This window comes from Miscanthus floridulus, chromosome 4, assembly GCF_019320115.1.
Source record: "Miscanthus floridulus cultivar M001 chromosome 4, ASM1932011v1, whole genome shotgun sequence".
Lineage (NCBI taxonomy): Eukaryota > Viridiplantae > Streptophyta > Magnoliopsida > Poales > Poaceae > Miscanthus > Miscanthus floridulus.
Genome location: NC_089583.1, coordinates 84,810,640 through 84,882,728, shown reverse-complemented (window position 1 = coordinate 84,882,728; position 72,089 = coordinate 84,810,640). Strand labels below are relative to the sequence as shown.

Here is a 72,089-nt window from a genome sequence, read left to right as displayed (position 1 = left end):
ACATAGATGCAGCTTTAGAGTTAGCAGAAGAAGACGTCGGGGTTGGATTTTGGCTAACCATAAACGCCTTTCAAAGGGAGCAAGCGCTACAAGAATAGCTTGAAGAGCTTTAGGTTGAGCGACCATCAACTGCACAACCATCTATTTCTTATTCCTCGCCCCATACCAAGGTATCCAAATGTGGGTGGACCTCAAGTGATTGAGGCCAATGACGAAGAAGAGGATACGTGCAGATGGATGACAATGTAGCTGAGCCTGCAAGATGAAGAAGAAGAGGAAGAACCTCGAAGAAGTCCAAGGTGTCTCCGATGTGGACAGCGATCACTTCGATGAGTAGCTAGTTAGCAAGTCTCACTAGTTTAAGCTTTGTAGTCATTGATGTAATGGACTTAAGTACGATGACTGATGTTGGATGTACCTTTTTAATTCGAACTTGGCATGTAATGTACTTTAATTCGCTTCCTTCGGGATGCGTATCATGATGGTTAAGTTTAAAACTTGTCATGATTGGAATGCACTGCATATGACGCTAGTAATCTAATTGATGATGTGGTGATTGGAGAATGAATTATTGCCTCTGTTTATTGTATGAAGTTTTCATTCTCGTCAGTAATTCAGTTTGACACAATTACATTGTTCCTCTCCAATGTGATAACATCATCAATAATTACTGATTATGCGTACTTGTGCAGATGCCTCGTACTCGTTCCACCGGTGCGGGTGATGATGATGATCCTTCCACCGCCACCACCACCCACACCAATGGAATTGATGGCAATTCTTGTAGAAGGACAGCGCACTATGGCTGAGGCTCTCCATACGATTGCGAATCGTGATGGTCGTGGGTGCACGCCAAGGACCAGAACCAAATCAATACAGTGACTTCAAGGATTTCCTTGACACGAAACCCCGATCTTCAAGGAGGCTGAGGAGCCCCTACAAGCTGATGAGTGGTTGAATACTCTCGAGCAGAAGTTCCGTCTGCTCCGCTTGACTGAGGTGCTGAAGACTGAGTATGCATCTCACCAACTACATGGGCCAGCTAGCATTTGGTGGAGTCATCATCGGTCCACTATGCCCGCTAATGCCCAAATCACTTGGGATCAGTTCAAGTCTGCTTTCAGGGGAAATTATATTCCTCCTGGTCTCATGGCAATCAAGCATACTAGAGTTCATGAAGCTGACCTAGGGGAACAAGAGCTTGAATGAATACCTATAGGCTTTCAACAACCTTGCAAGGTATGCTACCGAGTTTGTGGACACCGATGCCAAAAAGATTGACTAGTTTCAAGTGGGGACTTAGCCCCAAATTGATGAAGACCATAGGAAATGTAAGTGTGCTCTTTTTAATGAGTTTGTGAGTGATGCTTTATCACAAGAGAACAACAATGCTTGTGTATGCTGCTTCGAAAACGTCATAAGAGGGCTATGAGGTGGGTGCCTCACAATCCAAGGCTCTCGTCGCACCGAGGGCTCCTAGTCGCCCTCCTAGCATCAGCTGCTAAATTCCCGCCCACCGCAGAAGAAGAATCCAGGCAGAACTGAATTTCGCAAGGCCTTTACTGTTGCTCTTCCCTAAGGGCACTACCAGTCAGGGCAGTTCCAAGGCCCCTCCAAGCAACATGCCAGTGCTAGAACTGCAACAAGACAGGCCACTAGGCAAGGGAGTGCCCTTACCCTAAGAAGAATAACTACCAAGGTGGCCATCAGGGGCAGGTGAACCACACTAATATTACTGAGATTCCTTCAGGAGAGGTAGTGACTGCTGGTAAGTTTCTGTTGATCAACACCCCGCTAGTTGTACTATTTGATTCGGGTGCTTCGCATTCCTTTATGTAGTCCAGCATTTGCATCCAAGTTTATGCAGAAAACATATACTGTTGAGGGTGAGGGTTATTGCATTAGGGCTGCCAGTGGTATATCCCAACCAAGCTGGTAGTTGGGGATGTACAATTTGAGATAGAGGGGCGAAGTTATCAGGTTGATCTAGGTAGTTTTGCCGGGGCTAGGGTATCGATGTGATATTGGGAATGAACTGGATGAGCAGTCATGGAGTGCTTATTGATACATCGACTAGAGTAGTCATGCTCAGAGATCTGGGTAATCAGGAGGGTTTTCTAGTACAGTTACCCAGGGACATCAATCTTTCTTGCACGACTAATGCGGTGCAAGCAAAGTCTTTGGCAGATATCCCTATCATGTGTGACTTTCCAGATGTTTTTCCCTAATGATTTGCCTGGATTGCCCCCGGATTGAGACAGTGGAGTTCAAGATAGAGTTGCTTCCTAGTATAGCGCCCATCTCTAGAAGGCCATATAGAATGCCTCCTAATGAACTAGCCGAACTTAAGACCCAGTTGAATGAACTTCTAAAGAAAGGCCTTATCCATCCTAGTTCATCTCCATGGGGGTGCCCAGCTATCTTTGTGAAGAAGAAGGATCAATCCCTACGCATGTGCGTAGATTATAGACCCTTGAATGTAGGTTACAATCAAGAATAAGTACCCTCTGCCATGTATAGATATCTTATTTGATCAGTTGTCTAAAGCGAAAGTCTTTTCCAAGATTGATTTGAGATCTGGTTATCATCAAATCAAGATTTGGCCTGAGATGTCCCAAAAATTGCATTCTCTACAAGATATGGTCTGTATGAGTACCTTGTTATGTCTTTTGGATTGACCAATGCCCCCGCACATTTTATGTATCTGATGAATTTCGGTGTTTATGCCTGAGTTGGACAAATTTGTAGGTGGTATTTATAGATGATATCCTAGTTTATTCGGAAAACGAAGAAGACCATGTTGAACATTTGCGAGTGGTTCTCACTAGGTTGCGAGAACACCAACTTTATGCAAAGTTCAGCAAATGTGAATTCTGGCTTCGTGAGGTACCTTTTCTTGGACACGTGTTGTCCGATGGTGGAATTATGGTTGATCCCACCAAGGTGCAAGAAGTGTTGAACTGGAAGGCTTCCAATCTCGGTGCACGAGGTTTGGAGTTTTCTGGGTTGGCTAGCTATTATCGTCGCTTCATTCCTAGATTTCTCTAAAATAGCCAAGCCTATGACTCGGTTGCTGCAAAAAGACATGAAGTTTGTCTAGGACTCCCGAGTGTGATGCGGCTTTCCATACCCTATGAACTCTTCTAACTTTGGCTCTGGTTTTGGCACAACCGGATATCGAGAAACCTTTTGATGTGTTCTGCGATGCATCAGGTATTGGGTTAGGAGGTGTTCTTATGCAAGAGGGTAGAGTCATTGCTTATACCTCTCGCCAACTTCGGAAGCATGAAGTGAATTATCCAACGCATGACTTGGAACTCGCTGCTGTTGTTCATGCTTTGAAGACCTAGAGACATTATTTGCTCGGCAATGTGTGCAACATCTACACTGATCATAAAAGTCTCAAGTACATCTTCACTCAACCAGAGTTGAATATGCGTCAGAGAAGATGGCTCGAGTTGATCAAGGATTATAACCTCCAAGTGCACTATCACCCTGGCAAGGCAAACGTCGTAGCGGATGCCTTAAATAGAAAATCTTATTGCCACTCATTGATTGAGAGTGATGTCCATTTGTCAAAACTCCTTCATCCTACAGTCCTATACAACATCACTGTTAGTTGTACTCTACAGAGTTGAATTATTGAGCTACAGAAGACAGATGCAGGTGTGTTCCACATCAAGTGCAAGATGAAAGAGCAAGAAACCAAACATTTTCAAGTAGATGAGGATGGCGTGTTATGGTTCAAGGATAGGTTGGTGGTTCCGAAGGATAGAGAGCTTAGAAATCAAATCATATTCAAAGCCCATTCCTCTAAATTATCTATTCATCCTGGTAGTAGCAAAATGTATCATGATTTGAAGCCTCGCTTTTGGTGGACCAAAATGAAGAAAGAGATAGCCACTTATGTGGCAAGGTGTGACACTTGTTGTCGAGTCAAAGCTGTGCACATGAAAGCTGGTTTACTTCAGCCACTCTCTATTCCAAGTTGGAAATAGGAGGAGATAAGTATGGATTTTATAGTTGGACTCCCTACTACTAAGAGGAATTTTAACTCCATTTGGGTGATTATAGACCGACTGACCAAGTCTGCACACTTTTTTCCTGTCCGCATAGATTTCCGTCCAACCGACTATGCGGAGTTGTACTTTAATCAAATAGCCCGACTTCATGGGATCCCTCGTACTATTATCTCGGATAGAGGACCACAGTTCACTGCTCGCTTTTAGGAGCACTTACACGGATTATTAGGAACTAAGTTAGTAAGAAGTTCTGCCTATCATCCTCAAACCAATGGACAAACTGAACGAGTGAATCAAATCTTAGAAGATATGTTGAGAGCATGTGTCATCTCAGCTAAGGGTTCATGGGAAAAATGGTTGCCCCTAGCTAAATTCTCGTATAATAATAGTTATCAAGATAGTATCAAGATGGTACCGTTTGAAGCTTTGTATGGCCGAAAGTGTAGAACCCCATTGAATTAGGTAGAAGCCAGTGAAAGGAGATACTATGGAATTGATTTTGTTCAAGAAAGCCGAAGAACAAGTCTTGTACAATCCAAACCCACATGGCCGCAGCTCAAGCTAGGCAGAAAAGTTATGCTGATCGACGTAGAAAACCTATTGAGTTTGAAGTTGGAGACTTCGTTTATCTAAAAGTCTCACCCATGAAGAGTGTCCAACGCTTTGGTGTGAAGCGAAAGCTTGCGCCGAGATATGTTGGTCCGTTTGAAAATCATTGGACAAAGTGGTAAGGTGGCGTACAAGATTCAATTACCTCCTAAGATGAGTGCTATCTTCAATGTCTTTATGTATCCCAATTGAAGAAATGTCTTCGCATCCCTGAAGAGAGAGTTCCATTGGGGGATATTGAGTTAAAATCAGATTTGACCTTTGAAGAAAAGCTGGTCCGAGTGATCGACACTCGTGAGCGAGTGACTCGGAGTCGGGTGGTCAAGTTTTACAAAGTCATGTGGAGTAATCAGAGTAGTGAACGTGATGCAATGTGGGAAAGAGAAGATTATTTGAGGGACGGTTATAAGGAATTCTATCAACAATGGTATGCTTTTCAAATCTTGGGATGAGATTTTTATAAGGGGGAGGGCTGTAACACCCTAGGTGTTTGGCTTCCACATTTGCACTTGCATTTCATAAACATGAGCATCATTCATCCATTCATAAGCTTATATCACATGAAACATGATTTCGAAACATTGCAACATGTTGCATATTTCATGTGTGTTGTTTCTTTTATGAAATGAATAGTGTGCAACACTTAAGTGCAACATGTGCAACTCACTTTAGTGAAACAAAGCTAGTTAGTACCATGCAACAAGATCATGAAACATGTGAAACATGACTATGAAATAAATGTAACATTTCATGTATTTTTCATTGTTTCTGTACATACAATGCTTGATTCTTGTGTGACCAATGTGTGGTGTGGCTAATAGTTCTCTTAAACAACTTAGTGACACCTAGAATGTCATTTGGAATATTGTTTATATTGATCATGTTGCCTAATTATGATTTCAAATAGTGGTTTGACTTGTTTTGACTCCCGAACCCTTTTGTTTGACTGTTTAAAAAGTGTAGCTTAGAGTATTTGTATGTCTGAGCAACCTAAAGCAAAGTTGTAGCAAATTTTATAAGGAACAAACTTTGTTTATAATCCAAGTCATGAAAATGTGCACAACATGCTCAAAAAGGGCCCACAAGTCAGTGTTGAGGGCTGATTCAACACTTAGAAAAATTTCTAAGTCCTAAATGCAATGTTAGTTTGATCGAGCTGACTTTGGCTTGATATAACTCATGATCCGTTGAGTTTTAGTTGATGATTTCTGAAGCATTGTTGTAGCCCTATCTTAGCTCTACAACTTTCATGTACACGGTTTTCGCTGTTGATCAACGGATTAGTCGTTTCAACACGATGAAGAAGCTCTGTCAGGCGTCGAAGGGTGACTGAATGGCGTGCTACAGTGCCTGACCGATTTTAGAAATCAACGGCCACGTGGAGGACACTCGTTGCCGCCCGCCTGACCATGTAGCCATGTGTCGTGGCCGTCCTAGCGTTGCAGGCCACGACTTGAACCCCCCACGCGCCTGCCCGACCAGCTCACCAGTCCAAATTTCATTTCCTTCGCCTCCACCGCGCGCAGCAGCAGCGCAGCGCCGGCTCCGCCATTCCCAAGCAAGCTCTGCCATCGCCTAGCTCGCTCGCCACTGCAAAAACATGAACCCTAGCTCGACCATAGCTCCGCCGTGTCCTCCTCTACCTCATCGACCGCCTAGCCGAGCCGTCCGTGCCCTAGGTGAGGGCCATTGGCCATTTTTCCACCGCCGTCTCCATGGCCGCGCCTCACCAGAGCGGAGCTCACCGCGGCCAACCACCACCGAGACCTTCTTGTCCTCCTATTTCTGCTTAAATAGCTCCATAGTGACCTCGTGGAGCTCATACCGAGCTCGGATGAGGCAGCAGGGGCTCGCTGTCATCGGCGACTCGCGTCAGAGCTCTACCGTGCCGCCTTCACCGGCGATGTGCCACCTCCATTGAACCTTGGGTCTTGCCGGTAGCACCAATCAACTCACCTCATCACGTAGAGCACGTAGGTGTCCTCAGTGTCGCCGGAGTCCTCGCCATTGGCGAGCTAGACCACCGCCGCGCCGTCGCGCCTATTCCGTCTCACTGACTAGCGGGCCCGGCTGACACGCGGGTGCCACGCGTCAGTGACTACTGAGTCATAATCTAGTTCAATTAAATTCAGTTTGGATGCTGTTTGTGAATTTTGTAACTCCAAATGTGTAGATCCAAATGGTGTGATTCAAATTTTGTTAGACTCACAGTGAAGTCTAGTATTTAAGAAAAATGACATGAGCACATGATGTAGAAATTTTGGATGAATTAAATAGGAACTTGAAATGTGTTTTTAAATGTATGCAAACTTGTTTAAATTATATCTTGAGTTTCTATGATCCAAAAATTATGACATTTTGTGGGTAAGCTATTCTTGCTTAGTAGACGCTCTGGTAAAAATTTAAGAGCCATTGCATGTATGGTTTTTGAGTTATAGATTTTCCTTTTATCATTGATTGATACTTGTGTAAATTTTTGTAAATTATCTAGGAATCCTATGACCATGAAACTTTGTGAGTAGTATCCTAGTACCTTAAGGATGCTAGGAAAAATATGAAATTTGTTGCTTGACACTTTTCACTAAGGTTTCCTAATTATGTCATTTTAAGCCATTATGTCTTATCATTTTTGTGTAGGCTGTGATACTTGCTCAAATGGTGTGAAATTTTTATGGGGGTCTACTTAGAGCATGTAGTATCTACTGTAATTTTTGTAGATTTAATGGTGTAGTTTTCATATATGTTTACCATTTCCTCTAATTAATTAAATAAATTATAAAAGTTGTTAAAAGAAATTGGTGAGGAACACCCTACTTTCTGGTGTTCTTGTGATATGTGTAATAAGTGAGTAGAGTTAGTTTTGTCTAATTATGTGTTTACATCATAAGTTAATAATTATTTTGTTGGCATTATGTCCCTCTAGACAGATCTTGGGACTTTATACAGTTTCCCATGATATTTTGGTTTGCTGTGAATGTGATGAATACAAAAGTTGTAGATAATTTATGTATCTAGCTTCTGTCAAAATTTGATAGCATTTGGCCTAGTAGTTTAGGAACTACAGCTGTTTAAGGTTAGGTTCCAGTTTTGCCTATTCTCTGTCTTGTGAAGACAGAGTTCTGTTAATTGAGGAATTCGACCTAGTAAAGGTTGGAATCATGCTTAGAGGTCTGAAAATGAATTGTAGACAATTTCATAAGCTTTCCAAATTGTCTTGTTGCATGTCATTTGGATTTATAAATCTCCTGTTATGGCCAGTTTACTGTACCGCTATATAGTCTCTATTTTGCTGAAATACAAATGCTTGAGTGTATGCTTCGTTGCCACGCCCTCGTTGATTGTTTAAGGGCTAGCCTAACTTGAGAACATGCTTAGGTGCAGGTGCTAGGTCATTAACTGAAGATGAGCAATTATACATTAGGTTATATAAACTTGGTAAGTAAAGTGATTTGAATAGAGCTTAAGTGGAATATGCAGACTACAGTGAACATGTGCATTCCCCGAGCATCCTTGACTTCGTTCATGTAAATCCATGATATTTATCTTGCGCATTCATGCAATAGGTGTGCCGGAGGGAGTGACGTTGCTGGAGTTCGAGGGAGCCAACCAGGAGGAGGAGCCCGAGGTGCAGGAAGCCGACGAAACAGCCGCCGTGGAGGAGTTGCCCGAGTGCCCTGACCACCAGCCTTCCTCTTTCCTAAAAGGCAAGCCCCGGAGCATCTTAAGCCTCCTATGTTTTCACAAATATATTGAGTATCTTTTATTCATTGATGATGCATTAAGTATAGGAATTGGTTAGAACCAATTATTGCATTATATATCCTTCCTTGTTCAGATATCGCACTGGAATCCTATTTAAGTTCAAGAACGGGTTAAATGCTTAGCCATGCTTAGTGCGGTAGAAGTCAGGTGATTTCCTATCACCTACGAGCTTTAGGATGAGGTGGATCATGGTTGGCTATATTTGCTATCGTGGAAAAGAACTATGTTAATAATGAAGTAAGACCAGGCAGAGTCTTGTGTAGGTTTGGACATAGTGACTCCATCTGAGTCGTTTAAGGACCGATACGCTGTACGTCCTTATGTCATGTTGAAAACAGCCTAACACTTAGCTAGCTAGATAAGTCGTTCTAACCACGAAGCCTAGTAGCTCAACTTAGGCTGGGGACATGAGCAGTGGCGTGCATTCTGGAGGTAGTAAGGATGTGCGGAGAGCCATTGGCATAAGTCCAAGGCGAGTTAGAGTCCCAAACAACCTTGGCAGAGTGGTTCTCTAAGAATGTCGGTCTGTTTGGACTCGCGACTCCTGAATCGTACCAAAGGTGACTTGTTTGTGTCCCTAATGAGGGAAGTAGGGTCTGTGTTAGGAATACCCCTCTAGCTGGATAGGAATCGATTCGAATCACCATCTCTCCCGGATAGTGAGAACTTGACTAAGCAGCGGCAACGTAGATTCAATTAATTTAACGATATGGTTAAATGGATGATGATGATAAGGTTGCCACAATGTATACCTGATATGGTTATTAATGTTTGCACCCTAATAAAATGATTGCTTAGTATAGGTGCTAATATAGATGATAGGCTAATGGCTAAAAGTCACTGCTAGTTCAGGTTAAGAGTTGATTATTATTACTTATGCTTTTCTATAAAAAGAAAGTGTCAGCCAGATCCACTAAATTAAGCTATGCATAATCCTTGGTGTCATTTGTTTTGGTTTTCGACGAGTAAGTCTAGCTGAGTACATTTTCGTACTCAGGGTTTATTCCCTTTTGTTGCAGATGACCTTCTATATCAGGGATTCTTTAAGTATTATCTCCACCCGGCGGATGATGAAGACTAGATCATGGGCATGATCTCTGTTTCTCTTATCTGAATGCTTTTGCGAGTTGTGATCAGCAAACTAGTATTTGTATTTGAACTCAGGTGTGTAAGTTAAACTTATTGCTTCCGCGTACTTTACAAGACTTGTTTTGTAATAACGATGACTTTGTGATTATGTAATCTATTTGCAAACATCTACGAAATGTTGTAACGTATGATATATTATATTGAATTACTGTGATCTTGGTTGTCTGCAAGTTGGTTTGAAATCCTTTGAGATTTCAGTTGACTACCGGGTTTATATGGGCTCAAGTTCAAGAATTTGATCGTTTCGGCGATTGTTTTTGTACTTGTGCTCTTATAAATTGGTCGGTTCTGTGACAAAGAACCCCTCACAATCAATACAGTCAGAGCCGGAGACAATCACCAACCTCTGCTCGACGATCCACGCTACTCCAAACTGTCTAGGTGGCGGCAACCACCAAGAGTAACAAGCGAATCCCACAGCGAAACATGAACACCAAGTGCCTCTAGATACAAACACTCAAGCAATGCATTTGGATTCACTCCCAATATCACAAAGATGTTGAATCTATGATGGAGATGAGTAGGAGGACTTTGACTAAGCTCACAAGGTTGCAATGTCAATGCAAAATGGCCAAGAGAGTGAGCTTGAGCTAGCCATGGGGCTTAAATAGAGAGCCTCGATGAATAGAGCCGTTGGTCTCCTCACTACACTGAACACAGGCCGACCGGACGCGCCGGTCAGATTGACCGAACACTGGACCTCAACGTCCGATCACGCAATGCACACCACGTGTCCCTTAATTCAAACGTTGATCACCTGATCTCAATGGTCATTAGTACATTTAAGTTGTAACCAGACGCACTGCTTTGAAGTAACCGGACGCTCCAACACCAGCGTCCGGTCGTTTCTAGCAAGCATCTAGAAGCGAAAAATCATGCTCGACCGGACTCACCCAGTGTCTGATCACTCGGTGTCTCCTCTGTGTGCTGCCACATCAGCAAGACCGGATGCACCCCATCAGTGTCCGGTCACTAAGTGACCCAGCATTTGGTCGAAGACTGACGCTAGTGTCTTCATGCTTCCACTGACCAGACGCGCCGGTCCTACTGAGACCAGCGTCCGGTCACTTACAGTGACCTCCGTCTTTTCTATATAGAGCGCCGGTGGCACCGTTGGACTGTCCGCACTTTATGGGCAGACACTCCACTGATGAAGTTACTAACCCTTGCTCAAATGTACCAACCACCAAGTGTATCACCTTGTGCACATGTGTTAGCATATTTTCACAAATATTTTCAAGGGTGTTAGCACTCCACTAGATCCTAAATGCATATGCAATGAGTTAGAGCATCTAGTGGCACTTTGATAACCGCATTTCGATACGAGTTTTACCCCTCTTAATAGTATGGCTATCAATCCTAAATGTGATCACACTCACTAAGTGTCTTGATCACCGAAACAAAATGGATCCTACCATTTATACCTTTGCCTTGAGCCTTTTGTTTTTCTCTTTCTTCTTTTCGAGTCCAAGCACTTGATCATCACCATGTCATTGCCATCATCATGTCATGATCTTCATTTGCTTCACCATTTGGAATGTGCTACCTATCTCTTGATCACTTAATAAACTAGGTTAGCACTTAGGGTTTCATCAATTCACCAAAACCAAACTAGAGCTTTCACCTTCACCTCACCCGGTCGAATTAGGTCATCGACATGAGCCTCCACTTCACGGACATCGCCCGCTATCACCAACGTCGATGTTGGCCGCTGTCTTCAAAGCTAACTCTAGCCTCCATCCACATCGCCGGTGCTGCACGCTGCTGCCAGCTCAACAGCACCAGAACTACTGCCCGGAGCTGCCCCAACGCCCGCTGTCCACCCCACACCGGCACCACATGGATCCGGCCCCCGGACTGCCAGATCCAGCTACCGGGGAAGGGGGCCACCCATCTTGACATCGCATGGGCCGTCGTCATGGCTAGGGCATGGCGCCGCCCCCCCCCCCTACAGTGTCATTGCCGCTCCCGGCGCCCAGGGACAACCTACCATTGCCGCCGCCACTGTGGGCGTCACCTAGGAGCGAACTACCCCAGCCCCCATAGATCTAGCACTAGGGCCCTCGGATCCAAGCCCCAGGCCACCGCTGCCTAGCGGCCGTGTTGTGCTCCCTCGGTCGTGCTCGAGCACGACACCGTCTTCCACTGCCTGCACCACGAAGGAGCCCCCCGCCGCCTTCCCGACAACCCACGTGTGGTAGAACCTCCTAAGCTAATGCCCTCCCAAGAGTACCTGTCTACCATTAGACACCAAGTACCTAGGGAAGCGCACTAATTTAGATTGTTCCATCAAGGACATCCAATAGGAGAACTTGAAAATCCACATCTTTCATCAGGATCATAAACGAGAGGATAAAGCTTACAACATTCTTAGCCATTTCTTACATCACTTTATTACAACATTAGAGTACTTAAATAAGTTGAATACAACAGCAGAAATTAAGCATATGATCAGAGTTAAAGCAAAAACAAAGATTTATCTAATGATATGGTGAAGCATTAACGTAGTGGACATTTCTATACAAGATATGCTAGCAGATTTTACATCTTTTCTTATGAAAACCTTTAGTGAGGGTTATAAATAAACACTATAATCATAGCATGAAAGGAATCCTCTCTAAGTCCACTAGAAGGTTTCCACACATAAGAGTCAGCTCTAGTATCCACCTGTCACCTGTAACAGGGGGAATAAAACCCTAAGTACTCGATTGTACTCAGCAAGACTTACCCGATAGGAGAAAAATAAAAGACTCCATGGATATGCAAGGCTTATTTGGCTTGCTGGTTTATTGCATTTGCAGGAAGCATTACTAATGTTGCATCCTTATGTTCAAAGTTTTTAGAAGTTATTTTTAGTTAATTAGCTAATCATTCTAAGCAAGCACCTAAGCTACTTTCAAGCATGTGGTAAGCAATCAGAACTATTTTACCATCTTTCATATTCAAGTTCTTACTATGGTGTTAGACCATAGCCAAGTCGGTACCATCTTAAAAGAAACGGCAATTCATGAATCAATGTATCCCAGCTGGGTACCTGGAAATACATGCCTCGCTTGTGCCCCAGGCATAAACAAGACCAACCCATTCTACTCTTGTCACGGGGTCCAGGTCCCCATCTAAACTTGGACTCCATGCCCCCAACACCTGAGACCTGGTCTCAGTATGGTGCTTAGACCTCCACCTAGTACCCACCCCTAAAAGTCAGAACCCATGACAAGAGAGTAACAAGTCTTTCTGCTCCCATAAGCAAGTATGTGCTCAGGATAATAAGTTTACGACCTAACTACCATCCACAGCAACGGACGGTCCTTAATCGACTCAGGCGAGACAAATGCAACCAGAGCCTCGCTCAGATGCCTAACCAAGTCCAAATGCAATGTACAATCCTGTCTAGTCTCCAATTATCATCCATATATATTTCATGTGATAGTAATATGATAATAACAATAATAATATTTTTCCTATCTCTTGTGAGTGACAGGTAATCACTCGACTTCTACCGGGATCCTATAGCATAGCAGCTACATGATCCTACCATACTAGTAAGACTCATAGGATAAGGATATATATATGCAAGTGGGTTTCATTCAACTCCTTAAAACTTAATGCATAAACATAAAATAAAGTGCAGAATAATAGGGATTATGCAACGAGGCTTGCCTGGGTAAGATATAAGCAAAAGTTAGCACTTCATCATGGTGGCATGATCATCAAGGCGCCATCTTTTCTGCTTCTCCGATTGACTCTATGATCCGTCATTATTCCTATTATGATATACGTGGATGCAACATAGAGACGTAATTAATCAACGGCAACCGTAACTCTTAAAGTACGTTTACGCCTCTCACGCTAACGAGCTAGCTCTAATAACTAACGTACTATGCCACGTATCCATGTTGTCAAATAAGGCGTTATTTTCTAACAAGTGTTTTAGCTTTAGACTTTCAAGGTGTTTCTTTATTTCATTGTTTAATATATATATATATATATATATATATATATATATATATATATATATATATTCGAACTAGGGCTCCTTAGCCATCTTAGCAAGCCACTTATTATGGAGCTGCAAAAATTACAGTGAGCACCTAATAATATTAAGAATTTACTGTGGAATTTTTAGAGCCAACACTATTACCAATTTATTACAAAATTTCCTACAAGTTTATGTCTTAATAATATTAAGCATCTTAATTCAATTAGATAACTCCTAAAAATACTATGAAATTATGTGAACAAGATATATTAATAGGTAGATAATGATTTTAGGAACCTAACAAAATTAGTTTCATAATTTTTGGACACCAATACGACTTTATATTAAGTCTACAAGTTTAGCTCAGAAATTAAATTAGAAAAGCATTAACCAATTCCTACGAAAAAGAAAAATGATTTCAGCCGCGCGGCCCATTTACTCGCGGCCCGTGCGGACGCGGCCCACACGCGAGATGGCCCGAGGAAGGAAGCCCCCGCACAATGGCGTTTTTGTAAAAGAGACCTTGAGCTTATCCGGAATTACACCTAAACCCACAACACTATTGCTATGTCTCTCTGATGAATTCATTTAACCCCCTGGCTTTACTCGAATTTTCTCACGCATGCCCCGACGACTTTGTGCACGGTGGTGCGGCGGGCGATGGCACGGGGCGGTTACGCCGGCCACTAGAGGCTCGCGCAAGCCTAGCTAACATGTTGACCTCCACCTATGGCCCTAGCGCCTATACTAAGCGACGGTGAGATGTAGTAGGACACACCAGAGCGGTCGGCCACGGTGCACGGTCATCCACGATGGTGGCATAGCCGTTTCGGAGAGCTACGGTGCTAACGGAGCAATAGAGGTATTGGAGAAGCATCAGGGCTTACCATAGACCTAGCTGAGGTGATGGTTTGGTTGAAGACTACCTGAGCAGGGCTAGCCATGTGCGACCAAACGGTGCGGCGACGTACCGCGGCGAACACGGCCGTGTTAGTGACTCTAGGGTGGCGGTAGCGGTAAGGCTAAGGGGCGTAGAAGGAAGAGGAGTTCTTGGCTAAGCTAGTAGTGCAGCCGATTGGCTCTAGATGGTTGGCTAGAGGGCTACCATTGGCACCTACCGATCATGGCCTTATTGGCCCGGCGGCGAGGAAACATCCAATTTGGAGCTTGGCCGGGCGCGATTCAAGGTAGGGTGGGGACGGGTGAACAGGTGACTTAACGGCGAAGCATGAGACGCGACAAATCGAGTCGAGGTGATGAAAGGTCCTAATATGGCTAGAGGGGGGGTGAATAGCCTATTTAAAAATCTACAAATCAACTAGAGCAATTTGATTAGTATGACAAATAGCGTAATGCAAACTTGCTCTAACTCTACAAGGGTTGCAAGCCACCTATCCAACAATTCTAGTTGCAATGATTACTTAGGCACCCAAACTTGCTATGTAACTACTCACTAAGAGCTCTCAAACTCGCTACTCTAAAGAGCTCAACTAGATGAATGTAAGTAATAAAGCAAGCTCTCAATTCTAATTACACTAAAGAGCTTGTATCAACTAGTTTGCAAGAATGTAAATAGGTGAGTAGGGTGATTATACTGCCGTGTAGGGGATGAACCAATCACAAGATGAAGATTAAGCCAATCACCGAGAGAATGCAAATGACAAGAGACAACCGATTTTTCTCCCGAAGTTCATGTGCTTGCCAACACGCTAGTCCCCGTTGTGTCGACCAATACTTGGTGGTTCGACGGCTAAGAGGTGTTTCACAAACCTCGTCCACATGATAGGACACTGCAAGAACCGACCCACAAGTGAGGTAACTCAATGACACAAGCAATTTACTAGAGTTACCTTTTGGCACTCCGCCGGGGAAGGTACAACTCCCCTCACAATCATTGGAGATGGCCACAAACAATCACCAACTCGTGCTGATCCTCCACCGCTGCACCAAGCCATCTAGGTGGTGGCAACCACCAAGAGTAACAAGCGAAATCCACAGTGCAACATGAATACCAAGTGCCTCTAGATGCAATCACTCAAGCAATGCACTTGGATTCTCTCCCAATCTCACAATGATGATGGATCAATGATGGAGATGAGTATGAGTGCTTTGGCTAAGCTCACAAGGTTGCTATGTTAATGAAAATATGCAAGTGTTGGAGCTATAACCGGCCATGGGGCTTAAATAGAAGCCTCCATGGAATAGAGCCGTTATACCCCTTTACCGGGCAAAACGCGCTCTGACCGGACACTCCGGTCATACTGACCGGACCCTGGACTCAGCGTCCGGTCCACTAATTTATGCCATGTGTCACTCTGAGTTAAAACTGAACCGTCAGATCACAACGGCTAAGTGCTGACCGAACGCTTCGGCTAAACTGACCGGACGCTGGAGCCTTAGCGTTCGATCGAGTACAGTAAGGGTCCAAATCCATTTTTCCCCGACCGGACGCGTCCGGTCCACCTCGACCAGACACAACCCAGTGTCCGGTGGTATACCCTAGCTACTGTACCACCAAGTCAGTGTGACCGGACGCAAGTAGTCAGCGTCCGGTGCATTTAGATCCAGCGTTTGGTCACTTGATCGATGCTGACATCTCCTCTGTCTTCTTCACCCTTGCTCAAATGTGCTAACCACCAAGTGTATCACCTTGTGCACATGTGTTAGCATATTTTCACAAATGTTTTCAAGGGTGTTAGTGATCCACTAGATCCTAAATGCATATGCAATGAGTTAGAACATCTAGTGGCACTTTGACAACCGCATTTTGATACGAGTTTCACTCCTTTTAATAGTACGGCTATCTATCCTAAATGTGATCACACTCACTAAGTGTCTTGATCACTAAAACAAAATGTCTCCTACATTTTATACCTTTGCCTTGAGCCTTTTGTTTTTCTCTTTCTTCTTTTCTAAGTTTAAGCATTTGACCATCACCATGCCATCACCATTGTCATGATCTTCGCCATTGCTTCATCACTTGGAGTAGTGCTACCTATCTCATAATCATCTTGATAAACTAGGTTAGCACTTAGGGTTTCATCAATTAACCAAAATCAAACTAGAGCTTTCAATCTCCCCCTTTTTGGTAATTGATGACAACCCTTATACAAAGATATTAATTAAAGTACATTTGAATCCATGTTGCTTGCCCAAGCATATTTACCATGTGTAAAGGATATGGGCAAGTTTCATGAACTCCATATGATAGCAATTGCTCCCCCTACATATGTGCTAAGAGTTTGGATTGAAGCTTTGCACATATGATTAGATAGGAAATATAGGAGACAATTTCTACCAAATGATGCTAAGGTATAAGAGATGGTCCTTTGAAGCATGATACCAATCGGAGTGCACCATTATACCATCCTTAGCACCATTAGTAACTAGACATACATAAAAACTAGAATACCCCATGAGATCAACATTACATGCAAGGGTCTAGTTTCCATAGAACGAACATAAGTCTAGTTACTTTAGCCTATGCATGCTAGTTTTTCATTTCATCATGCAAACCTATAACTAGCATACACCACACAAGCATGGATATTTGAAATTAAAACTTATGCCATGCAAGCAAACATATGGAATGCACATACAAATTTACCATACAAGTTCATGAGCTTGCTCCCCCTATTTGTATGCTCCAAATTTTAATTGATCCCCTTCCTTTGTCATATATTATTTCTCCCCTTTTGTTTCACTATCTTTGTACACTATTTCTCCCCCTTTGTCATCAATGACCATAAAGGCTTAAAGTATAAATAGGGTAGGATTATTAATGTCAACAATTTACCCAAAAGGTGACCTCAAATTATGGATATGTTGGGGTGAAACCATGTGAAATGAGGATCATTTTCCCAATTTGGTTCAATCTAGATTACTTACAAAAGATGTTTAACTCGGTTTGATCCAAGGACAAGCTTCTTCACACCTCCAAATAAGTGTTATCTTGTACCATGTTGAGTTAAACACTTATAGCTCATTTTCTAAATCAAACACTAGGTTTACAAGCCCACAAACGTGTCATATGCTACCACTAGATCATTTCAAACATACAAGCAATAGTGGTACCATATAAGCATCAAATTTATTTGATTTTCATGAATGAGCCTATTCAAATGTGAAATATGTCTAGATGCACTAATCATGTCCTTAGCAATGGATGGATGACATGTCAATCAACTTTACCTTGCTTGGCTCGAAAGAAAGGCATGCCATATAGTGGGGGTGCATCAACACATATTGGAGAAGTCAAGTATGTTCAATTCATTCCTTAGCTTATAAAACCTCTTTTCATCAAGTGGCTTGGTGAATATGTCGGCAAGTTGATCATCGGTGCCCATACTCTCTATGCAAATGTCCCCTTTTTGTTGGTGATCTCTTATGAAATGATGGCGGACATCAATATGCTTTGTTCTTGAGTATTGAACTAGGTTGTTGGTGAGCTTTATGGCACTTTCATTATCACATAACAATGGCACTTGCTTGAACTTGATTCCAAAGTCACTCAAGGTAGCCTTCATCCAAAGTAATTGAGCACAACAACTACCGGCCGAAATGTACTCCGCTTCGGTGGTTGAAAGTGCTACACCATTTTGCTTCTTTGATGACCAAGATACAAATGATCTTCCCAATAGTTGACATGTGCCCGATGTGCTCTTTCTCTCAACTTTGCATCCCGCATAATCAGAATTCGAATATCCAATCAACTCAAATCTTGCTCCTTTGGGATACCATAATCCAACATGTTGTGTATGCTTCAAGTACCTCAATATTCTCTTAGTTGACTTCAAATGACTTTCTCTTAGTGAGGCTTGAAATCTAGCACACATGCATATACTAAACATCACATCCGGTCTTGATGCGGTCACATAGAGTAGACTTCCAATCATAGACTGATACATCTTTTGATCCACCATGTTGCCACTAGCATCACTATCTAAGCTTCCACTTGTCCCTATTGGTATACTAATAGCTTTAGCATCATCCATTCCAAACTTCTTGAGCATGTCCTTGATATACTTGCCTTGACTCACAAATGTGCCATACTTCATTTGCTTGATTTGAAGACCAAGGAAGTAACTAAGCTCTCCAATCATAGACATCTCAAACTCACTTGCCATCATCTTGCCAAACTCCTCATAAAATTCTTGATTTGTTGATCCAAAGATGATATCATCAACATAGATTTGCATTACAAACAAGTCATTTCTAAGCTTCTTGATGAAGAGAGTGGTGTCAACCTTTCCCATCTTGAATCCCTTAGAGAGTAGGAAATCCCTCAATCTCTCATACCATGCTCTAGGTGCTTGTTTCAATCCATACAATGCCTTTCTCAACTTATAGACATGGTTGGGCTTCTTCTCATCTTCAAAACCAGGAGGTTGCTCAACATACACAAGCTCATTGATGTACCCATTTAGAAATACACTTTTCACATCCATTTGGTACAACTTGATGTTGTGGGCACAAGCATAAGCTAGCAAGATCCTAATTGCTTCCAATCTTGCAACCGGGGCATATGTTTCTCCAAAGTCAAGACCTTCAACTTGAGTGTAACCTTGAGCCACTAATCTTACTTTGTTCCTTATTATTATCCCATCTTGATCTTGCTTGTTTTGAAAGATCCACTTAGTTCCAATCACATTATGATCCTTAGGCCTCTCAACTAAATCCCATACTTGGTTTCTTGTGAAGTTGTTTAGCTCTTCATGCATAGCATTGATCCAATCAACATCCCTTAAAGCTTCATCTATCTTCTTGGGTTCAATGGATGACACAAATGAGAAATGCTCACAAAATGAGGCCAATCTTGATCTTGTTCGCACACCTCTTGAAATATCACCAATGATAGTGTCCAATGGATGATCTCTTGCAACATTGGTTGGTTGAAGCACTTGCACTTGATTGCTAGCATTTGATTGATCACTTGGTTGAGATGATGAACTAGCCATTTGTTGATTTTGCACATTGCCATTACTAGTGCTTGCTTGGATTTGATCATGAGAACCACTAGCTTGCACATTTGAATTAGAGAGCACTTGATTCTTATCATCTTCAACATCAATCACCTCTCTAGGCCTTAACTCATCAATGTCCATGTTCTTCATTGCATTGACCAATTGAGTGCCTCTTACATCATCTAGATTCACATCTTCCTCTTGGAAACCATTTGTTTCATCAAACTCCACATCATGAACCTCCTCAAAAGTGCCACTAGCCAAATTCCAAACTCTATAAGCCTTGCTAGTAGTGGAGTAACCAAGCAAGAAACCTTCATCATATTTCTTTTCAAACTTGCTCAATCTAGTGCCTTTCTTCAATATATAGCATTTACAACCAAAGATCCTAAAGTATGCTATGTTGGGCTTTCTTCCATTCAATAGCTCATAAGGTGTCTTTTCCATCATGGGGTGACAATAGAGTCGGTTGCTATAGTAGCAAGCCGTATTGATTGCTTCGGCCCAAAATGAATGACTCACATTGTACTCACTCAACATTGATCTTGCCATATCAATCAAGGTTCTATTCTTTCTTTCAACTAGTCCATTTGATTGAGGAGTGTACTTGGCCAAGAATTGATATCTAATTCCAAATTCATCACATAACTCATCAATTCTAGTGTTCTTGAATTCACTACCATTATCACTTCTAACTTTCTTGATGGTTGTTTTAAACTCATTGTGAATGCCCTTGACAAATGATTTGAATATTGCAAACACATCACTCATGTCACCAAGAAAGAATACCCATGTGTATCTAGTGAAATCATCCACAATCATAAATCCATATTTATTTCCTCCAATGCTAGTGTATGTGGTTGGTCCAAACAAGTCCATGTGCATCAACTCAAATGCCTTGGATGTGCTCATCATGCTCTTCTTAGGATGTGTGTTACCAACTTGTTTTCCGGCTTGACATGCACTACATAGCTTATCCTTTTCAAATGTGACATCTTTTAAGTCTCTAACTAAGTCATGCTTAATCAACTTGTTCAATTGTTTCATTCCAATATGACCAAGCCTTCTATGCCATAACCAACCCATGCTAGACTTAGTGATCAAACATGTTAACAATTGAGCTTCTCTAGCATTGAAATCAACTAAGTATAGATTCTCATATCTAAATCCTTTGAATATCAAGTTAGAGCCATATACACTTATGATCTCTACATCATTCACACCAAATATGCACTTGAAACCAAGATCACATAATTGAGCTACCGACAATAGGTTGAAGTTCAAGCTCTCTACTAATAGCACATTGGAAATGCTCAAGTCATTGGATATTACAATCTTACCAAGCCCTTTGACCTTGCCTTTGCCATTGTCATCAAATATGATACTATCAATCTCATTGCTCTTGTTTTCATTGATTGAATTGAACATTCTTGGATCATCGGTCATGTGTTGTGTGCACCCACTATCAAGCACATAATGCCTTCCTCTAGCTTTATAATTTATCTACAAAAGAAGATCAAATCTTTTTAGGTACCCAAACTTGCTTGGGTCCTTGTAGGTTAGTCACCAAGGACTTTGGTACCCAAATGACCTTCTTCTTTGGGCCCACAATTGGTGTACCAATGAACTTAGCCTTCACACCATTGGCACCCTTATAAAGCATGTAACAAGAATCAAATTTGATTGAGGATACATTAGGTAGCTTGTTCTTGTTAGTCTTACAATTTTGCTCTATATGCCCAACTTGCTTGCATCTATTGCAAAACCGACCATTGCCCTTCATAAAGCTAGCTTTGGGAGTGACAAAGGTTGCCTTGCCTTTCTTGGGGGTATAGCCTAATCCCTCTTTGTTGAGAGAAAATCTTTGGCTACCCAAGCACTTTAGCAAGTGGGCTTCTCCACCAAAGGCATTGCCTAAGGCACGAGTGATCTCATTCACCTCCTTCTTGAGGGTTTCATTTTCCACCATAAGTGAGTCATCACAAGTGAGACCATCACTCAAGGGTGAAGTGGAAGTAGTAGTGCTACAAGAAGTGTTAGTGGGAGCAACAAGAATAGATTCATCAATAAGATCACATGTTAGTCCCACATCACATGATATGATCACTTGCTCCTTCTTGGCTTCCTCCACTTTGACTTACTCAATGAGAGAGGAGTGAGTCTTTTCAAGCTTGGAGTGAGCTTTGCCAAGCTTCTCACGGGCTTCCATTAGCCTCTCATGAGTGGCATTGAGCTCATCAAGGGATTGCTCAAGAAATTTGACTTTCTTATTCAATTCCTTATACTCCTTTCTCTTCATCTCAAAGCAAGTATGCACTTGCTCACACATGTCCATGAGCTCCTCCTTGGAGTACTCCTCCTCATCATCATCACTCCTACAAGCATCACTTTCATATTTATCATCATCACTCACATCATATTTTACCTTGGTAGGTTTTGCCATGAGGCACGTCGATGGAGTGTCGAAGATGGAGGGCTTATTGTTGATGGTGATGCTTGCTAGTGCTCTCTTGATAGATTTCTTGTCATCATCACTAGAGCTATCACTATCCAAAGAGCCATCACTATCCCATGTGACCAAATAGCCTCCACCCTTCTTCTTCTTTTGGAAGGTCATTCTCTTCTCCTTCTTCTCCTTCTTTTCTTTCTTATCCTCCTTGTGCTTCTTCTTCTCATCCTCATCATTGTCACTATTGTATGAACAGTTTGCTACTACATGATTGGGGCTTTTGCAATTGTAGCATCTTCTCACATACTCTTTCTTCTTGGTGTGATCTCTTCTCTTTCTTACACCATATCCCTTCTTCTTCATGAATTTTCCCATCTTGCGCACAAAGAGAGCTATAGCTTCATCATCAATATCACTAAGATCATCATCATCACTTGATTCTTTCTTGGACTTGCCCTTGTTCTTTGATGATGATGAGCTAGCCTTGAATGCTATGCTTTTCTTCTTCTTGTCTTCTTCTTCCTTCTTGTCATCCTTGTCATCCACCTCCCTTTCCACATGGTATATCTTTTGTGTCATGACATCACCTAGTACTTGGTTAGGGGTAATATCCTTCAATCCTCCTCTTATGATGAGCAATCTCAACATCTCAAATCTTGAAGGTAAGCACATCAAGAATCGATGGGAGACATCATCATCCTTGATCTTTTCTCCCTAAAGCCTTCAAGTCATTGATAATTACTTATAGCCGATGGAACATCTCTGGAATGCTCTCATCATCCTTCATCTTGAAACTTGTCAACTTGTCCTTGAGGATGTACAACTTGGCACTCTTCACCGCCGGTGTGCCCTCATATGTTTCCTACAATCTCTTCCACACCTCATTTGCTCTTTCACAATCCTTGATTTGCTCAAACACCTTGGAATCAATGGCATTGTATATGGTGTTGAGAGCCATTGTATTGCATTGCTTATTGATCTTATCTTGGTTGGTTGGATCATCGGGATCAATGATAGCATAGTCATTCTTGGTCAATTCCCATACTTGATCATTGATTGAACCTAAGATACATCCTCATCTTTCTCTTCCAATAATCATAGCATGTGCCATCAAAGAACGGTGGTTTGCCCCCCCACATGGTTGAACACAACTTGAGCCATAATTTGACACTGAGGTTGTTAAGCCTTCAATCAAATGGTGACCACTGGCTCCGATACCACTTGAAAGGTCCTAATATGGCTAGAGGGGGGGGGTGAATAGCCTATTTAAAAATCTATAAATCAACTAGAGCAATTTGATTAGTATGACAAATAGTGTAATGCAAACTTGCTCTAGCTCTACAAGGGTTGCAAGCCACCTATCCAACAATTCTAGTTGCAATGATTACTTAGGCACCCAAACTTGCTATGTAACTACTCACTAAGAGCTCTCAAACTCGCTACTCTAAAGAGCTCAACTAGATGAATGTAAGTAATAAAGCAAGCTCTCAATTCTAATTACACTAAAGAGCTTGTATCAATTAGTTTACAAGAATGTAAATAGGTGAGTAGGATGATTATACCGTCGTGTAGGGGATGAACCAATCACAAGATGAAGATTAAGCCAATCACCGAAAGAATGCAAATGACAAGAGACAACCAATTTTTCTCCCAAGGTTCACGTGCTTGCCAACACGCTAGTCCCCGTTGTGTCGACCAACACTTGGTGGTTCGGCGGCTAAGAGGTGTTTCACAAACCTCGTCCACATGATAGGACACCGCAAGAACCGACCCACAGGTGAGGTAACTCAATGACATAAGCAATTTACTAGAGTTACCTTTTGGCACTCCACCAGGGAAGGTACAACTCCCCTCACAATCACCAGAGACGGCCACGAACAATCACCAACTCGTGTCGATCCTCCACCGCTGCACCGAGCCATCTAGGTGGTGGCAACCACCAAGAGTAACAAGCGAAATCCGCAGCGCAACACGAATACCAAGTGCCTCTAGATGCAATCACTCAAGCAATGCACTTGGATTCTCTCCCAATCTCACAATGATGATGGATCAATGATGGAGATGAGTGGGAGTGCTTTGGCTAAGCTCACAAGGTTGCTATGTTAATGAAAATATGCAAGCGTTGGAGCTACAACCGGCCATGGGGCTTAAATAGAAGCCCCCATGGAATAGAGTCGTTATACCCCTTCACTGGATAAAACTGCGCTCTGACCGGACGCTCCGGTCATACTGACCGAACCCTGGACTCAGCGTCCAGGTCCACTGATTTATGCCATGTGTCACTCTGAGTTAAAACTGAACTGTCAGATCACAACGGCTAAGTGCTGACCTGGACGCTCCGGCTAAACTGATCAGGACGCTAGGAGCCTCAGCGTCCGGTCGAGTACAGTAAGGGTCCAAATCCATTTTCCCCGATCGGACATCGTCGGTCCACCTCGATCGGACATAGCCCAGCGTCCGGTGGTATACCCTAGCTACTGTTACCGCCTAGTCAGCCGGACCGGACGCATGGCAGTCAGCGTCCAGGTGCATTCAGATCCAGCGTCCGGTCACTTGATCGATGCTGACATCTCCTCTGTCTTCTTCACCCTTGCTCAAATGTGCTAACCACCAAGTATATCACCTTGTGCACATGTGTTAGCATATTTTTACAAATGTTTTCAAGGGTGTTAGTGATCCACTAGATCCTAAATGCATATGCAATGAGTTAGAACATCTAGTGGCACTTTGACAACCACATTTCGATACGAGTTTCACTCCTCTTAATAGTACGGCTATCTATCCTAAATATGATCACAATCACTAAGTGTCTTGATCACTAAAACAAAATGACTCCTATATTTTATACCTTTGCCTTGAGCCTTTTGTTTTTTTCTTTCTTCTTTTCCAAGTTTAAGCATTTGACCATCACCATGCCATCACTATTGTCATGATCTTCGTCATTGCTTCATCACTTGGAGTAGTGCTACATATCTCATAATCATCTTGATAAACTAGGTTAGCACTTAGGGTTTCATCAATTAACCAAAACCAAACTAGAGCTTTCAGGTGACCTCTCCAAGCCGAATTTGGTGAGCGAGGTCCACCGGTCGGGATGCAGAGAAGGAAGGGGGTAGGTCAAAGCTCGGCTCATCCTTGCCTTGACGGAACGGGGGTGGAGCTATCAGTGCGACATGCGTGCAGCAGCTACGGACAAAATGTGCGCATCCACGGTCGGGCACGGCATGTGCGGGCGCAGTGCCATAAATGGCGAGGCGACGACATCGGTAGCAGGGGCAAGGCCACGTGCGTGGTGGCGAGCAGGACAACAGCAACGTCGCAGCACGAGGCAGGGAGGACAGCGGTAGCAGTAGTGCGGTGACAGATGGGGCAGCCGCGCTGTAGGCGGCAGCGGCTGGCTGTGCATGCGGCCCGCGGCCAGCAGTGGGCGCTGCGGCCAAAGACGGCCAGGCCACGGCCAAGCCGAGGGCGGCCGAGCGTGGCCACGACGAGCACCGGAACGCGGTGACCGCGCACTCTAGGCTGAGCGACTAGAAACTAGTTGCACACGAATTTTAAAGCGAAGCAAAGGGGTTCAACCAATTCCACTAACCCTAAGCTGATACTAACCCTAAGCTGATACTAACAGAGACCTAGCAAAGCAATTGTCATGACCAAAGAGCAACCAGAGAGGGAGATAAAAGGATGCCAACATGAGTTCGTCACGCTGAACACCGGTTCGCGAACAGAGCGCTAACAACATGATCTACAGCTTGTTTCAACGAAGTTCGGGCAATTTTTGCAACGCCAACACAAAACCAAACTAGTCCATGAACTACACCATGTCAAGGTACTCGTTATGGTGCAACCAACAGTACAAAAACATAGATCTAGTGTTTAAGAAATTTAATCAAAATTTAAATGCCGAAACGACATCGTCATTAGGTTTTTAGACAGGTCATTTTAGTTCTAGAAGCTGAAATTGAATTCCACATTCAATTCTCGAGCTATCAAAAATACTATTGAACAACATCTATTCACCAAAATAAAAGTTGCATTTTCATCTACTAAACTTGTACTTTAAATTTTATTTAAGTACTAAATACAGGTTATATTTTATTTTTGTTTATAAAAATTATTTTTCATGCTTAATCAAATAGGAGAAGCCACTCACTATTTATTTGCTAGAATTGTTATCAGGCATTTTAAGCACTTTCTTCATACTTTTCCAAAACAAACCCTAAACAACTTTTGTCCCTAAGATTATTTAAAAGCTTTTAAGTACCAAAGAAAAATTGATTAGCAACACTTATTTGATTCTTTTATTCACAAAAGTAAGTCCACCAGGTTCACCTTACCATTTCATGTGAGAATTTATTTTAAAATCCTAGAAAATGCATACGCTAGGGTTTATTAGGCCTAACCTCAGTGCTAACTAAGTCCGTAACACCAGAGGTGTTACACCACGCAGCCATGCCGGTGGTCTGCTCCGGCGGCGGCGTGACGGGAGAGGCACAGAGAAGGGGCGACGTGGCTGGGATTGGGTCGCCGCCCATGTCGCTCGCGTGGGAGCGACACGGGGCCTGGCTCCCGTGGGGAGGGTTACCTTGCCACCACTCCCCCTGGCACGTATAGCGGTAATCTAGTTGCTAGGCTTTTTTCTTTTTCTTTTTTAGGAAATGTACTTTTACAGAAGCCAGAAGAAAGTAGATCCTAGATTATTGTACCTACTCCATGCAATGATCTTGAATTAATAAAATATTTCCTTTATGAAAAAACTGGATCACGTCAGCGAATGTCATAACGGGACCAGGAGAGTGCACGTCGGCACATGGGATTCGTCCGTAGCAATCGCCGACCAGTGATACCCGTTCCGCGCGGTACATTCCCACAAGATTCCCTTCCAGTCGTGGTTCCCCGGGTCACGCTGCCAGTCTACCGCAGGCCCGCGGGCGGGCGGCGAGCTCGCTCCACGACCACCACGCAGCAAGCAAGCATCGCGCTACGAACCTCATCCGACTCGACCGACGGCACCCGCCATCCCCATTCCCCCGCGCCCATGCCCGTCCGCCTGGACCATCACAGATTCACAGGTTCCCGTTCCCGTCCACGGTTCACGGGGCGCCCCCACTGGGCACTCCACCCATGAACCAACCCCACCCGGCGCACTCGAGCTCGGCAAGTATCGGCGCTCGGCAGCCTGGCGCGCCCGCGCACCCACCAAGTACAGCCGTGACTGACAGCGCACGTACAGGGCCGCCCACCCCCCGCGCCGGCCGACAGGGCCGCCCACCCCGGCGGCTACTCACTTTTCCCCGTCCCGTCCGTGCCAAGCTGCTGTTATCACTTCCGACGACTCCACGGTCCATGCCCCTGCTCCAGGCTCCAGCCTCCAGCCTCCAAGGGAATCTCGCTCCAGCTCCACGGCCCACCGTCCACCGACCCAGACCCAGGACAGGACAGCCAGGAGGCCGGAGGCGGGCGAGTAGCATAAGTAACCGCGGGGTTTCGGCGCCGTTCCCCACCCAATCCCTATCGTTATCTCCTCCCACCGGCACCCACCCGGACCCGTAACACCCAACAGTCCCTCACCGCCCACAGGCACGCACGCAACTGCCCGCCCGCCCGCCCGAGAGAGAGAGAGGACCTTGAGACACAGACTACGCGAGCGAGCGCGACGAAGCAGAAAAGTATGGCCGCCGCCGCTGCCACGGCGACGACGGCGGTGCCGAGATGCAGCAAGCGCGAGGGCGACATTGCGGGCATCGCCGGCACGTCAGTCTCCCTCTCTCACCTCTTCCACCTTCGTGCTTCTCTCCTGTCTCCTCCAGAAAGCAGCGGAGCTGACCAAAGCTAAGCTAGCTCTCCGAAGCTGTGCTTGCTCAGCTCAGCAGCTGTGCACACGGGTCGATCCCGTGTGCTTAAACAATTCCGTGCGCGGCGCCGTAGCTAATGCGTCCTACCTTCCTCTGTGTTGCACTTGCGCAGACCGAAGAAGGGAAAGATGGGGAGGTCCTCGCCGCCGGCGGAGGAGGTGGAGGCGTTCCTCGCCGCAGCGGAGAGCGGCATGGCGCGGCGCTTCGCAGCCAAGTGAGTATCACAGTACGCCTCGGTCTCTCAGCTCCGCCTTCCCGGCTTCCCCCACCTCTGCGCGAGGGCCTGTTTGGAACCTTCCATGGTTCCATTTATTTATAGCTAGCACAACCCGTGGGCCTGTGCGGCTTCTGCTCAAGCTCTCAAAGTCTGAAGCTGTCAGTGTGCACCCTGTTCTCTTAGTATCCGTAGCTTATAAGCCGGCTTATTCTCTTTTATTATGAGAGAAAAATACAGGGCTGATCCGTCCACACCTGCAGTAGGAGACAGTAAAAAATAGTGTACTAGTACTCCTACAAAACGAAGTTACTGTACCGCTCTCTGTTCCTGCCTTCCTGCTGAATTGAGCCAAAACGAGGTGTGGTGGCCTCTTGTGCAAAAGAAATGCAGCCTTTTTGGGATCCTGAGATGATGATGTCTCCAACTTGACACTGGGCCTTTTCGCGTTGGCACAGGCTGTGAAGCTTTCCACAGGCCAATAGCACCCCCCCCCCCCCCCCCCCCCCCTTTTTTTTTTCTGTTTCCTTTTCATTTCCTCCTTTCTAAAAACCCAAAATTCACTTCGTCTCTTTAGTCTGTCCATCTCTCCTTTGCCGAATCGGAACAAGCTGTTCACAGCTTCATATGTTGGCAGTGCGTTAAAACCAGTGTGTAACATTTGGATCTCTTGGTCGTGTTGTTCAAGGTACAACTATGACGTCGTCAAGGACGCTCCCATGGACGGTCGGTACGAGTGGGTCCGGGTGGGGCCATGACACGATCCCGCAACGCAATGGCCAGTCAACTGTCAGATCCAAGAGGTCGCGCCTCGTGTCCTCTTCTGTCTTTATTTCTCTTGTAAAAGTTGCTTACCGTGTAACGCTCCCCTTAGCTGTAATTATGCTCACGAGATGGCTAATCATGTGAAGGCTCAACCTTGTACGTACGTCAGTGGACATTGTGTCGCGTGTAACTTAGTGTGTCTGTGGTTAACATGTCCTTGTGTGTGTGTAGTCCAGAAAGGAAAAGTTGTAACTTGTTGCTGTGTTCAATTTGTCGGTTCTCCGTTCATATATCATGAAAAAGAGTACAAGGCATTCAGGCAGGCCCACAAACACTTTTCCTTCCTGAAGAGTAAAGAAGAAATTGTCTCCTTGTCTCGTAAAACAGTACTGTAATGGTTTGTTCGATACACAAATATTCATAGGAATTTCACCGAAACAATTGAAAACACCGTAAGATTTTGAGAAAGTTCCAGGGGTCCAAATGAGATTTAATACATGTTCACAATTGAGCAGAGGACTTTATTTAAACAGTCACCTGGCTTATTCGATTTCCTTCCAATTTTCGCCCGTCCTAGTCGCGTGCATTGCAAACTCGGACAAGCGAGCTATGTGCCAATTCCGACCATACGGCGTAGCGTAACTCTGCGCATCAGTACACAGTAAACCTGAAGAAGAATCTTCTGCTGAAATTGCAGCTCATATGCTCCAAAGTACACATTATAGCTTAGCAAGGGTCTGGCCATAGGATGGATCGATGCAAACAACGACCTGAAAAGATAACATTGAAAATTGCAAGTTGCTTTACTACAACAATAATAGATTCATCTGTTGCTATGATGTTAGGCTTGTAGAAACCTTCGTACCTTGCCAACACTCCTGCCAGAATGGAGATATTCTACTGCATCTGCCACGGAAGTAACACCCACGAATTTCTTGGGGTCAACGAAAACCTGTTATATGCAGCGTGCAGTAAGTTTAAGTTTGAAAACATAAGACGAGTATGGTTTCACAAACACAAAACGAACAAAGAAAAGGTCATGGTTTTGCATGAAGCAAGGAACCATCGCTCGTTGTAGCAAAAGAGGCACAAGTTTGTACCATACCTTTAGCTTTCCAGAAGCATAGAGGTTAAACAGTTTTTCAAGATGATCTTTCCACAGGTGCGCATATTGAATCAGGAAAAATCCAGCCTGAAATTAGAAAGATAAGATCTCACAATTTTAGGCTTCATTTATCCTTGCAGTGGCTTTGCAAGCACTTCTTTTTCTAGATCAGGTTGTGGTAATCAGCGAGAGGCATACTTTTAGAATTTGCATTATACTAGATTCAGTGTGTGATAACTATGATCTGTGTAAAAGCCTCAGGATCGGTCCCATTTAATGCGAAGTGCATGTATGCAGTTTTGAGCAAATCAGCAAATCAATATGACTAACGAACATCAAAATTTTGAAATGGCATTGCCACTTTGTCAACAATTATTAAGTAAAATGCAGCATACTAAGGGCAGTGCATTCATATTGAGTTCTGGACTTCTGGTGTTATTCAGCAAGCACATACCACAGTCTGACTTTTCCCAAGAATCTTCTCACATAATCCTGTGTAATTCTGTGGCTTCCATCCTTCCTCTCCTTGATACTGAAAACATATAAAACATTATTCACTACCAACTGGCGTATTTTCCGCTACAATGTACAGTATCCTCATAAATCTTTCAACACAAGCTCAGGTAACTGTAAGCATGATCTCAATTTTATCAATAATCTTTCCTAGGAACAGATGGTATAAGCCCAAAGCATCAATGTTTTCAAGGCGGTAAGGCGGGGCGTGGCGACTGACTACCGCCTTACGATTAAGCGAGTAAGGCGTAAGGCGAGGCGACGCCTTAACAATTTAAGGAAAATTTAAAACAACAGCTTAGAGCAGTAAATGGTGAAGAAAAACAGAAAAGGAAAAACGAAAAAAGAACAGAGGAGGAGTAAGAAGTGGTCTGGTCCAGCCCACCAGCAGCCCATGTGCCCCGCACGTCTTCATATCTCTCTAATTCCTCTCTCCTCAGCGCCGCCGCAACTCTCTCCCAAATCCCTCTCTCCGTCTCTTGCTCCCCTCTCTCCTGTAGGCCAGCGCCGATTGGGAGGTGGCCGCGGTTCGCAGGCGGCTGCTCCTCGCGAAACTTGACCAGAGGGGGAAGCTGTTCTTGAGGGGGAAGAGGACACGGCTGCATGGATCGGCTGCGGGCGGGTAGGCGGCAACTTCCCATGGCACCGGGGGGATGCAGCGGCGCGGGCGAGCGAGCTGCGGCTTCCTATTCCTCTCTCGCTCTCCCGCTCACTAGTTGGTCTCCCGCGCGCCCGTTCCATCTACGCGCGACTTTTTCTCCCTCGTGCTTGCCCTCTTTCGTTTTTCTCCTGCCCGTTCCATCTCCTGCGTATGGCGCCCACCATGCACGATTTGGCGCGAATCGGACGCCAAAGCGACAATTTCTGGACGCCACGGTCGTAAGGCGGACGCCATATGAATCTAAGGCGAGTCGTCTGCTGTGGCGTCCCGCGTGGAGCGCCTTGGCGCTTAAGCGACGCCTTAAAAACACTGCAAAGCATGTTCATTAACTGCACCGGATGAAAACTGTACGATTTCTAAAGCACCTGTAGTGTAGTGACTAATCACTTTGTGCAGATCAGCTCCTCAACTCCTCAGTGCTCTTAATATGCGATTTTTTTTGAAGCACAATAATTTTGACTTATTCTGTATTTACCCACTGGAGTCACCACTCAGAGCATACGATAAATCGATGAATGCAAGGTACAGAGCCTGCCAAAATTCAAAAGTATACCTGAGAGATCATACCAATTACAATGAGACGCCCATAGACTGCTAGGGCATTCAGACACACATCAAACGTTGCTCCACCTACTGATTCGTATATGATGTCGACCCCTCTTGGAAACTCTTTCTTCAGAACCTGGAATTGAACATTAGAACAGTCCTTATTGAACAACACTCTGACTGAGTGTATATATTCTATATGGATTTGAGTATAAATGTAAATATGTAATTCAAGCACGCTCAAGAAAAAAATCATGCACTACACATGGTCAAAGGTCGTTCAAGTGTAAGGAGTACGTTACTTTCAGGATTTTACCCTGCTACCTGGTAAGTAGGAACGCAACCAGACAACATAAATGTACACTAGAATATCAATAAATAAAAGGAACCAAAAGAAATGTTATAGAGCTTAAACATTTGAAATATAAACAACAAACTATGCATTATAAACAGCTGGAGTATGAAAGATAAATACGAAAGGCTGGAACAAAAACTTACATCTTTGATCTTTTCACTTCGGTAGTTGATAACTCGATCAACTCCTAAGGAAGTCACAAACGTAGATTTACTTTCACCTCCACAAGTGGCTACAACCTTGTTGCCTGCTAGTTTTGCAAGCTGTATATTCAGAACAAAAGGACATTTAGACTTCAAAGTTTATGAAATTTTCTTAAAAATAGAGAATCATAAACACAAAGGAGAAGAACAAAATAAGATAAATTTACCTGTATCCTCCGAATATCATGTTGAATGCAGCGAAAAGATAATGCAAGTGGCCAGAACAAGATCCTAAGCATTAGTTAACTAGGAAAGATGCGTTCCAGCTTTCATGATACAGTTATCATGTGCAAATTCAAAAAATAACGCAGAACACATAATTGCACCACATTTATTAAACTACAGAAGTAGACAAGCAATGGAGCATTGCATAAAACATGCATAATCATAGTTCATAAGTGTAACGGAATAAGCGCGATGGAACCGTTACGCTCCCCCGCTCCTGCTCCGCCCCCGCCCCCTCACGCCGCTCCCCAGCCCAAATCCACCGCGGCCGGCCGCGGCCCCCAGTCGTCGTGCGCTACAGCGCGTTCCCCACCCCGCGGCCGTCCTCCTCATCCCACTCGCCCAGCTAGCAGTGCCCCACAGCCACAGATCGAGCCCGTCTCCCGCCGCCGGACGCCTTGTGCGTCGCCTCCCCATCGCCCAGTCCCCAAATCAGTCGCCGTGGGGCCAGAAATCCGGCTCGGCGCGCCCACTGCTGCGCCTGCTGCTGCTTCTGGCGCGTCGGACAAGACAGGGAGTCGCCCAGCCCCCAAATCAGTCGCCGTGGGGCCGGAAATCCGACTCGGCGCGCCCGCTGCTACTTCCAGCTCGTCGGACAAGACAGGGAGCACGTCTGGTAAGCGCGTGAAGTTCGCCTCCCCTCTGCAACCATTCTGTGAGGTGTTACTACTCCAACGGCACTTCGTCCACGAGATCTTGCCTCAGATCCGCAGCAGTGAAGCATGCCTCTGGTGCTCCATCCGCTGAGCATTCAACTCTCCCCCTCCAGGCTGCAGCGCCCTGCATTGATGGTGGTTTTCCTTCCCGAGGGGGGTGGCTCAGGGCCGTCACCGGGGCAAGCCAGCAGGCCGATGGGGCGCATTCACGCGCGCACCTCGTGTAAGAAGATGAAGGTGGTTGGTCCATGGTGCGCCTGAGGCGCTGGTGGCGTCTCCCTGAGTTCAAAGGCACGATGCATTCAACTCCCTCAACCACCGAGGTCAAATCGACGCATTACCACCACAGCGATGAACTGCTGAGGCGCATGAGAGGTAAATGCTTCAGATGTCTCTCCCCTGGCCACGCTGCGACGGATGCAGGGATCCGGTGCGGTGCTTCTCTTGTGGCCGCTGGGGGCATAAAAGCAGAGTGTGCAAAGGCAGACCTTCATCCTCCCGGCAACAAGCTCCCCTGCCCAAGGCTGCTCCTCCACCATTCGACGACAGCAACTTTCCCCCTCTGGGAAGGACCGCGATGGCCAGGCCCAGGGACCCCTCTGTCCGCCTTCTAGACACCTGTGTTGTGGCCTTCTCTGTTGATGACATGGACCACGAGCTCGACCGCCTCTCCATGCATGGCATGGTGGCCTGGCTGGGGGGGGGGGGGAACCGGCCGGTGGTGGAGCCAGAGGTCATCAAGAGGGCCATCTGCCACCATTTTCCGGTTCGCCCGGAGGATGTCACCGTCGTCAAGCACTTCCCCAAGGACTTCTTCATCGACTTCAAGCACCGTCACCACCGTGACGAGGTTGTGGCCCAGGGGACCTTCCCCTATCGCAATCTCGACATCCACACAAGGCCGTGGCAGCTGGTCACGCACGGTGACATCTACGACCTCAAGTACCGCGTTCGTCTGTGCCTGGAGGGCATCCCACTTCACGCCTGGAACGAGAGCATCGCCAAGAGGGCAGTCGCCAGAGCTTGCGACCTTGACTACGTCGAGAAGTCTTCGCTGGACCGAGAGGACACAAGGGCACTCTGTGTCTGGGCATGGACGCACAACCCGTCCGACATTCCAAAGGTAACCTAGCTAACCTTATCATGCAAGAAAGCAGAGTTTCACAGTTCACAAGCTGCTCGCGGCCATCGGGGACTCACCTTCAGGGTGCTGGTGCACCTTGACCTGGTGGAGGACCCACCGGGCAGAGATGGACGTGCTGCTGCTCCCCGTGAATACACGTGGCACTACGGTGTCGTTGATGGGGAGAGGACGCCGCATGACCGCCACGACCCTCCGCCCGCTGACGTCCGCGGCAGCCGTCGCGACGACGACGACGACCGTCGTGGGTGCCGTGAACGTTAGGGCGACAACTAGTACTCGCGTCTCACCCGTAGCCTTTCGCGTGCACCCAAGGACCGGGAGCGGGAGTGTTCGGAGTCGAGGCACGGTGGTCGTCGACACCGGAGCCCCGGGCACGAAGGTCGTCGACGCCCACTGGACAACATCGCTGCTGGCCATGGCGCCCGCCTCTCTGTCCCAAGCAACAATGCAGGCGGCGACACGAGGACTCGATAGCAGCTCGCCAAGCCCGCTGACCCCGGTCGCCCGGTGGATGTCCATCGCCGAACCCTGGGTCGGAGCAGGGAGCAGACGTCCCACCGCAGGCTCCACAGGCACGCGCGATCGGAGCCGAGGCCCACAACGGCGCGCTCAAAGTCCCCGTCACCACACCTGCGCTGCAAGTCGCCTGACTTCAGTGGTGGCAACGGCGACAACCATCACCCATCGCCAAGTCCTCCCAAGGTGCGTGCTAACCAAAGTCAATTGGATGATCAGGCAATGACTCCACCACCCACAACCTCTCCAATCTGGAAGCCGGACGCCCAACCTGACGACGCATCACTGAACAACTCTTCATCGGAGCCACTGACGGCCGCTGCACCTTTCTCATGCTCGTCTGAATTGCAGGTTCTCCCTGACAGCGACCCCGTCATCGCGACACAACAGCGCTCACACCTTGCTGCAGAATGCCGCGTCCGCACGGGACGTGTCTACTCCAGGCGGCCAAGTGCTCCCCCCCACACCGGCTACAGGCGCAACCAGCAGGGAGCGCACAGGTGGTGCGGTTCCGCCCTGGACTCGTCTACTCCAGACGTTGCGCCCACGGACAAGCCACCATCTGCTCGCGCCGTCAACGCATGGCAAATGGACTCCAGCGGCAACGTCCGGAGCAGGCCAGCGTAGCACTGGAGGTACAGGAAGTTGTCCACAACATGCCTGCGACTGCAACGTCGATGTCAGAATTTCTAGAGGGGATCTCACACCCTCTGCCCCAACCCATCTTGCAGGTTCCATCGCGCCGAGCCATCCCGCCACAGCGATGCAAGAGGGCTGTGGTTCCGGCACGCAGGAGCGTGCGCATTGCAGCCATGAACTGGCCCAGAGGTGATACTCAAGCGAAGGCCAGACAGGTGCTCATGAAAAGGCTTGGCATCCTCGACGAGGAAGGACTCAGCCACGACGAGGTGTTGCTGCGCTACTTCAGCCTATTCAAGGGACCACTCACCGACGCCGCCGTGAAGGCTCTGACGGCATTGTGTGGCCTCAACGCAGCAGCAGCGCTTTCCACTCCGCACGTTTAGATAGCTGCTCACTGCGATGGGTAACTCAATGTACTAATGATAGTGGAAAATCACCACTCTAGGAGTTTCACATCTAGAGTCCACCTTCGGTTTGTGAGCTTCCAATCATGGTGCTTGGGTGGGGCGATAGCTAGAGGCCTACAGTCGCCTCCCCATCAGACTGGAACGCTCCTCCAACTAGCAGTTCATTGTAGCAACAGCTCTGTATGAAAGAAACTCTTGCATTGTATCACTGCGCCGACAGCCACTGGCATTCAGATGAATTGGCGACTCCAATTTGCTGCTTTCATGACCATGTGTCTCAATGTGATTAACTTTGTTCTTCCTGCCAGTACCACAGCCCCATAATGTGGTGCGCCGCACAGTACGAGCAAAATTTTGTTAACTCCTATATTGTGCTCTCGGCGGAACAGACTCGAGGAGGCATTCTCCTTGCTGTGAATGAAGACTTCTTCGACCTCTCCGACATTGAACTTACCTCGAACGCTATAACCGTGCAAATTAACATGAGGGCGGATGGAATAAAGTGGCAAATTACAGTGGTATACGGCCCGCAAGGAGAGGCAGTCAAACTTCAATTCCTCCAAGAATTGAAGAACATTCCTCCGCCAGAACACAATAGATGGCTCATCCTGGGAGATTTCAATCTCATCTACCAGGCAGAAGACAAGAACTCCAATCTAAATCGGCGCCTCGTGGAGGCATTTAAGGCGACAATCGATCATTTGCGGCTCAAAGAAATCAAGCTAAATGGACGCCGCTTCACTTGGAGCAATCAACAGAAGAACCCGACGCTCACTAGAATTGATAGACTACTATGTACCCCAGAGTGGGAACTGATATTCCCCGCGTGCCTCTTGCATTCCCTGCCATCACTCATGTCGGACCATACCCCGCTACTACTGCAGGGAGAGCTTGACCACCATCACAACACGTCCTTCCGCTTCGAAAATTTCTGGACTAAAATGGAAGGCTTCCGAGATCTTGTCCAAAACATTTGGAATAGCCCGGTCGCCTCTGCTCTTCCTATGAAACGCTTGCATATCAAAATGGCGCGTGTGGCAAAAGGAATCAAGCGTTGGAAAAAAGATAAAATAGGGGATACGAAGCTGCAGCTCGCAATAGTGAAGGAAGTATTGTTACAATTAGAAGCAGCCCAAGAGCATAGGTTGCTCACTGACATGGAGCTTGACCTATGTCGGCGCCTCAAAGCCCGTAGCACGGGCCTCACAGAGTCACAGCCATTGAAAAATCAAGAATCAGACAGAGATCGAGGTTCACATAGATCCGTTGTGGAGATGCTAACACCAAATTCTTCCACATTAGAGCCAGTGCACGCCGGAGAAAGAATTACATATATTGTCTGCATACGGATGGGGGGATTGCGGTTGCTCATGAAGAAAAAGAAAAGGTGATAGGAGATTATTTTAAAAATCACATTGGCTCCGTGGTTCCGAGAACTTCGACAATCAGTTGGCGATCCCTTGGCTACACTCAACATGATCTCTCCGACTTGGAGGTGCCTTTCTCCCATGATGAGGTAAAAAATACTATAAATTCCATGCCTTCCGACAAAGCGCTAGGCCCGGATGGCTTCACGGGTGCCTTCTTCAAAGCTTGTTGGGAAAATCATTAAAGAGGATGTTATGGCAGCCATGAACAGCCTATTCACATTGAATGCCCAGGGTTTTGAATGACTAAACTCGGCTTGCATCATCCTTCTACCCAAAAAAACGGATGCAACGAGAGTTACAGATTTTAGACCCATCAACCTCATCCATAGCATTGCAAAGATCTTCTCCAAATTGTTAGCTAACAGACTTGCCCCTCGACTTGAACTCCCTCATCTCCAACTGCCAGAGCGCATTTATAAAAAAGAGAAGTATCCATGATAATTTTCTTTACGTCCAGGGAGCAGTACAAAGGCTACACAGGCAGAAGATACCGGCTTTGTTCATGAAACTAGACATCCACAAAGCTTTTGACACTGGTAAATTGGGGGTACTTGCTTGAGATTCTGTAGGCTCTGGGCTTCGGACCACGCTAGCGTGAATGGATCTCTATTCTCCTACGTACATCCACTTCGACAGCCTTGCTTAATGGGCGGCAAGGAGCCACTTTTAGCCATGCCAGAGGCGTCCAGGCAGGGAGATCCGCTTTCACCCATGCTCTTCATCCTAACTATGGGCCCGCTTCAACGATTGCTTGACCAAGCAACCCAACATGGGATACTCACCCCCTTACCCATCACGGCGGCAAAATGGAGAACCTCTATGTATGCAAACGATGCGGCTATTTTCATCAATCCAATAAAAGACGATGTAGAAGCCATCAAAATCATCCTACAGGCTTTTGGCACATTCTTGGGACTCCATATTAATCTAGAAAATAGCTCAGTGCATCCAATCAGTTGTGGAAATGTCGACCTAGACCAAGTCCTATCACACTTCACCGGTAGTAGAGGTGACTTTCCATGCAAATATTTGGGGCTGCAACTCCACATCAAATCACTGCAAAAGGTCCATGTGCAACCTCTCATTGAGCGTATTGGACAAAGGTTACCCAAATGGAAAGAAAGATGGCTAAACAAAGCGGGACGCCTCACTCTAGTAACTTATGTCCTCTCCTCCATGCCAACCTACCACCTCACAGTGTTTCCCTTAGCGGCATGGGCTAAGAAAAAGATCGACAAAATCAGGAGATATTTCTTGTGGAACGGGGGAGGAGGATGCCAATGACGGTCACTGCCTGGTTAACTGGCCAACAGTTACCAGACCGAAAGACCTTGGTGGTTTAGGCGTTCCTGACCTTGATAGATTTGGGAGAGCCCTCCGGTTGCGCTGGCTTTGGCAAGAATGGGTGGACGACTCGAAGCCTTGGAGCAGATCGTCTCCTCTTCAACTCCTCAATCATTATAACTTCGGGGGATGGTGCAAAGACTAAGTTTTGGCACCATAATTGGCTTGATGGACAAGCTCCAAGGTACCTAGCACCGAACTTGTTTCGCCTTGTTTCAAGGAGAAACCGAACGGTGCAACAAGAGCTCCGGAATAACAATTGGATGCTACTCGCTAGGAAGGAAAATCACCTCGGCTGTCCACATAGAGGAGTTTGTGTCCCTTTGGATACGAATACATGACGTGCACCTACAATAGGGCGTTCAGGACTCCATCATCTGGCAATGGACCCTAGAATGGGATTTACTCCACCCGCTCAGCTTATATAATTCAATTCAAAGGCTCGCTCGTCCACTTCCGTACGGAACTAATTTGGAAAGCACAGGTGGAGAACAGATGCAAGATCTTCGCCTGGATTTTAGTGCAAGATAAAATTCTTACGGCGCAAAACCTACAAAAGAGAGGGTGGCCACACCAACAACACTGCGTATTGTGCAACGGTCCCTTAGAAACCGGCCTCCACCTATGCCTATGTTGTCCCTTTTGCTAAGACGGTTTGGGATCAAATCCTCTCTTAGGAAAACTTCACTCACCTGCAACAGCAACCACAGGCAGACCCCATCCATATCAGGGCATGGTGGGAAGAGGCGGCAAGGAAAGTGCCAAGATCTGAACATAGACGACTTAATAGGGTAGCAATCTACACCTTCTGGAATATTTGGAAAGAGAGAAATAGGAGAATTTTCAACAACAAAATAGAAACGGTGCCGCAAGTAGCCACAAGAATAAAGGAAGACATAGAGCAAAGGAAGAGAGCACTCGCTTATGTTTAGCTGTTGTTCCCCCATTGGGGTGTGTGTTTCCCTCCTTTACCTGCTTCGGGGGGGGGGGGGGGGGGGCTTGAAACCCTCATCTGGAGTGTCCTTGCTTGTACATAAACTATCTTTCCCTACCTTAATTGAAAGACAGAGCTCCCTGCCATTGCGTTCAAAAAAAAATAGTTCATAAGTGTCATCAGCTCACCTGAACAGCAAATTGTCCTGTTCCACCAGCAGCTGCAGTGACTAAAACAACCTGCCCAGATGTCATTTGACCAGCCTAATGGAAGAAATGCAGAATAAACGAATCCACATAAGCAAGGAAGAAAATTATATCTTCAAACTTGGAATTTGAATCTTATGTGAACACAATAGGCCTCAAAATACATGGCATATGCCAATGGTGGAAAAAACAGACAAATCTGGAGAGAAATAGAACCTTTTCAAGAGCGATGGATGCGGTCAATCCTGATGTTAGCATAGCAACCACCTCTGGGTCTGGTCTCGGCACCGGAATAAGACTTTTGGCTGAAATCTTCCATCAGAAAGATATATAAAGCAAAAAAATATGTTATTGTCAGCAGTAACGGTGTTCAAAACGCAAGAGGTTAGAGAAGATCTCACTCGATGGAGGATAAAGGTCACAGGTTGGTAGGTAATTTATCTTAGAGTTAAATACACCATCAGTCCATGAACTTGTCACGGTGTGGCACTTAGGTACTTAGGTCGATGAACTCTAAAAACACATTCTAGATCATTAAACTTGTCAAATGGTTCACCTAGGTCCATGTTACCCACGCCAACACCTTACCTACGTGGCATCACCAACCTCGACATTGACCCATAGGGCCCACATGTCATCCATGCAATAGTTGGAGCCTTCATTTGCCGCCACCTGCACATGCCCTCATCCCTGACCATGGTCAACGGTGAGGAGACATTGGCCAAGCACTGCCGGAACCTGCACACACACACACAGAGAGAGAGAGAGAGGGGGGGGGGGGGGGGGGAGGGGGGAGGGGGGGGGGAGAGGAAGAGGGAGACAGGGAGAGAGAGAGAGTAGGGGAAGGGAGAAGAGAAACAAGGTCTGCATGAGTAACATGACATGTTGATCCCATGGACCAATGTCCACGTCAGCACACCACATAGGCTGCTAGGTGCTAACATGGGTAACATGGACCTGCAGTGGACCATTGGACAATTCTAATAACTAGAAATGCATTTTCATAGATCATGGGCCTAAGTGGCATACCATGACAACTTCATGGACCGCTATCATATTTAACTCTTTATCTTACTTAGAAAGAATGAGATTTTGTTGTTATTGTTGGTGGTTGGTTCTATAGTACAAGATTTTCTATGCATTTGTGTGTATACAGAGGATTCTCTAAACATAGTTATGCTCATATGGGATTTTTATAGTTTAGTGATCATTTCAAAAATTTGCATGTATAGAATCCAAGTTTTAATATAGGTCTGTTTGGTTGCGTGCATCAGACTGGTTGCAGTGTAGTTCACCAATGTTTGGTTGTCTGCAGAGGCTCTTATGCAGGTTTGTATAGTGCTCAAAGCAAGTCCAATGCAACATTAGCTAGTAAAACAGATTTGGTCGTGTTAGGCAATGCAGATTTGCACAAGCCGATAGGGGACACAGAAATAAAATCTTCTCACCTCTCCCCGCCTGCAACAAAACACAATCTTACCAAAGGCAGGTTGCATGTGCAGGACAGCCAAACCGAAACATTACATACATTTATGTTGTCTTAGGCTGCGCTGCATTAGGTCTAATGCAGGATAAGGCTAATGCAAGCAGCCAATCACACCAATAGTTATTTGCAAGTAGTTAATGGCTCAATTGATCATTTATTCAAGATTTGTTGCAATACTTGGCACCACGCTAGACAGAAGAGGCATAGAAAGCAGTACCAGCGTGAATTCAGCATAGCTTCCAAAAGCCATAAGGGCCACAGGAGTGCCAACTTTGATATGTTTCACCGAATCTCCAACAGAAGCAACAATTCCCACGGCCTGCATTTATATTTTTAAAGACAGAATCTGGTAAAACTTATAATATTAGAAAGGCAATGAAAACTCCAATAAAATGTTGTAAACAAACAATGCAAGTACGCATAACACATATATGTTTAATGTGGCAAAAAGAACAGACTGAGCATGGGATTATGAAAAGCACCAGTTACCTCAAAACCAGCGTCAAATGGAAGGTGTGAAGCAGCTTCTTTACCATTAGCACTGAAATAACGACCAGAACTGAAGTTTACCTGAAACATATCATTAACATCTTCTGATAGTTAAGCTTCAGCAATGGGGAATAAAAATAGAAAATCGAAAATACAAATGCAAGGACTTACATCACTAGCATTTACACCAGCATATATAATTTTAACTAGAGCGCTGTGCAGTTCAATGGGTAATCTCAGGCGCACACGCTCAAGCCTTGTAGCATTCCGGAAATTATGGCTGAGTGTGTGAACAACGCTACAAAAGGATCATAAAGATATGTAAGAACTGACAGGATGTTGGCCATTTGGAAATAGTTTGCTAGATACTATGAAATGGACCAGCTATTGGTGTTACGATACCTCTAAAACATATAAAATTGATTAGTTACTATAGGCAATACTTTTACATAGATTCCTGGAACTACATTCATATCATGTTTCATGTTCTTGAAAAGAAAAGGGTTCAAGAACTAAACTTCCATGGTAATCCATATTTTGCTCTGGATGTGACAAAAATGAAGTAGCAGTGAATAACTGCTGCGCTATTTATCTTGACATTCCACTAGTAACTGTCAACCCAAGAGCTACAAAAATGTGGAAAGAACAGAAACAGGAAAGTTCCATAGCTTGAAAAGGAACAGAAATCAGAACATCAGAGTATATCCTTCAACAATCCCTTGAGAAGAACAAGTACATTCAACAAGCTATTATAACAATATAAATCAAACGTGGAAGGACTACTTACATCTTCTGAAAGTATTCAGGTGCTTGGATACTAGGAAATCTATTCTTTACTAATTCCTTTTTTGATTTCGAGGAATAAACAAGGTAATTTTTTTCTTTTTCTGATGTTGGCCAGTAAACCATCCCTTTACGTTTAGATATCCAAAGGCAAGCACCAGCCTTGCTCTCATCTTCTATAAGCTCAAATGCACCTAATTCAAATAAAAGGGGGTTCTTTTCAGGTAAAAGGAAAAAGGAAAGATATCATCCTCTTTTTTTAATTGTACATGCAGGAAACATCAGTGAAAGAGATATATACCAACATGGACATTAATAACCACTGACCCTTAAGCTTGCATAGTTTTGTTGCTTGGGTCCATGAATTTAAGGGCTGCATTTATACAAGGAAATCAAGGGAGGTCAAAAACATACCTACCTGGAACGGATGGTTGGCCTACCCAAATTGACCCATTCTGGCAGGGAAATAATGTAACATAACAGTTCATTTTTTTATTCGTGGCGAAATTGTTAACCTACAGCTCAAATTCCGAGACCATGCTGCAATTTAGGAGTCAATTTATTTTTTTCGAAAGGCGGCAAAAGCTTTGCCAGATTTTTATTAGACGATGTAAAGAAAAAAAAACAAAATTACAAAACGGATTTAGGGGAGACCAAAACACTGAACTACTATGGCACACCGGCCAAACACCACTATACTACCTAACTGAAAAAGGGAAACGAAGAACAGCGTTAACTCCCAAATAACAGAACTACTCCAAAACCTGATGCTACTCTTCAATGACGATTGGTCTTGTAGCAAGCTGGTATTGTTGTATATCATCTTTGCACAGAAGAGCTGCACGGTTGCAGGGCTTTTTGTTGGAAGGTTCTTCTATTCCATTCCTTCCAAACATTCCACCAATAGTATATCATGATTCCATCTATCCTTTTTCTGTCTCTTCTCTCAAATTTAACCTGACATTTTCGCCAGAAACCATGCAGTGATCTGGTCATTGCAACTGAATCAAGTGCTGATAGGTGGAGCCACTGTTTTAAAGAGGTCCAAACTTACTTTGAAAAGGGACAGTCTTTACACAGATGGGTCGGAGTTTAGGAGTCAATTTATAATAGACATATTTCACATAACATGCATGAATGCCCGAATTTTGAGGTCATCATTTAAAGCAGCCCATCTCAACTGAACATAAGCACGGTTCATCTAAGGTTCAATGGTAAGTTGGTAACCAGTTATAATCATGACATAACTATTACAGGAAAAAACCTACACAATAAAGTAAAAAAATAATTGTTCCGTTCGTCCATCCATGTAAGATGTATTTTGACTAGGGAAAAGTCAAATTCTACAAGTTTTGACCAACAGTTAATCAAATTATATGCACTTTTACTTGTCAGTGTATAAAACTTGTACCAAAATAGATTTGTACTCAAAGTAATTTTTAGATGGTGTTGATTTTATAACAATTGGCAATATATATTTTAAAGAAATAGAGTCCAGATCTACTTTAGAAGACTTTTCCCTGCCAAAATACATTCTACATTGATGGACAAAGGGAGTCAAAGTACAGCTTAACTAGGTGAGAAATAGCTTACCATTAACAACATCCTCCACCTTTAAAAATCCACCAAGCGCATCCACAAGTACACGATTTACTTGTTCTCCCATATTAGTTTGGACAAACTGCATACATCAGTGCAACATATAAACTTAAGGTAAATAAGACTCTTGAAATATCTTTTTTGTTTCCTCAAATACGCAGGGAAGCTGCTCACAATTGTCCTTGTCCTACCATACGATACTTGTGGAACAAGCTTCTTTTGATTTTACATGTTATTAGTTCACGTTCATGTTCGTACATCTTTAACTTGAATTATTATCCCTTCACCATGAGAACCCAGCTAGTGAGCAGCCACACTTTTTGGTCAAATTCATGTCTTTCCTATTTTACTTATGCTCTACTTTTTCACGAACGCGCCTGAGCACGTATTTCATTAAGAGGAGAGAAAGCACGGCCTCACGCATGCCCAAGCTCGGAAATGGCTCAGGCGGGATAGCATTTAACAAGGTTTATTACACAGAAAAGCCACCAAAAAGATGACCTAGACATAAAGGTAAAACTGTCGATTGATTACTTCAAAGAACGACCTCAACTGATGGAAGCCTGCCATGCTCCAAGTATGAGCTTCCTCTCTAATCCTTTGCGCAAGAATGGCAGCTGTGGCCACAATACTGTCAAACACTGGGCGACTGCGCTCCTTCCAGATCATGGTTTATGAGGCGTCGCCTAGGCGACAAGGCGTGTTAGAGGTGCTGGGCGTCGGGGTCGCCACGACCTCCACGGGTATGGCGTCCGCCTCATAGGATTAGGCGTCGCCTAGGCGCGAATGGCGTCGGGCAGACGCCTAGGCGCGAATGGCGTCGGGCGGGAAATCGAGCGCGCGTCCACGCCAGAAGACCCGCGGTGAGCGCATATATGCTCTTGCGCGGGAAATTTCCCGCTCGGTGGCATTTACTGCGGGTGCGGGCAGCTTCACGGGGAGAGAGGGAGAGGAAAAGAGAAGGCCGAGGGCAGGAACTCTTGGCGGCAGCGGCGGCGCTGCATCTCCGCTTGCTGCTCGTCTGCTCGAGTCCAGCGGCTGCCCTCATCTCCCACGAGGCCGCCCCTGCATCTCCGCCTGGCTGCGCAAGTTCACTAGCGGTCCACACCTGCTCGCCCGTCTCCATCGACCGGCCGGACCTGCACTCATCGGCCATCTGCAGCTGCTCGCCCGCCTCCGTCGACCGTCTGCCTGGGCCTGGACGCTCCCTGCCTCCTCTCTGCTTCGAGTCGTCGTCGCCATCCGCAGGTCCATCCACACCTCACCTGTCCGTCCGCTTCGAGTCGCCGTCCGCAGGTCCATCCGCACCGCATTTGTCCGTCCGCCTCGTGTCTACACCTCCGCCTGGTATGTCCCCTGCCTCCTCTCTATCTCTGGTCTCCCAAAGGCCAACTCCCAGCCGTGTACTTTTGTAGTGTTATCTGCTCTTCGTGCTCTGCTTTTGCTCTGAATATAGTATGCCTCGTGCTCTGCTGCTCTGCTTTTGATCTGAATATTGTATGCCTCGTGCTCTGCTATTGATCTGAATATTGTATGCTCATGCTGCATGCCTGTCCCTGCCTCCTCCCTTGCTCTGAATATTTATTCTGCACTCTGCTCTGGTTTTGCTCATGGTGTGTGCCTGTATGTACTCTGCTCTGAGCCTCTGAATATTGTAAGATGAATTGTTGATGCCTGCTTTTTATATTACATGGGTTGTCACTCACATATACAAATGGCTGCTTGTGCTGGGCTGTCACACACCCTGCTACAACACAAAGCACAAGGATCTTTCTTTGATTAGTATAATGTCTGCCTCTGCCATAGTGCCATTCACTTGTGTTCTTTCTTTAGTTTACTGTTGTACAGAACAAAAAACATAAGGCGTACAAAGAAAAGGAATACTGCTTCCCATAGTGCCATACTGCTTCCCATCTGATTTTTTGTTTGTAGATGCATACAAAGAAAAGGAATAGGCTGCTGCACAAGAGATTGAATGATATTGTTTTTGTTTCATACAATCGGAAGATGAGAACAAGGGTTCAGCTTATGCGTGAGAAGGCAGGCAAGAAATATGACCCTTTGGTTACTGAGGAGTTTGATTGGGACAATGAATGGGCTGATTCATTGCATGTGCCCATTCCGGGTGCTCGAGGGTCTGATGCTGTCAATGACCTCACATGGCAGCATGTTGATGAAGCCACCGGTGCATCACAAGCGCTACAGGGTCGTAATCTTCCTAGGAGAGCTACTGCTACTCAACATTATAGTCGTTCAAGAAATGTTGCTGTTCCTGCTACTGAAGATGGAGAAGAGGAAGATGAAGTTGAAGACCCACATGATGACGTGGAAGTGAGCAAGTGTGAAGATGGCAATGTTCCTGCTACTCAAGAAGACAAGGCTGCTGATCCTGATGAGTTTGATGATGGATTTTGAGTGCTGAAACAGATATCTGCACTCCTGCTGATGGATTCTTTTGTGTCCTGCACCCTTGCTGTACTTTTGTGTTGTCCTGCACTCCTGTTGTATGACTTTGGTGTAGTTGACTTAATTAGTATGCTTTAGAGTTCAGTACTTCATTCTAAGTTTGTGGACTATTTGAGACAGACTATGATGTCATTTGTCATGCTCATGTAGTTTCCTATTTAATTTGTTAGCTTGCCTCTTGTGTATTGTTTCCTATTTAATTCTCAGCAACTGATAACCTGTTTGATTGCTGAATTCTGTAATTGTCATGCAGTTTCCTTCAAGGGGGATGGATGCTACATGGGAGAAGAGCTTTTGGAAAGGAAAGAAAGAAACATGGGCTCAAGAATTGGCAACAAACGAGGTATGTATGTGCTGCACTAGTATATAAAATTCTAGCTTACAACGCCTTACAATGTGTGTATGGCGTCGCCTAGGCGTTGTGAAGGGGGTCGGGCGATGCGGCGCCTCAAAAACAATGTTCCAGATTGTCCATAACACCAAAACCACCATCACATCTAAGATCCTGTGGTCTCTCTTGTCAATCGGCTTCCTGCTCACTAGCCACTGGTCCGCAATGGAGCCAGTGTAACTGGGCATTAGGGCCTGCAGGCCCTGTGGTCGTAGCACGTCCCTGCTGTACAAGCAACCAAGAAGTGCTGCTGCTCTAAAGATTGTGGCGATGTCGGTGATCCGCTGTCCAGCAGCGACCGTGCAGAGCGAGCCAGCAGAAGAATTTACTTATGCTCTACTGTATGATTTTTGAAAGCAAGCTCTACTATATGTTTGTCATATCAATGTCCTGAATGCAAAACCTATCAGCAATTTCTCACAAGTTAATAAGAAATGCTGGAACTGTTTCAAAGTTACTGTGATGAATGTGAAGTCAACGAGTACTATACTAGAAATAATTAGCTATATATGCTTCCAGTTATGCAAATCTTAATACCTCAGGGCACAGTACATTGACACGAATGCCATGACGCTTCAGTGGAGCAAGTGATCTTGTAAACATAACCACACCCCCTACAGAAATGAAGTTTGAGGTCACACAGTGTACACACATGCCGAACCATTTAGCATTGAGCTTTACATGACCCAAATCTGAATGGGCAATGCTACGGTACACCCTTTTGAATATATTTACAAGTTGTGGTTTGTGTAACTTGGGCTAAACTAATCAGTGTGCAAATTATTTTCTGCGAGTCAATAGTATTAGATAAATCCAAAAGTAGCTCCATGTTGTAACTGCTCTGCTGCCAACACACTCAGCATATGGATAGTATATCTGTCTTGATGAGTAAGAAACAAACCTTTTGTCCCGCTATACACAGGTTCATAGCTCATAGGATATATGCCAGCAACTGAACCGATATTTATTATGACGCCAGACTTCTTGTGGGATCGCATTACTTGAGACTTTTATGAAAACAAAAAAAAACAATATTAGTAGTATACATGTTTTGTTTTGCAAAAAATAAGTACAAATAACTTGTATGAAAATTGTTGTTATGATTTTAAGTAGTGAGAAGTTGAAAATTTCGGAATTTGCAGATATTTTTCTCGATCACGCAAAAGGTTTGTGCGTCTTTGTATTAAGGTAGAGAAAAAGTTCAATACAACACGCCTTCGAGCGCCCTAAGAGTCAGTAAAGATTTACATGGAATTTGCAGATAATGCAAGAATGATCTACAAATTCTCAATGTCGCCGATCCAAAATTAATAAATTATCCTACTTGTTCTCCAGGGACAAGGACATGCTATACTCTGATAAAACTGTTACCTCTTATCCTTCAATCAGGGCAATAGTACTCGATAAAGATAACTACTTTTTAAATAACTGTATCAGCAGAAATTGAAATATATATGCATTCAACAAAGGCCACAGATAGGAGCACAGGAGCAGCAACTCGGTGTTACTGCAGTTCTATTACAACAGACACAGTTGATGTGAGGCTTACTGCAATGCGAGTACCATCGATAACAGCAACAAGATTCACATTTACAGCACGCCTCCAAGTGGAAGTTCCATCAGATTTATCATCGTAAACCAATGATTTATTGACAAATCCAGCACAGTTGATGCAGATATCTAGTCCTCCAAACGTGTCCACATGTTTCCGAAAAGCAGCAGCAAGAGCATCTACATGTCACACCAGTGTAAATCTTTAAGATCATGGCAAATAGGAAGGAAGGCAGAAAAATTACGCTTCAATTCCCTCAGCTGAAATCATAAAGCAAGTGCACATCCAATGAGAACAATAAAGCCAACTACCATAGCCCCAAAGTAACGATATTTTAGGAGACAGAATCGAAAAATCTGACACAAAAGATATGAATGACTCCCTGCGGCATGCAATTTGATAGCGTTTCACATTATGATCATAAAACCCTAGATATTAAACACATTTCTAAAGAACATTTATGATATTTTTAGTCAATGACAGTTGAATGCAGTTACTTGAATTATGTAATATGTTGCGGTCAAAACATAGCATCAAGCACCAATAAAACAACTCAAATGAGTAGTCTGGACAATGTAAGAACTACAGAAGATTAATCTTCATCCCCTGCAAGAACTTACCTCCACTGGTAACATCACACTTGATGAATATGGCGGATGGAACTCTAGCATATTGATGAATATGTTTGTTTTCCTTTTGAACTATCGAAACAACTTCTCTTCCGTTTTCTTCAGAGAAATCGATGACAGTCACAAACACACCCTTCCTTGCAAGAGCAATGCATAGAGCTTTCCCTTGAAAAACAAAAGGGAAACTGTCAGCCAACACATTACAAGGAATATATATATAGTAAAACCGCTGCCCTGCACAAAATAAATAAAGTAAATAAATAGAGAACGTAATGATGTCGTGCTTATCCTATGAGCCTATGCTCCCGTCTCTCGTCGAAGTGTGTCTCTGCCTCACCAGAAGTTGTACTAAGGTGAAATGTGAACCAGTGCAGGCTGTCCAATGGTGGACGGAGAGACTATCAAATCCATGACTAGGAGACCCGCATCTCTGGACTGGAGCAGCTGCAGCACAGCCGATGGCGAAGCAGAGGGTTTTGTCGAGCCAAGGAGAAACCCAGGCTCGTGCACTCAACATCTCAACGGGCCAGGCTACGGAGCCCGTCGCTGATTGGGGCCTGGCCCAACTGCACCAGGACAGGAGCGGAATCGGCTCCGCGCGCGAGTGGAGGCGGCTGGCGAGGCGGCGTTGCTCTTGCTCACCGATGCCGGAGGCGCCGCCGGTGACGAGGGCCGACAAGCCTGGCTTCAGCTCCATCCCGCCCGAGCCTCTGGCGGGGAGATCGTGGGTGACGGAGGAGGCGAGACTCGGAAAAAGTCCGCCGAAATGAGACGAGGCAAATGGACAAGGGCAAGAGAAGGATCAGAGTACCTAGTACGTGGTGCGGCCTGCGGATCTGTCGAGAAGCTGGATAGGGACAGACGACGGCAACGAGGGGCGGAGGGAACCGAGCTGCGCACGGCGGTTTGCCCGCCCCGGCCGGCTCGATCTCCTCGTGTTTATCTCCCTCATCACGAGCCCTTTTTCTCTGATGATGATCTCTCCGTCTAAAGTCTGAACCGCGGGATGGATTTGAAATTGAGATTGAGAAAAATAATATTGACGATCTATGAATTGTCTTTCTGGTCGGTCTACTGCCCGTTCGCTTTGCTGAAAAGCACCGAAAGTACTCGTTACTCGTTAATTCGTTGGGAGCTGAAATAGTACGGTTAATAAAACAAGCGAACAGAAGAGAGCCTACTTCCTGGAACTATAAAGATGCATTTTTCGCACTTGTAAACATGTTTGCCCCGATTGGTACGACTGAGTGGTTTTTTCTTTATTCGCTAGTGCTAGCGTCCGGACTGGACAGCTCGCCCCACCCACGCCGCTAGACCGCACGCGAGGCCGTCCGTGTCCCTCCCCGAGTTTCAACTGTCGCGGCCAGGTGGAGGCAAGAGAAGGGAAGAGAGGGGAGGGAGAGGACAGGGGGGGTGTTTTGGTCCGGTCGCTCGCACCGTAACCCAGTGCCGATAGTTTCCGTCCATCGATAATTAGTTTTCCCGCCAACCGTAACCTCGCCCCGCAGCGCCAATATTTCTTTTTGCCGCCCCCACCGTAACCCAGCCCGGCGTTCGCAGCTTTTCACATAAAAAATGAAAAATTCGTGGCTGCGAACGTTCGCATTGTCATGCTTGGGCTACCACTTCCTCTTGCAGCCCACCTAGTGAGCTAGCCCATCCTACAAGCTCAGCTTATTGCCTGCACCGAAAAATCTCGTGATGGACTCGCATATTATTTCGTTGGGCCAATGATCATTCTCGGCCCAGGTGTAATACACGTACTGCCGTAGTGGCGTACAAACTTGTGTACACGTACAGGTATGTAAACCAGCTCAAGAGAAATGTACGTGCGCATGGACTTGCTAGCGTTCATGAAAGAAGCTAATAAGAGCCTGTGGCTCTCAGCTCACGCATGGCCCACCTCACCCACGTCCCTCTCATAAATAAATAAATACATAATATAAACAATAAAATAATAAAATATAGAGCAAAGCATAAGAAAAAATAAATAAAAACAAGTAATAGAGAAAAATTCAAAAGAACATCACATGGATACTTTTCAAACATCCTAAGATATACTATAGAACAACACATGTATATTAAGATAATATTACTAAGTAAACTATAGAACATCACTAAATGCATTATAGAATATCGCATATATATTATGTGAACATTACTAAATTTATCATAGAACATCACATGTGTACTAAGTGAACATCATAAAAAACATCATAGAACATCGCATGTATACTCTGTGAACATCACAAAATATATTATAGAACATCATATGTATGCTACGTGAACATCACAAAATGCATCATAAAATACCACATGTAAACCACGTGAACATCAGAAAAATACATAATAGAACATCATATATATACTACATGATCATCATAAAATATATGAAGAACACCACATGTATACCACGTGGACATCACAAAAATACATTATAGAACATCACAAGTATACTACGTGAACATAACAAAATATATCATAGAGCACACACACACACGTGAACATAACAAAATACATGTGATGTTCTATGATATATTTTTGTGGTGTTCTCTTAATATATATATATATATAATATATATATATATATACACGTGAACATAACAAAATACATGTGGTGTTCTCTCTCTCTCTCTCTCTCTCTCTCTCTCTCTATATATATATATATATATATATATATATATATATATATATATATATATATATATAGAACTACTACTCTGTAGCTGGCTACAAAATAACTTATTCTGTAGCCACTTTGAGTTACGATAATTACTATATTAATTTATGAGATTATAGCAACTCCTTACTAAGTGGTTTACTATAACGTTATGGTAAATATCCCCGTGTGTTATAGTAACCCAACTATAGTAAATATATATTGACATTATGGTAAATTAGTATATAAAATTATGGTAAATAGAGGTGGCTACAGAATAACTTATTCTGTAGCTGGCTATATATATATATATATATATATATATATATATATATATATATATATATATATATATATATATATATATATATATATATATATATATATATATATATATATATATATATAACACCACAAAAATATATCATAGAACATCACATGTATCCATGTGAACATCATATCATCTCATGGAATAAAAAAATAAAAAGTTAAACATGAAAATACAAAATAATTAATTAGAGTAAATTAGATTAGAGTAAAATAGAAAAGGAAAATTTAAAATATATAGAAAACATAAAGAAAGATAAAGGGAAAATGGAAGAATAAAAGAATAAAACATAAAAAATAAAATACAATATAGCAAACAAAATAGTTAATTATAGTAAAAGCAAAAAAGAAATAAAAGAAAGATAAAAATACAAAATGAAAAGAATAATACAAATTACATAAAAATAAATGAAAATAAAAAATAAATTGAAGCATGAAAAGAAAAAATAAATAATAGAAAAGAAAGAAAGAAAATAAAATAAAAATATAAAGAAAAGAGAAGAGTAACAAAAATGAAAAAAAAATCAAACTAGAGAACGGACATATAACAATACCTTCCTCCCCTGCCTACACAAAAAATCCTATTAAGGTATTGGGCCACGGGAAGAAATCTGGCCCATTAAACATATGCTAGCACAGCACATTACTCCGTGGGCTGTCACTTCCGTCATTTGGCCGTTGTGCGCTTTCTCGCCCACGCGCGGGAACCATCGGCGCGAGCTTCGGGTCCGAACGTTCGGACCCAAAGAATTCCAGAGGATAAGAGAGAGCTAGGCGCACCGCGCGAGGAAGACACGAGGTAGGAGCCGAATCCCAGAGACAGGCCGTTGTTCATCAGCCAGCAGCGCCCTTGCAACATGTGTAATACCCGATCTACTTTTGAAATATCTAGATAAAACATTTACAACATACGTATGAAAAAAGATAAAATACTTGAAACATGATTTTGAAACACTTGCAAAAACACCTTAAAAACACTTAAAAAGTCATTGCAAAACATACGCAACATTCGGATAAAACATTTGCAATAAATGTGTGAAACATATGCAACATTCAAAAAAATACACATGCAACATATGTCTGAAAAAACAGACGAAACATTTGGAATAGACACTTGCAACGTAGGTATATAGCCATTGCAACATATGCATCACTCAATCTATTTTTGCAACATCGATACGAAACACTTGCAATATAACTGAAATATCTGAAACACTTGAAACATACGCTTGTAACATGCGTTTTTCACCATTTTTCACACTTGAAACATACGCTTGCAACAGTCTGGCAGGATCTAGCTGCGCCTACTAGCCTGGGCCTGGCTAGCGACAACACCTCTCCTGGCCGCCTGGCCACAAAGCGGCGCCCGCCGTTTGTGCGGCTAGACCCTAGCGGCAGCGAGGTGGCTCGTCGGCTCCGTGGAGGTGGCCACAGTAGGCGGATGCCGCGGTGCAGGCGAGCGGCCCAATGTAGCAAAGAGTGGGGAATGTGGACAGCGCAGTGAAGGCGAAGCGCCATAGAGAGATTTTTCTTAGAAGGGTCACGAACGGGAGCACGGCACGATAACAAGTGCGAGAGCTGCGTCCATCAGTCCGGACACCCTCACGAGAGCTTAACCGTTTTTTATTTCGTCCCAACCATTAGCTTCACTGATTTGAGAGAAGCTTATTTCTTTACGGCCTGGTCGGCTGCCTTTTTTCTTGGCTGGTACTACAGGTTGTTGCTGTTTTTGTGTGTTTATTCATTGTTATATGGCTGCAGCAGCCGCTGTATAAAGGGCAACCAGCCGTCTTTTTAGGAGCTCCGCGTGAGAAATTACTGAGATTTTATCCGTTTGGTACAGAAGTGTAACTGCTTTAGGAACTGAAGAAAATTTTGTACCTAACAAGGTCTTAATTGTACTACGCGAGGTTTGAATCTTGAGAATTTGCGGCATACTAAAGGTGCAATGATTGTGGGGCCGATAAGTAAATTTCAATAATAATCACTGAACTCGTTTCGCATTCTCATCTATATTTCGGTAACCTCAAAATGCATTCTTAGACCCTAAACTTGTTCATTTTAAATGCATACGTATTACCCCCCAATGTTCGCAGGTCCCGACCAAACCCTCTTTGCTAGTGGCAAGTATGAGTGCCCAGGCTAGATTACCAATATCTTGCTTTTCAGCATTTCCGAAGGGAAGAGTTTTCGAGCGTCTCTTCCATTACACATGATCGCGACCACCAGTTCCCTTCAAAGGACTTCTAGCCAATCTCTCTGGCTGCCACCTCCACTTGTAGGCTCAAAGTTTCCTTTTACAAAGAAAATTTGTCCGACTCTCTAAGATCCGACACTTTCGTATTTGCCGAGCCAGAGGATCTGCTACCTTTCACTTTCCCTTTCATCTCAAGATTACAAATCAATCAATCCCCATATTGAAGAGTCTTCTTATCATGCATACCATCACCACACTCAACATGACCCAAAAGTCCACAAACAACACAGAATTTTGGAAGCTTCTCACACTTCACACGAAAAGCTTCTCGGTTACCATTTCCAATCGAAATATAAACAACCCTAGTCAAAGGTTTTTCCAGATCCATCTTCACTCTGATGTGCAGGTTGTCTCTCCATCAATTGTTATCTTCATCTAAATCTACTTTCAGAAAATGTCCAATTATGTTCCCTAATTGGTGTCCTGTATTATTTGTCCTGAACCTGTAGGCAAATCATATATACGAACCCAAGAAGCCAAACTCTTAAATTTCACCTTGGTGGCCTTAGTGATTTCATCATATTCTTCCAAAAGGACAGCATGCCCTCTACATATCCATGGACCATCTTCCATCACCTTGCGCCAATCTCCCAAACGGCTAGACAGGAAAATTGTAGCACAAACAAATTTTCTTCAATGGGCTTGAAACTCAGGCTCCAAGCATATTTGATATTAGCAATAAAAGCAGCATGACTGAAGGTTTTGGATGAACTAACCTCTGCCAAGGCCGTCCATCGCGCCTCAGCATTTAATTCATCAAGGTCCTCTTCCAACACAATTCCCTGGTCTTTATTCTCTCGAATGTGCAGGTGTTGGATCAAACCATACAAATCTGTTAGAAGTGAATGTAAATAAACAAGATGTGGAAGAACAATTGCTTTTATTGATCTCGAAAATATATTTATACAAGTGAAGGGGTGTCACAAAGGGATACGACTGTTCCCAAAAGACATGTCCTTTGGAACTAAAATTAGCTGTCTAATTCTATCCACTAATCATGTGCTTGATGGATGAGATCACTCGTGAAGAGACGCATGTTCGTCTGTAGACGTCCGTTCGCGTATAGATGTCGTTTCACAATACTCCCCCTTGATTGAATCTTCCTTGAGATCAATACAATTGTAAGCTAAAATTCCTCGAAAAACCATATGGGAAAAATATGAGGAATATATGATATGCCATAAAAACTCCTTTAAACCTTATTGAAAAATAAGGAGAAAATAACATATTTATTTATGATTTAAATAAACCACTATGTCATTGGTATCCCATTAAAAATCTCAATGGGGAAAAATATTGGAGATACGACATAAAGATAACTCCTCCAAAAACCTTTCGGGAAAAATATGAGGAGTAATATAAAATGATATGCTGCTAAAACTCCTGTAAAAACCCAGTAGAAAAATTATGAGAAAATGTGACGACATATTATTGGTATTTATTAGGATATGTATATATCAGGATCATTAAAGAGATCCCCTAGATAGGCTAGTTGCTATGTATAGCCTAGTTTCCTTATATTAGGATAGCTTCCTTGTACAGGTAATAGCATCTTATATTTGTACTTGCCATGTGTGCCTAATTGACTCTATATATGAAAGGCTCCCCACCCACTTTGGGTGTGTGGTGATTCTCTTTATTCTACATGGTATCAGAGCTAGAGGTCTAGAGTTCAAATCCTGGTTAGCGCAATTAAATGAAATAATTGTTGCTCGCTCTTATTCCACGTCTGAGGCCTGAGGGAGCCTCCACGTGAGGGGGGGTGTTGGAATATAAATGAATTGCCCACCTCTCCCCATTAGCTTAAGCTTTTGGGTTGAACCAGTGGCTCTCTTCCCAGGCACCATGTCGGCCTCCTCTGGCACCACTACCTCCCACTCCTCTGGAACCTTGCTGGCTGCGGACTCCATCTCCGCTCCCGCCATCCTTGTCGTCCCCTACACGACAATCTCCGTTAAATCCCATGTTCCGGTGACCTTGGAGCTGAACCACCCAAACTTCAACCAGTGGTCGCCGTTCTTCACCTCCCTCTGTGGGAAATTCGGCCTCCTCCCGCACATCGATGGCACGGCGGCGGCCAGGCTCACTGACCCTGCTTGGGCCATTGTGGACTCTTGTGTTCGCAGCTGGCTCCTCGGCACTGTTGGGACCAACGTCCTCGGCCTTGCTGCGGCTCCGGACCAGACCGCGCGCGAGCTCTGGGTCGCCATCAAGCGCCTCTTCAAGGCCAACAAGGCCCCACGTGCCATCTTCCTCAGTCACAAGTTCCACTCCATGACCCAGGGCAATTCCTCCATCGATGAGTACTGCCAACAGATGAAGGCCACCGCCGATGCACTCCGTGACATCGGCCGTACCATCACTGACCCAGAGCTCGTCCTCAACCTTCTGCATGGCCTCAATCCTCGCTTCACCAGCACCATGGACAACATCGCTGACTCGCACCCGCTATCGGACTTTGCCACCACTCGCGAGAAGCTCGTTCTCAAGGAACTTTGACTTGCCAATGAGGGCACGGTCGCCGCCCAGACGACATTCAACGCCACGTGCGGTCCAGCTTGCCGCTCAGCCTCCCCCACCACGGGTGGTGGCTCCTCTGTCGGTCGCCAGGGCAGACATGGCGACGGCGGCTACGATGGTCGCATCAGTAGCGGCGACGGCAGCAGTCGCTTCAGGAAGAAGGGACGGGGCGGCCACGGCGGTGGCAGCGGCCCCTAGTCTGGGGGCAGGCCACGGGCACCCACACCGCCTACCAGCCCCTAGTTCTGCTACGCCCCCTGGATAGCCGAGCCGCAACAGCAGCAGTGGCGCTCGCTGGCAGTGAACCTGGCCTAGCGTGGCCCCGGCGTCCTTGGTGCCCATCCTCAGGCCCATACCGCCTTCGCCCCTGCCCAGTTCTCCGACTGTGCGGCCCCTCCTCCTTCGCAGCAAACCAGCGGCTGGGATCAGGCCGTCCTCGTCGCTGCCCTGAACCAAATGTCCCTCTAGGGGTCCAACCCCTGGGTCCTTGACACCGGCGCCACAACTCACATGACGCCCTCGGATGGTATACTTCTATCCCATCTCCCCCCTCCTGCCTCTGGCATCATGGTTGGCAATGGCAGCACCATTCCTATTACATGTCGTGGCACCTCCACACTGTCTTCTCCCAACTCTACTTTTCGCCTCACTAACATTCTGGTTGCACCGGCCCTCGTGCGTAATCTTCTTTCCATTCGTCAATTCACACATGACAATGATTGTTCTATTGAATTTGATGCCTTCGCTTTTTCTGTCAATGACCAACAGATGGGGCGCATGACTCTTCGCTGCAATAGTGGTGGCGACCTCTACACCTTCCCCTCCACACCAGCGCACCACTGCAGCATCACCACCACCTCATCGCTATGGCACCACCGCCTTGGTCACCCTGATCCTTCTAGCCTCGCCACTCTATAGAGCATGTCGGTCATCTCCTGTAATAAGAGCCCATCATCTCTATGCCATGCCTGCCAACTTGGCAAGCATGTTCGGCTCCCATTTAGTCATTCTACTTCTGTGACCACTGCTCCCTTTGCTTTAGTTCACTATGATGTTTGGACGTCCCTGGTCCTTAGCACCTCCTGTTTTAAATATTATCTTGTTCTCTTGGATGATTTTCCCATTATTGCTGGACATTTTCACTTCGTCACAAATCTGAGGTGCACCGCCACATAGTCGATTTCATTGCCTACGCTCAAACACAGTTTGGCGCCACACCCAAATCATTCCAAGCTGATAATGGGACTGAGTTCATTAACCATGCTACCACCTCCTTCCTCGCTAGCCATGGCATTATGCTATGCCTCTCATGTCCCTATACCTCTCCACAGAATGGCAAGGCTGAACGCATGCTTCGCACCACAAATGACACCATTCGCACCATGCTTCTTCATGCGTCCATGCCTCCTCCCTACTAGGCTGAGGCTCTTGCCACTACCACTTTCCTCCTCAATAGGCAACCATCCTCCTCCGTACAAAACAATATACCATATCAGCTTCTTCACAAAACACTCCCTGACTACTCCTCACTTTGAGTTTTCGGATGCCTCTGCTATCCAAACCTCACTGCCACCTCCCCCCACAAACTAGCCCCTCACTCAGCACCCTGTGTCTTCCTTGGCTACCCATCTTCTCACAAAGGGTATCACTGCCTCGACATGTCCACTCGGCGCATCATCATCTCTCGCCATGTTTTTTTGATGAATTGGTGTTCCCCTTTTTGGCAGCACCATCAGCGGCCTCCATGCCGTCTTCACTTGATTTCCTGATGCAGGGACTATCTTCCTCAATGACACCTGCACCCATCGCTCCACTGCTCGCTAGCCCTATGGCTCCCACCTCCAGCGTGGACGAGTCCCCAGAGCTCTAGCACCCGACCATTCTCCAGCTAGGCCCCTTGGCTCCTCCTATGGGTGGCCCCCGGCTAGGCGGCCAGCGCTTCGACGCTGTCTACACTCATTGTGCACAGCCTCCTGTAGCACCGAATGACCAAGCAGCAGCTCCTATGGTCACAGCAGTGGCACCTGCTGCAACTCTAGCACCACTGGTGCCCCCTGTTGCGCCTCCAGCAGCACCAGCAACCGCTGCTGGCCCTGGTGCAGCAGCTTCTCGGGCTATCGTGTGGCCTGTGACGTGCTCACAGATCGGCAGTCTCCACACTATCGAGCGCTTTGGATTCTCCGCCTCCACTGCCTTGCCCCTCCCGGCGAACTATCGCAGCGCACTTGTCGATCCCAATTGGTGCGCTGCGATGGCTAAAGAACATAAGGCGCTGCTCGATAATGGCACTTGGCGCCTCATCCCTCGCCCATCTGGTGCGAACATCGTCACTGGAAAGTGGCTGTTCAAGCACAAGTTTCACGCCGACAGCTCCCTCGCCCAGAACAAGGCGCGCTGGGTTGTCCGTGGCTTCTCCCAACAGGCCGGCGTCGACTACGATGAGACATTTAGTCCGGTGGTCAAGCCGGCCATGATCAACACTGTCCTCAGCATCGCTGCATCTCGGGAGTGGCCTATCCGCCAGCTCGACGTGAAGAACGCCTTCCTTCATAGCCACCTCGACGCGACGGTCTACTGTGAGCAATTGTCCGGCTTCGTCGACCCCGCTGCCCCTGACTCTGTCTGCTTGCTGTAGAAGTCCTTGTATGGACTCAAGCAAGCGCCGCGTGCTTGGAACCAGCGCTTCACCATGTTCATCCGCAGCATCGGCTTCACCCCCTCCAAGTTCGATGCCTCCCTGTTCATCTACAAAGTTGGCGACATGCTGGCCTACCTCCTTCTCTATGTCGATGACATCATTGTCACCGCGTCGTCGTCGGCCCTTCTCCAGCACGTCACCGTGCGCCTCCGCTTGGAGTTCACCATGACGGACCTCGGTGACCTGCACCACTTCCTCGGCATCTCGGTGACTCGGGACAGCCGTGGGTTGTTCCTTTCCTAGCGGCAGTATGTTGTAGACCTTCTCCAGCGTGCTAGCATGTCTGAGTGCCACTCGACAGCTACCCCCGTGGATGCTCGGACCAAGTTGTCCGCCACAGAAGGCGCTACCATCGCTGACCCCTCGGAGTACAGATGCCTTGCTAGTGCACTCCAGTACCTCACTCTGACGAGGCCGGACCTGGCCTATGCTGTCCAGTAGGTCTGTCTCTTCATGCACGACCCCCGCGAGCCGCACCTTGCGCTGATCAAGCACATCCTACGGTACGTCAAAGGCTCCCTATCGTTCGGCCTACACTTGGGCACCGGCACCATCGACCAACTCACTGCCTACTTCGATGCTGACTAGGCTGGCTGCCCGACACGTGTCGCTCCACCTCCGACTTCTATGTCTACCTCGGCGACAACCTGGTGTCTTGGTCCTCCAAGCGCCAGACGACGGTGTCTCGCTCTAGTGCTGAAGTAGAGTACCGTGTAGTGGCCCATGCTGTGGCCGAGTGCTGCTGGCTGCGTCAGCTGCTCCAGGAACTCCACATCTCGATCCCACGTGCGATGGTCATCTACTATGACAACGTGAGCGCCGTCTACATGACTGCCAACTCCATCCACCATCGCCGCACAAAGCACATCGAGATCAACATCCACTTCGCCCATGAGAAGGTTGCTCTAGGACAGTTCCGAGTTCTTCATGTTCCCTCCACGCACCAATTCGCAGACATCATGACCAAGGGTCTACCTGTCTAGCTCTTCACTGATTTCCGGACTAGTCTATGCGTCCGTGATTCTCCCGCTATGACTGCGGGTGGGTATTAGGATATGTATATATTAGGATCATTAGAGAGATCCCCTAGATAGGCTAGTTGCTATGTATAGCCTAGTTTCCTTACATTAGGATAGCTTCCTTGTACAGGTAATAGCCTCCTATATTTGTACTTGCCATGTGTGCCTAATTGGCCCTATATATGAAAGGCTCCCCACCCACTTTGGGTGTGTGGTGATTCTCTCTATTCTACAGTATTGCCTCTTGGATAACTCACATGAAAAAACCTTTTTAGGGAAAAACCATGAATGAGTTGTGAGAGCAATATATGTCTTTGATATTTCCCATAAAAAACCCTGATGAAAAAAATAGAAAATATGAGATATGCTTATGTTAATATTACCTCATTAAAAACTTTAACAAGAAGCCTTATGAGTAAAACTTGTGAAAGAAAAGAGTATAATATGATACTAGTATTGGTCAGCATCTAGGAGATGTCTTCCTCCAATTCTTGCAAATTTTGAAGTCATCGCATACCAATCTTACGTAGAAATTTTTGAAACATTGAAGTTGGTGAGGACTTAGTAAATAGTTCAACGAGATTATCTCATGCGGTGATTTGCAAGATGTTTATTTTCCTGCTTTCTTGTAACTTATGGGGATAAAATAGCTTAGGGGCAATGTCCTTAGCGACATTACTCTTTATGTAACCTGTTTGCATCTATGTAACATAAGCGAAATTATCTTCGTAGATAATTGTAGGTGATTTAATTGAACCAATACCACATGTATATTGTATGTGGTTAATCATTCTGCGAAGTCATACACATTCATGTGATACCTCGTATAGAGTAATAATTTCAGAATGATTAGTAGAGGTCGCCGTCAGAGTCTGTTTAGAAGACTTCATGAAATAGCTGTACCTCCATGTAAGAATACAAATCCAGTTTGGGATGAGGACCAGATAAGTAACCAGCATCTGTGTATCCAATTATATTGGGATCATGATTTCTCTTAAAGAATAAACCAAGATCATTTGTGTCACTAAGATATCTAAAGATATGCTTCGCTCCCGTCTAATGACGGTGAGTTGGATTTGCACTATGTCTAACTAGTATGTTCACTGCAAATGCGATATCAGACCTGGTGCAATTTGCAAGATACATAAGTGCTCCAATAACACTAAGATATGGAACCTTGGTCCCAATATCTTTTCTCCAGTATCTCATGGTCTAAATGGATCTTTCTCTATTTCTAAATAATGAACAACCATCGGAGTTTTGTTATGATATGATTTATCTATATTGAATTTCTCCAATATTTTCTGGATATAGGCTGATTGATGCACTAAAATCCCTGAGGGACGGTGCTCAAGTTGTAAGCCTAGGCAATGTTTGGTCTTACCCAAATCCTCCATCTCAAATCCACATGATGGAAATTATATCTCAAATGATTGCATAATTATTTATGTATCATAATGATATCAAAATAACCAATATACACAATCATGCTTAATTATACATAATGTATGTTGCGATTTGTATTTGGATTCAGAATATGAAGTCCATTAGGACATATACGTCAAAATCTATCAAATTCATTTGATATGCCAATTATTGAATTTGGAAAACTTTATTTTCACACATACCATGGGGTATGCTATGTTGGGTCTCTACGTGAAACCATATGCTACAAGCTCTCATTGTTCACCACCTTGCTTCTGAAAAGAAACTCTATGAGGGAAGATATTATTGTGGTAATACTTCTCATCATTGAACAAGAGCAATCTCCTTAATTGCCATATTTTAGTTTGACCAAATTTGAGTGTGAAGACACTCTTCCAAGGACTTTTGGTCTAGATCCAGTAAGGTAAAAAAGCAATCTTTGAGGAGTATATGCCGCGACAATTTATAGTCTTTAAATGATTGATTCGGTTCTTGAAATCAATATAGCATGTGAAAATGTTAACCCTTTTGGACTCCAAGTCATTTCCCATATGGAGTCAGGGTGTTCCAATATCCCAGGATCAGAATTTAGGTGCACCATTGATCCGGGTGGATTTTGATCCGGGTTTTAGATGCTCATCCATTTTGGGTGTCTACCAACTTGAGGTTGGCTTGGATTTACTGATTTGGAGGATATTATCCTCGATATTCTTGGACGCTTACTTGGAGCATTATCCTTAGGAGCGGCTATACTTCTCCCCCTCTTCTTTGGAAGTGAGAGTTGAATAGTTTTAATTAGTACCTCTATTCTTTCGGGCGCATTATAAGTAGGATAAGAGAATTTTATGACACCCTTATTATCAGTAAATGTTTCTGGCAGATTCTTTGCAATATGATACAAATATAAGACATTCTAAATGATTAGGTTTAGAATTTTTTGGTACGTGGATGTGAGGATTGCTCTTTTTATTCTTGACATTCTTAATATGGTATAAATCTCTCCCTAATACCTAGAATTATCCTCAAATGTGAACAACATATGGGCAATCTATAAATCCCCCTGTAGAGTTACCTCTTAGGATCCCTAATGCCCATTGGTATGTTGGGGTGGTGATATGGGTATGTGAAAACATACTCGATGCGTAGATGGGAAATGTTTGGCTACGGCCAAAGTTTCACGTACATACTACAACAGAGGAAGTTGTATAAGTGCAGCTTAATGAATTTAAATTAACGATGCGGTGTGTAAGACCGCATGAAAACAACTTAGTTCTGGTAAATTATAATTCTATTTTAATGTCATGCAATTTGATTCTCAATAAGAGACTCAATAAAACTATTATTGGTATGGACATAAGGTACTTGATAATTTGCTCCCACATCTAGGATAATTTGCTCTAAATTGAAGATTTCGAGCAATGAGTATGGCATAGTGATGGTTCTCATGACTAAGAGACACACCTAGGACTATATTATAGATGCATAAATGTGCATTACATAGTACCTTTATGGTCCATAAAATGATAAATAGAGTCACATGTATGTTCTTGAATTTCTTCAAGAAATATAGTGGCTCATATTGATGCTATGACCAATAGAATTGACAATAATTCTCAAGTTATCTCTATAGTTGAATAGCTAAGGCAAATGTGCCAAGTCTTGTTAACATCAAGAGAGAGAATTATGTGTACACAACATTGGATACATGTTATGTATATGTAGTCAAATCCAACTGAGGATGTTTTGTTTAAGTATTGCCGTATCCGTTGTTAAGAGAAAAATACTCCTCTTAGTTGTAATCTTGGGGTTTCTATATGAAAACCACATTGACGGATATCTCTATAATTTTAATTGGGTACATTTTGGAATCAGAATACAAGAATGAATTCATGATTATTATTTAAGTACCAATAGGGAGTATGATAGTAGGACGACCAAAGCCTACTATCATGACATCGCGTCAAGCGATTAACAAAATATTTCCTTGTCTCTATGTAAGCGTTTAGGAATATTTTGCTTTCCTATGTATAGAGTTTGTGATGCAATAATCCACTAAGCAAAATTCCTCTTTGCATTTGGATTGACGCCCGTATAGGTCTATATATAGCATGAAGAATATAATGATATTCTTTGCAAATATATAGATTGCATACAAGTTAATTAATAGAATATCAAATGTGATGGCACATTATTGTGATATTCAATTAAAATTGATGATAACATGTTATATTACAACACCAAAATAGGACGTAGATACTGGGTATCTTTGTAAATGGAAGAAAAATTTGGTCTCCAAAATGGATCAAGCAAAGTAAATTCAATGATCGTGCTCTCCATGCTCATAAGACCCACTTATTAATTAAGTGTTTGGCTGCTACTTGTTTTTTTTCATGAAACTTGTTGTGAACAACTGGCCTTCCTGGTGGTGTCAGGTTGAAGATAGAAGCGTGCTTTATATCTTTATTGTGAAGTCGGATATTTATGTCTAATGGATTTGTAATACCGATCAATTAAATATTTTAAAGCATGACATTTCTAAGTTGTGTGGCTGTAACATACACAATTGGGATAAAATATGGTTCTGTCATATTTGGGAAATGCCTTGACCCTAAAGAATGCATGGGGCTGCTACTTCTTTTTGCGTTAAATCTTACCATTAAAGTTCTATGGATGACATTATTACATGGCATCAAACTTGTTATGATTCTGAAAATTCAATGTACTTCAGATGATAGAGCATCACTATGATGCTAATGATGATTCCCCAATAAGAGTTTATCATACACTTAGACTTGAAGTAATTTTGGAATTAATTCAGAATACCTATGGTAAGTTACGAGCAATCGCAAAAAGACAATATGAAGGATATTTGGGGAACAACATAATTCTATTCTTAGGTGGACATAAAGTCCTAGAGATAATTGTGACCAATCATAATTGGCATTAGGCAGAATGACTACCTTGTGTTGTTCATATCATTCATTGAGAGCTAGCCATATAGTGCTTCAATTTGCACCCATTGAGATACATATACGTGCGATCTAGATGTATATGGTGCTTTATTTCAATAAAACTCCATATTTAAATTGATCATAAGTGGTGATGCTCTCATATGAGAAGCATCAAATATTGCTATGAATCCATAGAACATCATGTTTAACATTGCGTCTATTGACCATGCTAGATAAAAGATAATAGTGACCATCAAGAGCGAAAGATCAAATTCTTTCTTGGCTATTATTCTAACAAGATTTAAACCATAGATTTTCTGAATTTACGCTAAGGATAAATTTAAAATTGCTATGGAGACACTGTATTAATTAATGCAAAATAAATAGGCGATAAGATCTATCTCACTAATAGTGTAAACCTCATTTATGCTAACACATTAGAGGTAGTCATCATAAAGATGTAGACCTCTAATAATATGGACATAGTCTGTTGAACAGTAGATGCCAAGTAGTGTATGCAATTTGTATAAACACATTTTAAGGTAATCATCAAAAGATTGATGTAGACCTTAGTTAATCCACAAACAAATTAGGTACGCACGTTGAGGATAGTCACTAAGTTGTGGACTTAGTATAGATCCCGCAGTAGCAACTATGGTGCTACCTTGTATATGGCCAATAGAAATGCTAATTAATGGTAGTCATCTTGTGAAAAGATGTAGACTGTATGTTTCAATTTATGATGTTGGGTACGCACATTTAGGATAGTCACTAAGAATTTAGTGTAGATCCCACAGTAACAACTATGGCGCTACCTTATGTATGACCGACATACAATGTAGAACATTTATGTTATACAAATAACGAGGTAATACACTTAATTGATTTTGCATTAAAAAATGTAAGCGCTATAAGCTTTAAATAAAGCATAAATGGGCTTAACATAAAATGAAAATTGCAAATAACAAAGTAGTTGTAATGAAAACGTCGTGACAATAATATTATATGTTTATTGGGTTGTCAATTTGGACGAATACTTTGAATAATATAAATATAATAATACATGTTTATTGGATTTGCTGATTTGAACAAACACTTTGAACAATGTAATGTTAATAGCACATGTTTATTAGGTTTGTCAATTTAGACAAACGTTTTGAACAGTACTACAAAAAAATCTAGAAAACATAGGATCTAGAAAGCGAATTTACAGTGATAAATTCATCTGCAACATTACATACCATGATGCTTTTTTGTGACACATGGATCCCAAAAATACTTATTTACTGAGGTAAATATTGTGCATCATATTGTATTTTAAACCTAGGGTCTAAAATTAATATTTACATGAGGTAAATATAGTATGCTACAGACATGTTAAAACCTGAGGGCTTAATCATGAATCTAGACTACAATAATAATTCAAGAAAATCATTATGTAATTCACAAGTAATAAGGGGGTTTTTTCTGCAAAACCCGCATAATCTTATCCCTTCGACGCGGAGGCATGGACGGTTTCTTCTGTCGCCCGTCCTCTCGGACAGGGGCCTCTCGGCCGCCTCCATGGGGACCGGCCGCCGCTGGGCTGACCTCTGGCCACCGTAGCGAGGCGCGGGAGGAGGTGTGCGACGTCCTCGGCAGCGATCTCGTTGCCGTGGCTGCGGTCCTGGCCTCCACGAGCGCCGGCCACGGGGGCGCAGAGCCACGAGCCGCCGGGCGCGTGAGGCGAGGACAGGATCACCTCCGTCGGGCATAGGTGCCGTGGGCGTGAGGGCGTAGCTGGCCTCAGGTCGAGCACATTGCCGACGGGGAAACTCCCCCTGTGCCGGATCTGGCTGATTGCAACCTGAGCGACGCGATGGTTGTAGTTGCCGGTTTGCCGCGACTGAAGTTACGGCTTCCGTATTGGAAGAAGACGCATCTGGCATCCTCCAGGAACAAGGTACAGAATGTATCCGTATTTCATACGTTGATGGGTACTTACCTTTGCCATCGAATTAAATATGGGTACTTACCTTTGCCATCGAATTAAATATTGTTCGTCCATATTGCTCTGGATTCTCAAGGAAACCAGTGGCCTCCCATCCTTCTCTTGAAGACGATGCGGCCATGGAGGACAAAAACAATGTCATCAGTCATCACGGCAAGGCAGAAGCCATGTTCACGTTCATCCTCTTCTGCCCCCAGCGAGAGCGTGCGATGATGGTTCAGAGGCATGCGTGTCTCTGTCGTTCGCAGAGCAATCGTGCTGATAATGTGTTAGAATAGAATGTAAATGAACGAGATGTAGAAGAATAATTGTTTTTATTAATCTTGAAAATATATTTATATAAATGGAGGGGTGTTACGAAGGGACACAACTGTTTTCAAAAAACATGTCTTTTGGAACTAAAATTAACTGTTTAATTCTATCCACTAATCCTGTGCTTGATGGATGAGATCACTTGTGAATAGGCGTCTGTTAGTCTGTAGACGTTCGTTCACGTATAGGTGTCGTTTCACGACAAAATCTATTCTTCTTCTGCCTGCTTTTCTGAGTTGGAACCAGCCATCCCTATACTGATGAGACCACACCAATGGGCACGGCTCGCAATGCCCCCGGTATGCAATCCAGGCCGAGAAGCAAACCCACTGTTTGCCCTTTAATCAGCCCGAGTCCCGATGGGGAGGTTGGTGCAGTAAAGATCAGCTTAGATTTAACTCGCACCAAGGATTCAACGGGAGTACAGGAAGCGCACCCAAGGGAGCTCTCGAATCTTGCTTATGGAACTTTGCAAGGCTAACCAGCTTTGACAAGTTTGCGGCCTGCTTGCAGGAAATGTGTGTTATGTCTTCATTTCTTTTCTTTCCTTTGAGAGACATTAGCAGGAGCTCTGCTACGTCATTTAAGAGGCAACAATTGGCAGTCTTACATGGTTGTGATTACATGGGAAAAAATAGAACTAACATGAGAACAGTACGGCAGTGGCTCTCCTCATGCATGTTTACAAACGTCGATCTCTTCTTTTGATCATACCACTCTAATCTCGGCCCCTCCATCTTCCCATCAAACACTGAAATCTCAAACACTTGTCTATTACGTTCTTTCCAGATGTTCCAAGCTGTGTATTTGAGAATGCGTCTGCATAAGCTCTGTTTGAATTACCATTACCGGTTCGAATTGAAGTGTTAGATTAGTGGCCAACCAGCTCTATTGCAAGGCCCGAGAGGGCAAGTATACACAATGTACATATACAAAGAAGCCCTCCAAGTAAAAGGAAAACACATACACCTCCTATACATCTAACACCCCCTCAAACTCATGGTGGATCTACAACACTGAGTTTGGAGAGTAGGAATCTATGATGAACCCGGGTTCGTGCCTTGGTAAAGAAATCAACTAACTGAACCTCTGAAGGCACATGGTGGAGCGTCACGACCAGATCATGGACCTGCGATCTCATGTAGGAAGCATCAACGCCAATGTGTTTGGTGAGCTCATGCTTGACTGGGTCTCGAGCAATACTGATCGCACCGGTGCTGTCAGAAGAGAGAGGAGTGGGTGCAGTGGCAGGCACACCAAAATCCTCAAGAAGCCATCGTAGCCATGTCACCTCCGCAGTCATAGTCGCCATAGCACACAGCTCAGCCTCAGCACTCGAGCAGGGAACTGCAGTTTGCTTCTTGGTTTTCTAGGCAATCAAGGAGGAGCCAAGAAAAACACAATAGGCAGAGAGAGAGTAGCGATCATAGTGATCACTCGCCCAGGTCGCATCAGAATACGCATGAAGCTGAAGAGAACTAGAATGAGGGAAGAAAAGGCGCCGAGAGATAGTTCCACGAAGGTATCGCAGAACACGAAGGAGGTGAGCATAGTGGAGCTGGGTAGGAGCTGAGACAAACTGACTCAAGATATGCACAGAGTGAGAAATGTCAGGACGAGTGATCCCAAGGTAGAGAAGACTCCCAACAAGCTGACGATAGCGAGTAGGATCAGCAAGTGGTACACCATCAGTGGGTCGTAGGTGAACACCAAGCTCCATAGGAGTATCAACAGTGCGGTGATAAGTGAGAGCAGCACAGGAAAGGAGGTCCTGAGTGTACTTCTCCTGAGAGAGGAAGATACCATCAGATGTGGAGGTGACCTCAAGACCAAGGAAGTAACGAAGGGGACCCAAATTAGACATAAGGAATGTCTCACTAAGATGCTGCTTCACAAAATCAATGTACTGGAATCATCGCTCGTGATGATCATGTCATCGACATAGAGAAGAAGGGTGTGACCATGAGGGGAAGTGTGAACAAAAAGAGCAGGATTGTGATCACTTGGCGTAAAACCAGCATCGATGACAACAGAGGAGAAACGCTCAAACCAGGCCCGAGGAGCTTGCTTGAGGCCGTAGAGAGAACGGCGCAACCGACAAACCAGGCCATCAGGAACAGAGTATCCTGGAGGTGGCTGCATATAGACTTCCACTCGCAGCTCGCCATTGAGGAAGGCATTCTTGACATCCAACTGGGATATCGACCATTGACGAACAGAAGCAACTGCAAGAAGAGTGCGAACAGTAGTCATGTGTGCGACAGGAGCGAAGGTCTCATCATAGTCACGACCTTGCTCCTGTTGGAAGCCGCGCGCCATAAGACGAGCCTTATAGCGCTCAAAAGAGCCATTAGAGCGGGTCTTTACCTTGTACACCCACTTGCAAGTGATAGGAGTGACGTGAGGTAGCAAAGGAACAAGATCCTAGGTGCCAGTATGTTCTAGGGCAGTAATCTCCTCAGCCATAGCATGTTGCCACTCCTAGTGGACGGCAGCTTCCCGATAGGTCGCGGGCTCAGCCAAGACGGCAGCAGTCAAGCCAAGGCGATCGGGAGGACGAAGGGTGTTGCGGTCACGAAGAGAATAACGAGGAGGAAACTCAGGATGAGGTCCAAGGACGGACGGAGAAGAGTCAAGTGGTGGCGCAGGGCGCGGACGCCGAGTGTAGTAGTGAGTGATCTCACGGGAAGGACGCAACGATGATGGTGGAGGAGAGACTGGTGGTGGAGAGGTAGGAGGAGGTGGAGAAGGAGGTGGTGGTGGTGGAGGTGGAGTAAAAGATACTTGAGGTGGTGAAGAGGATGGAGATGACATCGGAAAATACCACTCAGGTAAAGTGAGGAATGAGAGGGACTCAGTGGTACCAAAAGAACCGGAAGGGAAACAAGGATAGTAAGGCCAGGACTCATCGAAGGTGACATCTTGAGAAATCCTCATCCGACGAAGCAATAGGGTCATAGCAGCGATAACCTTTATGTTCCGTACTGTACCCAAGGAAAACACACTCAACAGACTGAGCAGTGAGTTTGGTGCGCTCACGAGGTGGAAGTAGGACGTAACAGACACACCCAAAACAACAAAGATGGCTATAGGAAGGAGGGGTGCTGAAAAGACGCTCATAGGGAGTGCAACCCCGAAGACAAGTAGAGGGTTGGTGATTTATAAGAAAAACAGCTATAGGAACCGCCTCAGCCCAAAAATGAGGAGCAAACATAGAAGAGATCAAGAGAGCACGAGCAGTCTCAAGAGTGTGGCGATGCTTGCGCTTAGCAACACCATTTTGAGCGTGAGCACCAGGACATGAAAATTGGGCAAGAGTGCCCTGCTCAGCAAGGTAGGAACGATAAGCAGTGGAGATGTACTCACCAGCAGAATCCACATGAAAAACTCGAATGAGAGAGTTGAACTGGGTACGGATCATGGTGGCAAATTGTTGGTAAATAGAAAGAAATTGACCACGAGAAGACATCAAATAAATCCAGGTAAATCTCGAATGGTCATCAATGAAAATAACATAATATGATTGACCCCCCTTTGAAACAAAAGGTGCAAGACCCCATACATCAGAGTGAACAAGATCAAAAGGTTTCTGGGACTTAGACTCACTAGAAGGGTAGGGGAGTTGCAACTGTTTGCCAAGTTTACAACCCATACAATGAAGAGTAGTGTCACCAGAAACAGGACCTAACACACCACTACCAACAAGAGTGGACAATCTAGAACTAGAGAGGTGGCCAAGACGACGATGCCACTGCGCAAAAGAAGTGGTAGACGAAGCAGCTGACACGGATGTTGGAGAACTGGGTGATGTGGGAGCCAAAACGGGTGAAGGAAGGCGCAACCAATCAAGCTCCCAGAGGCGTTGGGAGTCTCGACACCTAGGCCCAGTTCCCACCAAAAGGCCCGTACGGAGATCATGAACACAACAAGAATCAGACTCAAGGATTATGCGACAGCCATGATCAGTGATTTGACCCACAGATAAGAGTTGCATAGTGAGTTTGGGAACATGCGAAACATTAGGAACATTAAACGAAGAGGTCGAAAGAACACCTCTCCCAGCAACAGGAAGAGAAGTGCCATCTGCGGTGCGAATAGAAATAGGTGGATCGGGGGAAGATAGAGAGGACAAGTGTGTTGCATGAGGTGTCATATGAAAGGAGGCACCAGAGTCGAGGAACCATGGGGATGATATACCTAACGGAGGAGGAGCGGAACTAGAAGCCTGAGCTATAGTCCCGTGACCGGAGGCCTGAGCTACAGTAGTGAGGCGACGAAACAGGGCAAGAACCTCCTGCTCCGCTGCAGACACGGAACGAGTGCTCTATGAAGTAGAGGAACCACCAGAGCCCTAAAAAGAGTGTCTGCCACGACGCCCTGATCGGTCGCGCTGCTTCTTGCGACAATCCTTCTCCTCATGGCCATAGAGCTTGCAGTAGTCACACTGAACACTAGAAGGTGCCTCCGTGACCACAGGAGAGGGCTAAGACAGAGGCGAGGAGACCTAGGGAGGTGTGGCTGCTAGGACGGAGGGCTGTGGTGGAACACGAGTCACACCCCCAGCTCGAAGACGTGTCTCCTCAGCTCGTAACTCAGGCATCGCCTCGGAGAGCGATGGGCGCGGACGGAGGCACGCGAGGGCGGCGGGGTTAGCAGGTCGCTGGTGGCTCAGCAGAAGGTGATAATCAAACCCTAGCTTGATACCATGTTAGATTAGTGGCCAACCAGCTCTATTGCAAGGCCCGAGAGGGCAAGTATACACAATGTACATATGCAAAGAAGCCCTCCAAGTAGAAGGAAAACGCATACACCTCCTATACATCTAACATGAAGCATGTGGACGGAGACAAGTTATATAATCTTACCATATGAATCCTGCCTC

General features: G+C 44.8%; 3 protein-coding genes and 1 pseudogene across 4 annotated transcripts; 2 read left to right on the top strand and 2 right to left on the bottom strand.

Annotated features, from left to right (window-relative positions):
• The first annotated feature begins 27,314 nt into the window (after positions 1 to 27,314).
• Positions 27,315 to 29,024, top strand: LOC136549902 (cyclin-dependent kinase inhibitor 6-like). The gene is made up of 3 exons (XM_066541336.1): positions 27,315 to 27,687; positions 27,901 to 28,002; positions 28,691 to 29,024. The coding sequence occupies exons 1-3, from the start codon at positions 27,605 to 27,607 to the stop codon at positions 28,758 to 28,760; spliced, it is 255 nt and encodes an 84-aa protein (XP_066397433.1). The 5' UTR covers positions 27,315 to 27,604; the 3' UTR covers positions 28,761 to 29,024.
• Positions 29,025 to 29,126: 102 nt separating this feature from the next.
• LOC136551926 (uncharacterized) lies at positions 29,127 to 49,926 on the bottom strand. 2 transcript variants are annotated; one of them, XM_066543455.1, is made up of 19 exons: positions 49,861 to 49,926; positions 49,692 to 49,759; positions 49,041 to 49,214; positions 48,418 to 48,599; positions 47,770 to 47,875; positions 47,406 to 47,482; positions 44,006 to 44,093; positions 42,417 to 42,606; positions 41,801 to 41,927; positions 41,630 to 41,710; positions 41,358 to 41,459; positions 39,871 to 39,966; positions 39,637 to 39,711; positions 32,091 to 32,210; positions 31,600 to 31,728; positions 30,327 to 30,404; positions 29,873 to 29,959; positions 29,633 to 29,719; positions 29,127 to 29,537 (listed from the first exon to the last, which is right to left on the bottom strand). In XM_066543455.1, the coding sequence occupies exons 2-19, from the start codon at positions 49,744 to 49,746 to the stop codon at positions 29,487 to 29,489; spliced, it is 1,905 nt and encodes a 634-aa protein (XP_066399552.1). In that variant the 5' UTR covers positions 49,747 to 49,759; positions 49,861 to 49,926; the 3' UTR covers positions 29,127 to 29,486. The 2 variants fall into 2 exon arrangements, 1 of the variants encoding a protein (XP_066399552.1); XR_010782699.1 differs by lacking the exons at positions 29,127 to 29,537; positions 49,861 to 49,926 and having other exon boundaries at positions 29,673 to 29,719; positions 31,614 to 31,728; positions 49,692 to 49,838.
• A 4,406-nt stretch (positions 49,927 to 54,332) lies between these two features.
• Positions 54,333 to 56,139, bottom strand: LOC136548734 (uncharacterized; annotated as a pseudogene).
• Positions 56,138 to 56,791, top strand: LOC136548733 (uncharacterized). Its single transcript, XM_066540154.1, has one exon. The coding sequence runs from the start codon at positions 56,138 to 56,140 to the stop codon at positions 56,789 to 56,791; it is 654 nt and encodes a 217-aa protein (XP_066396251.1).
• The last annotated feature ends 15,298 nt before the right edge of the window (positions 56,792 to 72,089 follow it).

Excerpts from the sequence above, each read along its gene's own strand:
- LOC136549902 (XM_066541336.1), top strand. The coding sequence starts at position 27,605 with ATGGCCGCCGCCGCTGCCACGGCGACGACGGCGGTGCCGAGATGCAGC. Across the intron at positions 27,688-27,900 it reads ATTGCGGGCATCGCCGGCAC|ACCGAAGAAGGGAAAGATGG; the intron begins GTCAGTCTCCCT and ends GCACTTGCGCAG. Across the intron at positions 28,003-28,690 it reads GCGCGGCGCTTCGCAGCCAA|GTACAACTATGACGTCGTCA; the intron begins GTGAGTATCACA and ends GTGTTGTTCAAG.
- LOC136551926 (XM_066543455.1), bottom strand. The coding sequence starts at position 49,746 with ATGGAGCTGAAGCCAGGCTTGTCGGCCCTCGTCACCGGCGGCGCCTCC. Across the intron at positions 47,876-48,417 it reads TCGATGGTACTCGCATTGCA|TCTCAAGTAATGCGATCCCA; the intron begins GTAAGCCTCACA and ends TTTTCATAAAAG. Across the intron at positions 41,711-41,800 it reads CTGGTGTAAATGCTAGTGAT|GTAAACTTCAGTTCTGGTCG; the intron begins GTAAGTCCTTGC and ends GATATGTTTCAG.
- LOC136548733 (XM_066540154.1), top strand. The coding sequence starts at position 56,138 with ATGTCGGCCTCCTCTGGCACCACTACCTCCCACTCCTCTGGAACCTTG.